General features: G+C 42.8%; 1 protein-coding gene across 1 annotated transcript; it reads right to left on the bottom strand.

Moving 5' to 3' along the window:
- Positions 1-1,025: 1,025 nt before the first annotated feature.
- Positions 1,026-22,929, bottom strand: CCNB3 (cyclin B3). Its single transcript, XM_063431025.1, has 12 exons — positions 22,801-22,929; positions 19,223-19,327; positions 17,914-17,997; positions 17,570-17,685; positions 16,852-16,954; positions 15,927-16,028; positions 14,383-14,475; positions 13,184-13,321; positions 6,172-6,327; positions 5,869-6,018; positions 2,571-2,701; positions 1,026-1,223 (listed from the first exon to the last, which is right to left on the bottom strand). Exons 2-12 carry the CDS (start codon positions 19,313-19,315, stop codon positions 1,148-1,150), a joined length of 1,242 nt encoding a protein of 413 aa, XP_063287095.1. The 5' UTR covers positions 19,316-19,327; positions 22,801-22,929; the 3' UTR covers positions 1,026-1,147.
- Positions 22,930-60,948: the final 38,019 nt, after the last annotated feature.

Raw genomic sequence — 60,948 nt, 5'->3', positions numbered from 1 at the left:
CACATGTTAAAATAAATTCCCACCAGCAGGGGGACTGTAAAAAAAAAAAAAAAAAAAAAAGCCAGAGTCCCCCTGCAGGCAGATCCACAGCCAGCTGTACGGCGCCATATTTGCAGTGGGAGGGCTGCCTGGGCCCGCGGTGAAGGCAAGTACTGTGGACCTCCAGGGGCTGAACGCAGTTACAGCGTTCTATGCCGCCACAATGGCTTTAACCTCTTAAGGACACATGACATGTGATGATTCCCTTTTATTCCAGAAGTTTGGTCTTCAAGGGGTTAAAGCCCATTATAAAGGGGACGGCATAGAACGCCATAACGGCGTTAAAAAATTGCCTCTAAATCCATTTCCTCAGATATTGAGGTTAGGACTGTATTAATTATACTATAGCCTGCCTTTGGGTTTTTATGTCCTCATATGTCCGTTGCCACAGCTCTAACCATTTATCTAGTTTACCTAAATGATTTTCCATTTTGCTTATCTCTCCTGGATCAACAAGCCGGTTGCAGATCTGTCTATAAAGTAAAGCACGGCTGATGCAGGACCACACTCACTGGCATGCTTGGTTTTAGATTTGAAGTTTCCTCCTCTTACGTAGCAGCATTGTTTTGTTTTTTCCCCCAATGTGTTCAATTTTTGTTTTAAGTTCAGTCATAAGATTTTTCATTTATCAAGTACCTTGACTTCAATGTTTTGAAGGGATTATGGTACAAGGACCCTGTATGTACAGCGTTTCATAATGATATTCCGCACATACCGAGATAGTGCAGTTAGCGACCAGAGTTGTATCTGTACCAGCTTTCATTAGTCAGCCCCATAAGCAAAGCAGACGACCAGGGTACCCCTGCTTGTAATGGAGTAACCCAATAATCTTGAGTGGAATACCAACATAACAGCAGCTGAATTCTTAAAGAGGTAATCATACAACTATACTGGAGTAAAAATAAAGAATGGTACTTAAAACAAGAGATGCACTTACTACTTCAGGCACCACATCATTCCAAATTGTTCATCATATTTTAATTATTTTGACAAAGCACAACTGGAACACATACAAAAGTTCATATAAAGTTGTAGCAGAGTGCTGAAATAATCCTTATATATAAAAGTACAAGTTATTTACAAGCTATATACAAAATAGAAGATTGGACTATTGTTCTTTTGTAAGAACCGTGTCTAACATTAGCAGATCCAAAGGAGGCAGCTTGGCCACTTGAAAGAATACCCTGCAAGGTAAAAACAAAAAATGAAAATGGTTAAGCGGGGAAATGTAATTTGGCATCAAAATGAGAGATACTAGCCATAAAAGAAAAATCAGTCTTGTTCTGAGTAAAGGATTATAAAAAACAACCTCTGCATCATATTTTTTCCTATGGAATGCATACCCAATGGGGTTCTTGTGACCTGTTCAGAGATATTAGCCGTTTAAAGTCAGATTGCTTGAATGTAATAAGTATATTTAGAAAAATGTATGCTATGGTTGTAAATGGGGGGAGGGGAATGTTAAGGGGACCCTAAAGTTACCATCACAACTTAAGCTCAATGAAGCAGTTTGTGTATAGGCCATGCTCAATTATCTGTCATTTAGAAATTCAATCTTTTTTTCCCCCATTTATGCAACCCTAGCCACTCCTTCCCTGGCTATGATTCACACAGCCTGTATGAAAACAAAATGGTTTCATTTTCAATCAGATGTAATTTACTTTAAAAAAAGATTTCATCTCCTGCTCTGGAAATTGAACTTTAATTAAATACAAGAGGCTCCTGCAGGGTCTAGTTTGCCATTAACAGAGAAGATAAAAAAAAAAAAAAAAAAAAATTCTAAATGAAACAATTTGCAATAAGAGAAGTGTAAACATTAGATCTTGCTTTACAGGAAATGTTTAGGAAGGCTGTGTAAGTCAGATGCAGGGAGGTGTGACTAGTGCTACATAAACAGTGTTTTAACTCCTAAATGGCAGAGAATTTAGCAGTGGGACTGTAGGGGCATGATCTATACAACAAAACAGCTTAATTGAGCTAAAGTTGTTTTGGTGACTCTAGTGTCCCTTTAACCCCTTAAGGACCAAACTTCTGGAATAAAAGGGAATCATGACATGTCACACATGTCATGTGTCCTCAAGGGGTTAAAGACAGTCCAGGCAGCAACTCAACTCAAGTGCTTTTTGATTGGTTTTGGACTGTAACAGGTATTTTCACCAAGTAATAGAGTATGTGCACAGCCCAGCGAAATTTGTTTAAGCCAAGTTGCAGACATGACCCCACCTCAAAAAACAAGTCAAAGCTATCAGTTGGCAGGTAATAAATATGAATAAAGAGTGTATACAAATATTTTCTTATGACAGCAATCTGTCATGCATGGGTAAAATAATATTCTTTAAAGGTGCCTATTCCAAAACGGATTGACCCTTCTTTTTAAAAGAAAGCCAAACATTGCGAGGATTGCAAAGTAACATTTGGTTATAAAAATAAATTAATAAAATAAATAAAAAAAAACACCCACAAGTCTTTTTTTTGTAGCAACATGAATGCTAAAAGCAGTCGCACAAGACAAGATGGAAAGAGGTACTTACTTGTGAGAATATTTGTTCCGCACTGCGGTTAGCTTACTGTTGGCCTGTTCTGTGAGGAGAAAATTCAGCCTTTTCACCAATGGAATTAAATCATTGGCACTGTGACCGCTGTAGTACTGTAGAGTAGCAGTCTGCCAGAGGGAATACAAATTAGTAATGCTCCACTTCTCAATTATACAATACATTGATTTATACAAATTCCAGGCATTGCCATTGCCTGGCTAAGAGGTCCTGCATGAAAACATCCAGGGGAATTTCTGGAATATTACATCCCCAGGTACTAGCTTAGAATGGCAATCACAGGACAGATACAAACAAACAGAGGAAACTCCTTGATAAGACTTCTTAAAGGGACACTAAGCACCAGAACAACTTCCACTTAATGGAGCGGTTTGAGTATAGACCATGCTCCTGCGTCTCACTGCTCAATTCTCTGCCATTTAGAAGTTAATTCACGATTATACAGCCCTATTCATGCCTCCCTGCATGTGACAAATACGGTCTCCCTACACATTTCCTGTAAAGAGATCTAATGTTTAAACTTTCTTTATTGCACAGTGTGTTTAAATTAAAGTTTTGCATCACCTGCTCTGTTAATAGCTTGTAAGACCGTGCAGGAACCTACAGTGATTAAAATTCAATTTACAGAGCATGAGATAAAAACTTCTAAAGTAAGCCAACAGCTTACTGAAAACAAAGCCTTTTTTCTTTCATGTTGGCTGTGTTAGTCTCCGCCAGGGGAGGTGTGGATAGAAACAAAAGTAATTTTAACCCCTTAAGGAAACTTCTGGAATAAAAGGGAATCATGACAGCATTGTCACAATAAGCACTACTGCTTAATGTAGTGGTTTCAGTCTATAGCATGTCCCTGCAGACTCAGCACTGTACACTATGCCTTTTTAGAGAAAAGGTACTTCCCATTTCATTGCTGCACTTTCTTTTAGTCTCTATTCAGTGTCTGAAGCTGAATGCTCCCCATAGAGATGTATTGTTTTTTTGTTTAAAATCTTTATTGCGGTTTCAACATAGGTCGTAAAAACAGGGGTGTGCAGAATAGACAAAGGGATATACACAGGTATAACAGTGGGATTCGATAAACTTAACAGTTGTGTAGAATGTTAACATTGTAATTCGTGTGGAGATGCATTGTTTTAATGCATCTCTATGAGTGGTGCAGTGCTGCGCATGAGCAATAGCCTCAAAATGCTTTCCTATGGCAAATCATTGGATTGGTTGAGATAATCTAGATTGAGGATTTCAGCCATGGAGGTGGAGCCAGCCACAATAGAGAAAACCTATTAACTCTTTACTAGAGTGTGGGCACCAACCTAAATAGGTAGCATATACTATAATGTTAGTAATAGAGGTTTGCATGCCTAACACTATAGAGTGTTCCTTTAACACCTAAAACACAGAAAATTACAGCGGCACTGTCATGCCAAAACTTACCTTTCCCTAATCGCTTCCTCTCAGGATCTGTTGTTCATTTCTTCTGGTTTTCTCTAGTTTGTCTTATGTTTTAAAGAAAAGTAGGTACTATTTTGTCTTCCGTATATTTCCTACGCCTGACCAGCAGAAGAGCAAAGTGTGCTCCATTTCCTGTGGTCAGAGCAATTTCCCACAATTCTCACATTTCCTCCATGATCTTGCGATGCCTCCTTTCACTATTCCCAAACGTCCTGTAAGGTAGACAGGACACCGGCGAAACGACAGAATTTCGCCCCAATAGAATAAGAACAGTTTGTTTATTCATGTGAGGATGACATTCGATGCTTTTAGGTCGGTTCGAAATTTTAGTATATGGCTTCCTGATACCGTGGGAATTAGGGAGCTATCTACCAAAAGTCTGAAAGACCAAGATTGGAAACAATAGGTCCAACCCCATTGTAATTTAGGGCCCCATTCATGGGTGGGGGCCCACAGGAGGACAATAAGTTCCACCCCACAGTCCGCCCCCCCGCCACATATGGGCGCTATGTCCGTCCCCGCTAGTTAAAAGCTGCCCCACCACAATGGACAATTATTAGAGGGTGGGGGGTCGAGTAAGGGCATTCGGGAGATTTGAATAAATTGAGGGAGGACATGGGGGGCTTAGGAAGTGGCGGGGAGAATAGCTCCCTGCCACTTCCATCTTTACATATTACAAGGAGGGAGCCGCGTGCCGGTAGGTCCCTCCTTTTAATAAAACTAAACGAACAGCGATATTCGTCGTTTGTTCGTTTGACATTTTTATTCATTCATCTTTCGGACTAATAAAAAAAACCAACGAAATTCCCATCCGAATTTCGGACAAGAGCGTGTTCAACTAGGCATGTGAGGGAATGTTACAGCACTATCTAGTCTGGGCAGATGACATGTCCCACAGGGCATTCATCTAACACAGACGGAGGCGCACAGGACCTAGGTCCGGACACAAAAAGACAAAAAAAAAAAAAAAGTCATGAGGGTAAATTAGATGTCGTAGAGTCAGGAAGGGGGTTACATTTTTTTTTTTTTTTTAAAGCCACCAACGGATGCGGCCATGACAGTGCCGTTTTAAGCAATAAGTGTGGGTGCATCATCTTTACACCCAAACCCTTTCATTAAAGGGACACTATATAGTCACCAGAACAACTACAGCTTATTGTATTTGTTCTGGGTAGTAGAATCATTCATTCCCTTTAGGCTTTTTGCTGTAAACACTGTCTTTTCACAGAAAATGCAGTGTTTGAGGAGTGGCCAGTGAAGTTTTCACAAGGCTGTAATGCAGATGGCTACTAGAGGAGCTTCCTGGGGCAGTGCTGCAAAGTGAGCAGCACTGCCATTCAGTGTCTCCACCCTCTGCATGCAGACACTGAACTTTCCTCATGGAGATTCATTGATTCAATTCATCTTGAGGAGATGCTGATTGGCCGGTGCTGTGTTTGACTTGTGGTGGCTCTGCCCCTGATCTGCCTCCTTGACAGTCTCAGCCAATCCTATGGAGAAGCATTGGCTCAGACCACCACTTCTGAAGAGGTCAGTAGACAACAGGCAGGTCAGAGCCAGGAGCTGCAGACTTGAAATACAAGCAAGATTTTACTATATTTAGGGAGGCAAGGGGGAACCAGGGGGCTAGAGGGTGCTTTTAATACAATAGGGTCAGGAATGCAGGTTTGCGTTCATGACCCTGTTGTGTTCCTTTAAGCTAAAGTTGCTTTGATGCTTCTAGTACCCTTTTCATCAGAGTTCCTTCCGGAAGAGTGAAAGCCTAAAGGTGTGCTTAGTTGTATGTATGTCTAACTGAGACTTTTAAACCTAATGTAATAAGTGCACTCACCCATCCACCAAGGCACTTCATCTTCAGTGCGAGTAGTAAACAGCTGGCAGCCATTTTAGAAGCACTCTCTTGTACAAAGTCATACTCTTGCAGAGTGAGTTCACATATGTAGCGCGCAAGTGTTAGAGTTTCCATATTAGCATGGGCACACTGGGGGAACAGACAAGAAGATACATTACAATTAACATATATTATTAAAAAAAAAAGGGAGGGTAATATGTGGAAACCATCCCCTGACGCATACTGGCTAAATAAAATTGAAAGGGAGTGGGAAAACAAAAAACATTTATGATAGGCTCTTACCTTAGCATATCTGCGCAGGAACCGATAAGGGATAGGAATGTTTATGTCAAAGTTGAGTTTTTGTAATATTTCCATTTCCATAGCCACAAGCTCCTCCCTTCTGTATGCATCATCACAGATGTAAAGAAAGTCATCCAAACACGGAGGGCAGCGCTCCTTGTTAAAAAAATTTAAAGAATTAAAATACACAACAAAGCATAAAAACCACACACTTGCAGAGGAAAAAAAAAAAAACAAAAAAAAAAAAACACCCTCACTTTTTTTTTTTTTTAAATATATAGTGACAGTAAGTATGGGTTGTGCTTTCTATTTGGGACAAGCAACTGCAAGATAGGTGATTAAGTAAAGTCTCCCCTCCCCCCTCCTTTACCCTATAAAGGGCTTCCCCCGGCAAACCCACCTTAGTCGTAGTAAGAATACACACCTAAGCCACACACTGGACGCAAAATTACACTTTAGAAGGAGGGAGATTTGTACTGCCACCATATTAAGAAGAATAAACAAAAAAAAAAAACACACACACATATATATACATATATATATATATATATATATATATAAAAAATTATATTTATTTTAGGGCAAGTAAAAAAAAGTTCTGTTTTTTTTTCTCTGACATATGGTGGCAGTACGTATGGGATATAGCAAGATTCCCAATTGGGTGGGCCTTATGCCTAAACAGCTTGAAGTACCTACGCCCTAATGCAATTTTTGAGGCTGAGAGTACATCTAGCCTGAAAATGCCTGACGTTTAAGGTGCCATGCTGATTTCTTCGGTTGAAGCAAGAGCTTTTCTCCGCCCACGAAGTGGCCATTGCCTTTGTGGAATGCCCTGTGAAAGAAGCTGGCTAGTCAAAACTACTGAAGCATAGGCCATTATGATTGACGAAATAACGAGAAATAGAGTTACAAGAGGCTTCTATACATTAAAACATTCCTAGAAGTTGACAACAGGTAATCTGATCTTCTGAATTTGGCTGATATTTATAGGTACAACTGAAATGCTTTTTTTTTTACTCTAGAATATGCCATCTAGTTCCAGCAAGGAGGAGGCATAATTATAGAAGGATGAGCGGATTAACGGCACTAAAAGAAAGTTTTAGGATGAAACAACTTTCACCCTGATGGAATACAAGAAATTCCACTGAAGATTTCTCCCGAAGCTCACTTACTTTCTTGGCAGAGGTAAGGCCACAAGAATGCTGGTTAAGCTTTAGCATAAAGGGACCCCTCCAAAGTAAAAGGGGATGAAGGATCCACCACGCAGTTGCCCTACAGTCAATAAGAACATATTCAACACTTCCAGCATGATATCCTGTCTTCCAAAAGTGTTTGAGATCAGAAGATCCCCAAACTTGAAAGTCATCTCCAACAAGGCCAAAAACTGGCTTGTGTTTAGCCAGTACAGAAAGATTGGCAGAACCACTGCTCTGTCTGTTCACCTCTTTTGAAGAAGTCTCGGGAAAAGTCTATAAGAGAAAAATTGTAAGCCCGAGAAATACCCAACTATTCAACGTGAACTATATGTCCTGTACAGAGAGGCAAACCTGAGAATCTTCAGGTTCTCCCTCTTTGCCATAAGGTCTATCATGGGACTCCAAATCTCTCTGTAAACCGTGAACATGATCAGATCTGTAGACAATTATTCTTGAGTTGATGTGTAGGTGATGACATTGTCGACATATGAGTGGAATGCCTGTCTGTTGACGTGAGGGGAACAGAGTCATGGTCTGACCGCATTGTAATAGGTCCCTCAATAAACCAAGATCTGAATCGGTGATGGGAGTGAAGAACTGCCTTTAGAGCGCTGAAATTACTGGACTATTTTTCTTAGGACCAAGAACACTGGCACATAAGAGAATTTAGACGAGCGACCCAGCCTGTGTTAGTTGCATTCTGTGGTGAAAATTACTCCCTCTATAGGCAGAAAGGACAGACTTGTCTGAATAAAAAAAATGGACGTTGTCCACCAGTTTAGCCGGTCTTCTGCTTTTTTTGAAGAGAGTCTAGGAGGCAGAAATCCAAGATTTCCACACTTTGACCCAGAGGAGAGAATTTTTTCCACTGTAGCGGGCAAATCCAGATTTTGCCCAGTTGACCGCAGGAATTGAAGATTTAAGACATCCCAGCAATCTCATTTCCTGTTCTTTTTATTAGGTTTCTCTCTTTGGCCGAAAAGTAAATTACGACAATAGGGTACAGTAAGGAAAAAGTGAGATTAATGAGGGGATTTCCACGCGCAGGTGGTGGTGGTGGGGGGACGGACATGTACAAACATTGCTGTATCACAGACCATTGCATAAATGAGATAGTGAGCAGCTACACGCAAGGATCACTGTGTACCATAGCTCTCATGCGTTAAGATTGTCTTAACCTCTTTCAGTCACAGTTGTTGTCTCAATATAGTGTTGATCACATCTGCTTTTGTACCTTACGTGATGGCTTTGCTCCACTCTAATATAAGCCTGAAGCACTAGTAAGCCACAGTTATTTACGTCTTCCATATTGGTATATAATATTTGGTTGTCGCTGTGGTTAAGCATGTATCAGGAGGTTGCGGGTATGTCTTGATGTTGTTATGGTTAAGAGGTTAACCTCACCCTCGCCTGTCATCTGCCACAGCCGGTCGTGACTTGCGGGTATGATCCCCCTGCGTGGACTCCGTGACTAACAGGTCGTCTCCTGGGGTGGGTGGGGTAAACAGGGAGAACATAAAGGGAGAAAAATAAAAAGGGGGGGGGGGACCTTTCCTTTATGAGTGCAGTAGATGCAGGGGTAACGTTTTAAGGTTAACACGATCCTCAAAAAAATAAAAAAAATTTAAAAAAAAAGTTTCCTGGAGAAGAAAATACATTAGTCTCTGTATCCAACCGTGTTGCTGTAGCGCTCTGCTAGCTACCTGTACATTGTTTCTGTAATTAGAGAATAAGATGTTTGGAAGATTATGGATTGGGCAGATTTGAAAAGAGCAAGCATTACCCGCTTTAACTAGATCAAGAAACCAGTGATTGAAAGTAGGTTCTACTTAAAAGCCAGGCAAGAGATATATACGGTTTCCCAAATGCATCCTGGGAATGCTAAGTGACTCCATTGAATCGTACTCCAGTCATCTACCCTAAAGGGATGAAGGGCTGAGTCAACCCTGCGATGGAAATGAACCAGTGAACCCCAAGGGTTGAACAAGGTCTAAACCCACAAATTCAGGATTACGCCTCCAAGCTCTACTTGTCTTGAGGCAGAGCTTTTGTCCTTTTTTGACATGGGGTATATTTTATAACCTTTTTCCTAATGGGAGTAAACAGGGGACAGAAAAGGATGCTGATCTGCCGTCCAAGCTTAAGCCACCAGGATATAAGGGAAACAGTAGATCAACCCATGATCTTGGCAGTCATTGTCAAATTGTATTAGTCAAATCCATATAACGTATGTGACAATCACAAATGAAACAGGAAAATGAGCTGCTTATCAGGAGACTTAAATAACCTCCATTAATGGGACACTATAGACACCAGAACTACAGCTTATTGAATTTGTTCTGGTGAGCAGAATTACCTTCAGGCTTTTTGTCTGTAAACACTATTTTCAGAGAAAATGCAGTGTTTATATTACAGCCTATGGATACCTCCACTGGCCACTCCTCATATGGCTACTAGAGGTGCTTCCTTGGGCAGTGCCGCCTAAAATGCATCCAAACATTCAGTGTGTCCTCCCTCTGCATGCTCAGAGATTCATGAATTCAATTCAGCTCTATGAGGAGATGCCTCCTTGACAGTCTCAGCCAATCCTTAGAGGAAGCATTGTGATTAGATCAGGCTACCACGTCTGCTGATGTCAGCAGGCAGGTCTAAAGGAAACCGGGACATAGCCAGCAGCTCCAGACTTAATACAAGTAAGATTTCTATATTTAGGGAGGCGTGCGGGGCTCAGGGTGGTTTTAACCCTATAGGGTCAGGAATATAGGTTTGTGTTCCTGACCCTATAGTGATCCTTTAACGATTGTAAAGGAAGTTTTAAGTTTTGGACACCGCTGCACCTGCCAGCAAAGACCCATACCGAAACCCAGCAGTCTAGAAAGATTTTCTGCAAGAAATCACAGCCTTCTTGACGACAGGGTTTTTAAAGCAGCTACTTCTGCAGAATTTTATGGATTCCCAGTGTACCTGGAGGTGTAACCTGTTACAAAATGCCTTTTTGTAACTGTTCCTTTAAAATGACAAAATTGCCCTGCTTCCCTGGATTATGGAGGAGCCTATTTGCCAGCCTCCTCCCCCATGACAATGGACCGGGTGTGTATGGCCCTGTAAGACAGTCAGTGGGCATATTGGGGCTTAGGGACTTTTATGGAACTGGTGCTGGCCCTTAAAGCACATTTTTGGGGCATAGGGAAAATTAGGACACTGCACTTTTATGCCTGTGCCCCCAGACTTGGTTAAAACCCTTTGTTCCTGGCTATTTCCCACTAAATTTATATGGAGCTTACTGAACCAAGTACCACACAGGCGGACCACCCAGAAGTGGAAGTGTGCAGGCAATTTACCTCCCAGGCTGGGAGCCTGCTGTAGGTAAATTGCCGAACGCTGGATGGCCGCCGTTCGCGCAAACGAACACGTGGCGGTGCCATCTTTATTCATTCAAATACGGTCAGCGGTGTGTGCAGCCAAATTCATGGAACTAAAATTGGCTGCACATTTCCGCGAACACCGCTAACCTATACCTTCTCCCATACTGAACTTTCAGCCGCAGAGACCAAGTCCCATTCAGCGTATTTTTTTCAGCCTGAAATAGACCGACAGCACAGCCCAAATCTATGGAACTGTTTTGGGCATTAAAATGTGCTTGCGGAAGGTCATAAAGGACTTCCGTCTAACTTTGTATCCACTGGAGGAATTTGTCTGATTTTTTGGTTATGTTTATATTAAAAGTGTGCTGATTTTGAATATGTAATTTTATGAAGATTGGATGTATGGTTTTAAAGTTATAGTACATGTATAAAAACTGTATTTTTCCTGGCTGTGATAATTATGTTAACCATTGTGTGCCATAATTATATCAGAGGGGAGGATTTTGTGTGTAATTGCTGGGAGTGTTTTCTGTAATGTACCTGTGTTATTGGTTGTTCTGTAAAACCCTGTGGGTGTTCCTATGTAAGGAAAACCTGCATTAAAGAAGGCAAATTAAACAGAATGACTTATCCCTCTAACTTGCAGCCTCGACTCATGTTTGTAGGAAATGGCTATAATCACTACAAGGATTGCCATGCTCTGCATGCTCCCTTTGCTACTGAGCTCTTGTTCCTGATCCTGCTTCGCTGAAGGAAGAGGCTCACCTACTGGAACCTGGAGCCTGGGCATAGGTCCAGGGTGGATAGCAGATGGCGAGATCCCAGCCGAGCAGCGGCGGTTCGTGGAGTCTGCAGTACTTATGGTGTCTATGAAGTGCTAATAGTGTCTACGGTGCTGATGGTCCTTTGGTGAGCGCTAGGAGCATCCTTTCTACGGTCCAACTTCCAGCCAGCCTGGAGGCAACCGTAACACAACCCATTTGATGGTAAACATATTAAACGCCGGGCAAGAAAAGCTTGTTACACAGTGTGTTCTGCAGATAAGAAAGACATGGGGGTTTGAGGAACAGATAACCCTCATTAAAATTTAGCAGATTTATCCTGCCCCATGACCGATTCATTCCTAATGAACCTTCTCAGTACATCAGGTGGGAACCAACTCCACACAGTATGATGAACCAGACATGTCTTAAGAAGTAGATAAACATTCGCCAGACAGAAGTAATCGAAGGACGTCTCTGCAGAACATCTCAGGCAGCGCAGCTGATACACTTTTTGATGCTCTATAAGAATTCAAAGATAGGAATGATTGCATGTGCTCTGCTTAATTTTACCCAAGAAAATCGCAGCACCTTGGTCATATTTATAAACCCCAGAACCAGATTAAGGTGAGTAGCACAGATACTATAAGCAAAAGCCTTGTATAGCAGAGGCATTCCACAGTGTACAAATAGTCCATTTTGCACTCAGTCCACTTTCTGCAAAACAATTCCATCCATTACTTGCAATTTTAATCAGAACAGATCAACTAATCTTACCTTGAAAACCTCTGAGCTGTGTGGAGGGTTGGTGACACGGGAAACCCTTCTGCTGCCACCGCCTCTGCGGTTTCCCGTAAGTTCCGGTTCGCGCATGTACAATAGCCCACCCGTAACTTCGGTGGAACGCAACGCCACCTAGGCGTGCGTTTTACCGCTGTGCGCATGGACTGCAACATAATGAAGGCGACCCCCAACCCTGCCCATACTCACCAAGCCGGAACATACTCTGCGCAAAGTTAAACAGAAAGGGCTCTGGAACCTCCACGTGTGGAGCCATGCCACACAGCCCACCACCCAGGCCGCTATTGGGCTTCCTCCTCCAGACAGCAACCTGTGTGCCTTACCTTCAACAGACACTTGATTGGTCCCATGCTGGGACTTTTCTTAATCACCTATCTTGCAGATGATTGTCCCATATGTCAGAAAAAAATTTAAATATTTTTTTCAGATTTCTGTTTATTTAGGCCTCACCACTTTAAAAAAAAAAAAAAACTGGAATCTGTTGGACAGGAAACGGTAGAATATGGATATTATCGCACACCAGTAAAAGTCTAACTGACCAGGTTTGCTGCTGGAGTTTGAGACAAGTGTCCCAATATTAGACTTTAACATCTGCTTATCTTATGATATTTAATAACGATCAGTGCTCTTAATGGAAAAATGGTTTGCTCTATGTCCCTGTTCTACTTCCATTATTAGTTTGTATATCTTTTTATATAGTGCTTGTTTTAGAAATAAGTTGCAACTATACATGCTGTAACATCTTCCTCTGTACAAGAACATAAATTGCACTAGTTAACAAGTACAGATTGAGACGTATTCGCGCATTCCCCTAAGGGTACACTAGAAGAAGAAAAAAAAGGGAAGTTGACTGTATATTTCAGACAATGCATTCATCACAAATATTCACCTCAAATTTGGAAGCAATAAGCACGGCCGTGGACCCAATAAGTTGCAACTTCTCTCGCATTGCCACAGTTGCTGCTAGATAGTGGTCGACCATCTTAACTGACAAGTAGAGAGTCTCATGGTTCAACTCAAAGTTCTCCTGTTGGAAAAAGCATGAACAATTCATTAATCCAGGAATATTAGAAAAGATTGTAAGCATTAAGACCAATCGAGGTCTAAGACAGCTAGGATTTCCATTATCTACTACAGTTTTATTTAGTCAGTTCAAATTAAGGGCAATTTGCTCACACAAATATTATTTGCTTACAATATATATTGCACATGGTCTTAAAAGCTTACTCCAAGCACCATACAGCCTACTGCAGTTATGAATCTAGAAGAACCCTGGTGCCTTTCCCTGGTAATGGGGCAAATGGTTTTGTAACAGATGGTCCTCTTGACATGAATCACAACAGTCACCGAAGCTCCTCTCTTGTACAGAATAGCCAAACATGAAATCTTAATCTGTGCAAGCCAATTTTGCCCCCAAAGATGGCGTTACAGCAGCAGATGGAGTTAAAACGGCAGGAAAAGCAGTGCACTATAGCCCTGCCTATGCAACCACTCACAGGAATAAAAAAAAATAAAAAAAGTTTTTTTTCAAATAAATGTAAGCTTTGATCTCCACAAGTGGCTCGAGAAGGCAGACAGCAGACCGATGAAAGGATCTCCCCTGTCAGTCTCAGACGATTGTCATCGTGGTGGGGCCCTATGCTTGTGGGGTCCCGTCACCATCAGGGGTCTTTGCAAATTCTGTAAAGTCCCTGGACGATTTCAGTGAAATTCAAACAGTCAATGAGTTTCTTCTTAAAGATTTTATCTTTATGAAATACTTATTTTGCATAGAGGGGAGGGTTGGAGGTGACAACACCACTTCAACCAGCAACTATAAAGAACTGAATATTGATATTCATACTTCATCCTAAACAAAAATAACTAAACTAACCCAGACCTCATGTGGTAGGAGGAAACCACCACTGAACTAGTAATACTAATATTTTTACATAAAATTATTTTTTTTCAAATTCAACATTTTTGATTTTGAATGAAATTTTAGAATATGCTCAAGTCAGTTCCTCTTCAGTCTATTGCTCTCCCACTTGAGCTATATCCTTGGTTTAGAGCCATAACCACACATGTCCCAGTCACTTTACTACTCACCTGCACCTCCACCATCCAGTCGATCAAGATGGATCTCATCTCCTTCGTGATATCATCCTGCATTTCAATGTAATTAGGCAGCACAAATTTCTCCTGCAGAGACAAAAACATTGAATTATACATTTGAATAAACAGCAAAAGGAAATTGTAATATATTAATAAGGTGTATAATGTGCTAGTCAAGATTTTCCTTTAAAAAAAAAAATGGGGTGGATAGATACCTGCTGTTTTATCATTGTGCCCAATAAACCATGACAGTGCCAAGGGCATGCATCCCTTTTACACACATGTAGTATTTAAAGCCTTAGCTTTGAATAAGACCATTGCCTTAATTTGCAGGCTGATTTAACCCCTTAAGGACACATGACATGTGTGAAATGTCATGATTCCCTTTTATTCCAGACATTTGGTCCTTAAGGGGTTTAAAAAAAAAAAAAAAAAAAAGTTTTAATTATTTTAATTCCATATTTACCTGCTTCTTCTTGCTTATGCTTTACACACTAGAGTTGCACAGATCTAGCCAGTGCTCTATCTTTAGGAATGCTGTGGGCATGCCTGACAGATTTAAACGTGTGCAGTTAGAAGATCACTTCCCCTTGCAACATTCAGATAGAGATAGAGAGTGAGTCTGATCAGTGATTTATGAAGTTTTCCGGTTTCGCTCTTATGCTGCTACACAATAATGCCTTGTTTCTGTCATTAGTGGCCTAGTCTAAAGCGGAGAGGGTTGTGGTGGGCAGGGGCCTTAAAGAGACACTTCGCACTGTGTGTCCAAACTTTTATATAACTTTTCTAAGTTTTTGCTTGTATAATTATTTAAAAGGGGTTTGCTTACTGGTAGTATTCAGCAAGTCCCTTTAAGTATAGTCTAAACGTTTGTAGTTGCCCTTTAATATATGCATGTGTTTTGCAGTGTGACAGTATAAAACCAAAAAAAAACTAAACTAAAGAAAAAAATCCACAGAGTATAAAAGGAACACTATAGTGTCAGGAACACAAACATGTATTCCCGTAGTGTTAAAAACACCATCTAGCCCCTCTGAATATAGTAAAATCTCACTTGTATTCAAGTCTGCAGATGCTGGCTTTGCCCTGGTCTGCCTGTTGTCTACTGACATAATAAGCATGGTCTGACCCAATCACAATGCTTCTCCATAAGATTGGCTGAGAAAATGTCAAGGAGGCAGATCAGGGACAGAGCCGATACAAGTCAAATACAGCACCGGCCAATCAGCATCTCCTCAAGATGAATTGAATCAATTAATCTCTGAGGAAAGCTCAGTGTCTGCATGCAGAGGGTGGAGACACTGAATGGCAGTGCTGCTAACTGTGCAGCACTGCCACAGGAAGCACCTCTAGTAGCCATATGAGGAGTGGCCAATGGAGTTATCCATAGGCTGTAAATATAAACAATGCATTCTCTCTGAAAAGACAATGTTTACAACAAAAAGCCTGAAGGGAATGATTCTAATCATCAGAACAAATGCAATAAGCTGTAGTTTTTCTGGTGAATAGTGTTTAAGAAAAGAAAAAAAAAAACAGACCTCTCTCTCACGCATATAACTGAAGATGTCCAAAGCATACTCTGAACTGGAAAATGGATCCTCGCTGTCCTGATCTATATCTTCTACATCAGGTGGCAGCAGCTGTGGGGGTGGGAGAATACACAGTTCAGAATATAATTCATGCAAATATTTGCTTCATAATACAGTAATGCTGGTTAAAAAAAAAAAGTTGAGAATGAAGGTCAGGGGACCTCCTTTCCAATACATAAAGAAACAATGGACCTTTAATTTGTAAGCCACAAGGACATGCCATTAAAACAGCATGGTTAACACAGGATAAATAGCTAAAACAAATTAGAAGAGGTTAATAAAGCCATTGTGCCCCATTGCGTCGGTTGAGCAATGCATAACCCATAAAATATTATATCCCAGCGTGTCTGCTCCAATTCTTCTGTGTTCAATATCTAGAAACCGCCTTTTGCTTTAAATGTTTTATTAAAAAGGAAACAAGACCCTGCAGCCATATGATCATTATATCACAGATACTAAAAGAAAAAACATATTTCTAAAGTCTAGTCCAAACTTTGGAAGTAAATAGGTTGAGAGCACGTATAACAAAACCAGAACACCTCCCCACCAAAAAAATAAATAAAAAATAATTCGCCATAAGAGATATACTTAGCTGAAGTTATAGCTTGAGTTTAGTTAAAATTTGTTTCTCTCTTTTTTTTTTTTTATAAAAACTATCTAAAGCTTAGAATTAATATTGTTGCACAAGCTTTTCAAATGACAACATTTTTGGAAAAAAAACTTTTAAAATAATTTCCCCCCAAAATATTCCGACTTTTTTTCAATTTTTTTTTTATAAATAATAATTCTAAATATTCAAATATATTACATAATAACATAATTATCCTACAATATTAAATCAGGGCCCAAGTTACAAAATGTAGAAATTGTATACCTGTTCCAAACACACTTTAGGTGGAGAGGTTTCTTCAGTGATTAGCCTTTCTTCCTTTACAACTTCAGAGACCAGCTCCTCAGCTGTAATGGTCTTAAGAGTCCTGTGAGAAGAAAAAACAAAGTCATAAAGATATAGATATACTTTTAAATGTGAATTAATTTCAATAAGTTAAAAATACAATGGTCAGTAGTTAAACTGACACTATAATCACAAAAACAGTTTTAGTTTGTAGATCAGGCCTATGAAATTTCACTGCTCAATTGTCTGCCATTTAGGAGTTAATAATTTATTTCGGTTGATGCATTCCTCCCCTGGCTGTGACGGACACAGCCTGCATAACAAAATGGTTTCATTTTCAATCAGGTGTAACTTACTTTTAAAGGTTTTCTCCTGCTCGGCAAAATGGAGCTTTAATCACATACAGGAGGCTCCTGCAGGGACTAGCAAGCCATTAACAGAGCATTAGATAAGAAATTGCAAATAAGGAACTATAAACATTAGGTGATTCTTTACAGGAAGTGTTTAGGAAGGCCGTATAAGTCATATGCAGGAAGGTGTGACAATGGCTGCATTAAACAAAGTGTTGAAACTCATAAATGGCAGAGAATTGAGCAGTGAGACTGTAGGAGCATGATCTATACACCAAAACTACTTAATTAAGCTTAGAGTGTTTTGGTCCCTTTAAAAAATAAAAACAGGCAAAATTAACACTTACTTTTTGAGATTCAGCTCATTGTTTTTAGCAGTTCCACTCTGAGAAGCGTTTTTTGTCTTTTTCACAGCAACCTTTTGTCCATCTTTTTTCTTTTGCGGATGGATATTTTTATGAGCCTACAAAACAAACAAAACAATTGTTATGGAACAGTATATTCTGGTTTCTAATAGATATATGCAAACGAACAGCCACTACTGTAATTGTACATAATGTAACAGTTGTTTAGATCATCAACATTTGCTGAGCGTCAATGAACTCTCAGAATAAAGCCACTTTAATATGAATGGGGTATAAGGAAAAGAAAGACAACCAACCACACACCAGAGTTGTGATTACATACTTACATTAGTGAGGTCTCCAAAAGCAGATCTCTTCTTAACACCCCCCTGGGGAGAGGATGGCGATCGCTTGACCTGAACACCCTCCTCCTACAAGAAAATGAATGTGTATTTATATGCATGCATGACGTTAAACAAAATCTAACCATATAAAAAGAGCATTCAGACCCCTTTCGGTTATTGATATATATTCATGTTACAGCCTTTTTTTTAAACAGCTAGTGCGTTTAATTTCTATTAAACACCCTATGGTGGGGATAGAATAGGGTATACTACAGTGAACCCGTCAAAGCCCAAAATGCAACACAAAACCAATTTATTAAAGTGACACTAGTCACCTGAACAACTACAGCTTAATGTTGTTCTGGTGAGTATAGTCAGTCACTTTCACGTTAAAAAAAAAAAAAAAAAAAAAAAGCCTTTTCTCTGAGAAAAGGTAGTGTTTACATTGCGCCCTAGTAGCAGTCACTCAGACTGCCACTAGAGGCGCTTCCTGGGTCAGTGCTGCACAACATGAAATTCAGTGTCTCCATGCCTCCTTAGTGGTTTCTCCCCTGTCTGGCAGTTGCAGGTAGTAGGCAAATTAATATTTTATTTTCTCTCTTTTGCTGAGAAATTGCGTAATCTCAGTGCACTACAATGTTTTGGTGTGATATGCCTGTACTACCTTTAGCATCTATGAGGGCTGCAGTGACAGCATTATACTATTATTTTGATATGCACACTTTTTTTTTTTATCATCAATGTATGTGCGCTCTTTTCGTATACATAAAATTCTCTGTGGATTATCTATGTGTGCAGACCTACATGCACCTATTGTGACACAGTATCAAGGCAGCTTGTATAGTGAGGGAGATCTTTGATCACCCCACTGGCTGTGAAAGGCCCTCTGTTGTCCTTGGGAAATAATACCCGTAATGTGGCATACTTATGGCTTGTGTGCCAACAGAGTGCAGACCTAATTAATATTTGTCTGGCTCTAAAATAGTGATCATTTGACAAGCCCTCTCTAATCAACAGGGAGCAACCTGGGCATTGGTACCCCTATCCTTCTCTCATCCATGTACGGCAGGTGAGGGGTCTCTATAATTCAGCGGGTTAAATTAATCCACTTACAAGGAGGAAGCCACAATCTGCTTCTCAATATTATGCTAGGGAAGGCAGTACTTATGTTCAATCCAAATACATTATATAGATATGAATGAACAGAAAATGCAATAATCTACAAAGGCTGAAGAAAGTTGTATACCAATTTCAAATCAGTGGAACGGAACTTAACGATCGCACCCAGAAGGTCAGTAATCACAGACATTACCTTGTCAGGACGAACATTTTCCACTGCTACGGTCTTCCCAGGACGAGGGAGCTTGGATGCAACCGGCCGAGCGTGGCGAAGTGTTGGCATCATGATGTCAGATAACTACAAAAGTGGGGAAAAAAAATATACACGTGAAAGCTGGAGAATGGTTTGCTGAAGTTTGTCAAAGTTGGACAAATGCTCTCCAATGATAATTCATGGAGGATAGACAGACACACGGATCACTTTAAAGTGGATCAGTCACTTCTCTGAAGGAAGAGTTCTTGTTGCCCCCACCCTAGTAAATGCTATTTAAGTGTCCACTGGTGCGCATAATATGGTGGATGCAAGAAACAAAAATAAAAAATAAACCCCAAAAGACTCTCTTACGACACACAGTTTTAGCTTTAGGAACTTCCACTCCAGTTTTGCATTATGGGAAATTTCATCGCCACTTCTGCCCGAGATGTGTACATGCATCTAGAGAGAAATGGTTCACACATATATGCATGTCCCATCAGTAGCTGCAACGCATTGGAATTGTCCTTTGCAGAACATAGGTTTAATTTGGAGGCAAAATGGGGTCAAGCAAGCTTAGTGTAGGTAACTGGGAGAGGTGGCAATAGACAGAGCTAAGAACAGGGAGATGAGATGGAGGCACGCAGAAACAGGTTTAAGTGGCAAGATATCTGCTTGTAGTAGTTTTCCTAACTATTTAGATTTATGCACCCGACTCCTACAATTAAAATAAAAGATTTAGTTACCAATAGTCCCTGGAACTTGCAGTTCCTCATTAGTTGACCTCAGCCACTCCAATGCTTCCCACTGGGGGGTTGACCACCTAGTTCTACTAATGACCATTTTCACTAGGAGGAGAACTATAAACAGACTTAGAGAATTGCAAAGATGATAATGCAGAAAGTCAGGGTGGCTGGTGTTGGATTTTTGCTGCAGTTATAATTCCACAAGAGCTGCTGGACAGCTAGAGCTCTCCATTGCCAAATGATATTAGTTAAAGGACCACTCTAGGCACCAGGTCCCTCTAGGATGAACCCCTTTTTATTATAAACATAGCAGTTTCAGAGAAACTGCTATGTTTATAAATGGGTTAATCCAGCCTCCAAATCCTCTAGTGGCTGTCTCACTGACAGCCGCTAGAGGCACTTGCATGATTCTCACTGTGAAAATCATTATTAGGGACTTCTAGCACTGAATTACATGAATGAGCCAGAACACCACAGCAGAGACATGCAGCATTCATATACCTTTTCCATAAGTGGAATATCACTTGCTGCCAACTTGTCCAAAGAGGACTCTAGCAGCACCTGACAAGTCAAAGCATATTGGTGCAGGCTAAATGCCGCTTGTGGACTCCATATTTGTAGCATTAACCATTACGCTGATGACAAAGCAGCAAAGGCTATGGATGACAGAAAAAGTAAAATGGAAATGACTTTTCCCATTAAATACAGTCACAGTGATGAGAAAAGAGCGGTATACGCCTTTTCTGTTTTACAGTGATGAGAAAAGAAGCAGGATGGGTGGGGAGGGTGTACCTAGTCTTAGACAGACACATGGCACCCAAAACACTTCAGTGCCCCTGTCCCCTTAACCCTGCAATACATTGTAATTTTAGAGAAACTGCAATATTTACACTAGAGGTTCTTCCTGTTTCAAGGAGTTTAACTCCTTGAAACTACGCTGGACATCCTATGGAAAAGGCCTTATACAAGTGCGGCACTCGCCACATATATGTGATAGGTTTCACCTTGCGCTCACATTGGAGGAGGCGGAGCCAGCACTGGAAAAAGGTAAGTGAATTTGTGTTTTGTTTTTAAATCCTTTCATTGCTGCAAAGGGGTGCTGTGGGGAAAGAAGTACACTAAAGTATTAGGAATACAGCTTTGCATTCTTAAAACTATAGTGTCCCTTTAAAGCAGCTCTGTCAATGTATGGAGTCTTTGCATATTCTTCAGAGACCACCAACTGTGACTGTTTCGCTTGGTGCCCAATGGGTACAGTGGAAGATACGTTTTGCTTACCTAACCCTGTTTTTCGTGGCCAAGTTTATCTTTATGAAATACTCCTTTTGATGTGGATGATAGACCCTTTAAAGGAACATTCTAGCAGTTAGTGTGCCAGGATTGCCCTAGTGCTATGCTGGTGTAGTTATTTCAGAACATCCCGTGGTAGAAGCCAGATGTCTCAGTAGAGCTAAGCAAGTCTGATCAGCTTAGCGGCCACACTCAATGATCGTGGTTCTGCATGACCTTACCTATAGCTCAGTACAGTCAGATTCTCTCAATTGACTTTTCTCAGAATTAGGGTATGTGGCCATAGGTATTTGGCAGGAGCAATGTTAAGTTGTTATGGTGCTTTGAGTGTTTTACCCAATCTTGCAAGCAATATCCAAATAATATTGTTGTTCAAATGTTAACAAATGTGCCTTTTGTGCATAGCAAAATTGTGTTGAAACAGTTGACGTAACACTCAAAGCACTGTAACCCTTACCACACACTAATGTTTATGTTGCCAGGAATGCCAGGCGGAAATACCAGTGTACATAGTCCGCTGTTCCTTCGGTTTGACTCCTTACCTTTGGTCTGCCCCTGCCGTTTCCTTCCAGTCCGGAAGACAGAAAAAAAAAACTCCTGCTAGGAGCCAATCGAGCTATACCCTGAGCAGAGAGTAGCACACAGCGAACCCCAGGTGAAAAGTCAAGCCACTAGGAAATTACTTAATTACATGCATTGATGGGTGTGCCAGGGCACTATTTGCACCATAACCACTAGAACATGCTGTAGTAGTCGTGGAATTTCAAGTGTTCCTTTAACCTTTTCAACACATTTAGCTATTCACAGGTAGATTAGTTATAATGTATTTGTGCTGCAGTTTGTCACTCACTATTCTGTTCAAAGTAACCAAATCTATCTTTACATGCAGCCAAAATTGAAACCACATGGCATCTAAATACAATTAACAAGTTTTAGCAGGTTCCATGGATAAACACTAGGGAAATAGTCCTTGCAGACCTAAGCCGCCTAAACATCAGCACAAAACACAACTACCATTAGATAGATAAAAACAAATAAAAAGCTCTTTGTAATTGTACCCTTATTTTTAGATCTACCCCACACATTTTACTACTGGATATTCTGGGTTTTTCAGACACATCTGAAAATATCGGTAAACATTATGCTCAATATGGTTTCTATCAGGACAACTGAGAAAGCAGTGACCCTCGGATATATTATCTAACTCCCTGTCAAGGGGTACATACACCCCAATCAGTGGGTTATAGAGAATTTAAATTAAAAAATACCCATAACCAGGGAATAAAAAGCACAACAATGTGATAATCAGGGGATGTGATCTACACCTCCTGAACCAAGGAGGCAAAAGGCAGATCACCAATAGTTGTAGAACTACCAATCCCATGAAGCTTTGCCATCCTTTCCTCTTGCAGAGCATCATGGGAGTTGTAGTTCTCCAATAGCTGGGGATGTGGTCTTGCCCAGGGCTGCACACAGCGTGTTCCCTGACCCAGCGTGATCCCAGTGTATGGACCCCATTCCACGCGGGATAATGTCACCTACCTGCAATACCGATCGCTGGTCTCGGCTGTTGGATCGGGTGGCTCGGTGTCAGCACGGCTATATTCCCGGAGAGCAGACTGTGTGCGAACCCGACCAGCTCCCGGCACCACTAACTCTACACACATACAGTTTTTGAATCCCGCGGGACCCGCCCATCTCGCTCTCCTATTGGTTGACCGCCGACCAATAGGTTTGCGCCTTACGATGCCGTTGCCGTGGTGACTTGTTTGACCTCTAGGATTCGAAAGACTTAGCCAATCAGCGGCCGGCGTGGGCGGTCATTGGAGGAGGAGCCAAAACAGCTAACGGTACTGGCTCGCAGAGTCTTTGGTCTGTGTAAGCCTGTGGGCGGGGCTTGGATTTAAATACCCGGTTGTGGGAGTGAGAGGCGTGCGTGACTCGCTCAGTTCATACATAAACATGTTCTATCTACAGCAATAACACTGTAACGTCTGGACCAGGGCTAGGCAACCTCCAGCATTCCAGCTGTGTGGACTACATATCCCGTGATGCTTTGCCAGCATTGTGGCTGTAAGAGCATTAAGGGGGTTGTAGTCTACAACATCTGGAGTGCCAAACGTTGCCTAGCCCTGGATTTTCTATGGACACTTGCCGCGCATTTGGCTCCGCTGACGTCGGCGGGGGAGGAGAGGTCCCCGGCGCTGGAAAAAGATAAGCTGCTGAAGGGGTTTTAACCCCTTCAGCGCCACGGGAGGGGGACCCTGAGGGTGGGGGCTCCCTCAGGGCACTATAGTGTCAGGAAAACCGCTTACTTTTCCTGACACTATAGTGATCCTTTAAAGGATCTTAACATGTATAGCTTGGAGGGAAGACGAGACAGGGGGATATGATAGAAACATTTAAATACATAAAGGGAATCAACACAGTAAAGGACGAGACTATAGTTAAAAGAAGAAAAACTACCACAACAAGAGGACATAGTCTTAAATTAGAGGGCAAAGGTTTAAAAATAATATCCGGAAGTATTACTTTAATGAGAGGGTAGTGGATGCATGGAATAGGCTTTCAGCTGAAGTGGTAGAGCTTAACACAGTAAAGGAGTTTAAGCATGCGTGGGATAGGCATAAGGCTATCCTAACTATAAGATAAGGCAAGGGACTAATGAAAGTATTTAGAAAATTGGGCAGACTAGATGGGCTGAATGGTTCTTATCTGCCGCCACATTCTATGTTTCTACTCTGACTTTTCAATCCAACTTTACTAAGGGTTAAAGGACCACTATAGGCACCCACACCACTTCAGCTCAATGAAGTGGTCTGGGTGCAGGGCTGGTGCAAGGATTTTTGCCGCCCTAGGCAAAAGAAAAATATGCATTGCCCACCATGTGACATCACAATGCCCCACCCATATGATCTGTCATATAAACCAACGTCAGTGCTGCACACAGTGTGTGTTTACATTAAAGGACCACTATAGTGCCAGGAAAACATACTAGTTTTCCTGGCACTATAGTGCCCTGAGGGTGCCCCCACGCTCAGGGTCCCACTCCCATGGCGCTGAAGGTGGGGAAGGGGTTAATCCCTTACCTTTTTTCCAGCGTCGGGCTCCCTCGGCGCTGGGACTCTCCTCCCTCTTCTTCCGTCACCGGCTGAATGCGCGCATTCAGCCAGTCCATAGGAAAGCATTCTCAATGCTTTCCTATGGACGCTGGGCTGGCGTCTTCTCACTGTGAAAATCAAGTCGCCTATAGGAAGCGCTTGTCCTGTCTCGGTGCCAGGTCCCCCTAGTTTTAACCATGCAGCTGAAAACATAGCAGTTTCAGAGAAACTGCTATGTTTACATTAAGGGTTAATCCAGCCTCTAGTGTCTGGCGAAAATTGCACTGAACTCACGCTGGACGTCCATAGCAAAGCATTGAGTAATGCTTTCCGATGGGTGGTTTGAATGCGTGCGCGGCTCTGGCCGCGCATGCGCATTCAGAGTTGACGTCGGCAGGGGGAGGAGAGGTCACCAGCACCGAGGGAGCCCGCTGGGTTAAGGTAAGTGGCTGAAGGGATTTAACCCCTTCAGCCCAGCGGGAGGGGGGGCCTAATAACCCCATAGTGCCAGGAAAACGAGTTTGTTTTCCTGGCACTATAGTGTTCCTTTAATGGACACTCCACCGGACAAACAACAACAAAACAAATCACTGTTTAACCCCTTAACGACGCAGGACGGTTCAGGACCGTCATCGGCATTTTTCCCTTGCCGACCGACGACGGTCCTGAACCGTCCTAAATTTTAGAGGTACTTACCCGATCGCCGTCGTTCCCCCGGCGGCGATCGGCGGTGCTCCCGGTGTGGGGAGACTGCCTGCAGCCCAGACAGTCTCCCCATGGCGGATTAGGACCCCTGTGGCCATGTGATCGCCCAACAGGGCGACCACATGGTCACAATAGGTGTCCAAGTATCTGCCTGCAGGGGGACTGTCTGTGCTGACAGGCAGTCTCCCTGCATGTGTAAAATCAAAAAAAAAATTAAAGTTATAGTTAATAAAAAAAAATGATTATTATATATGTGTATATATATATGATATATAGACATATATTATACCTATATAATATATGTCTATATATCATATATATAATGTCATACTAAGTGTATTTTTATATTAATATGTACATATATTAATATAAAAATACACTTATAATTAATTTACACACGTATATATATAATATATATAATAACTATATATATTGTATATATATATTATAAAATACAAATAAAAAGTAATTTAAATTAAATTAAACATGTAAAAATAATAATAACAATTTAAAAAAAATTATATATCTATACAAATTTTCATTATCATAAATAATTATATAAATATACACGTAGACTTCAAATATATAAATATGCATATATATTTAAATTCCACGTGCGTATTTATGTAATATTTTTACATAATTAAGTTATTTTTTTTTTTATTTTTTTTTTTATTCTTTATTTTTGTTGTGCATGTTTTAACAACTCGCGTGTGTTGCCACATCAGCAGTTACACGCAAAATCAAACATTTTCAAACATGGCAAGTAATATTTCTGCACATTTTTATAGATATAATACAGAGGTGATATGCAAAGTGTGGGTCCTTGAGTATACGGCTCAGAAACATGGTTGATCTATCTGTGTTAACACTAGGAGGGGCAGGCAATAATCGCTTAACGGCTAGCACATTGCAAAATATAGGATAAATAAAAATAAAAAATAAATAAAAAACTAGTAAAGATTAATCACACATTTTTGAGTATGTTTCATCCATCTGTGCTTATATAGGAGGAGTAGGCGATCGTCGCTTAACGGCTGTCACATAGCAAAATATTAGATATGAAACTGTTAGAGAGTAGTCACACATTTTTGAAATATGTTTGATCTATCTGTGCTAATAATAGGAGGAGCAGGCAATAATCGCTTAATGGCTAGCACATTGCAAAATATAGGATAAATATAAATAAAAAAAAAATTATAAAAAAAAACTAGTAAAGAGTAATCACACATTTTTGAGTATGTTTGATCCATCTGTGCTTATAATAGGAGGAGTAGGCAATAGTCGCTTAACGGCTGGCTCATAGCAAAATATTAGATATGAAACTGTTATAGAGTAGTCACACATTTTTTTAAATATGTTTGATCTATCTGTGCTAATAATAGGAGGAGCAGGCCATAATCGCTTAATGGCTAGCACATTGCAAAATATAGGATAAATATAAATAAAAAAATTATAAAAAAAAACTAGTAAAGAGTAATCACACATTTTTGAGTATGTTTGATCCATCTGTGCTTATAATAGGAGGAGTAGGCAATAGTCGCTTAACGGCTGGCTCATAGCAAAATATTAGATATGAAACTGTTATAGAGTAGTCACACATTTTTTGAAATATGTTTGATCTATCTGTGCTAATAATAGGAGGAGCAGGCAATAATCGCTTAACGGCTAGCACATTGCAAAATATTAGATATGAAACTGTTAGAGAGTAGTCACACATTTTTTGAAATATGTTTGATCTGTCTGTGCTAATAATAGTAGGAGCAGGCAATAATCGCTTAACGGCTAGCATATTGCAAAATATTAGATATGAAATTGTTAGAGAGTAGTCACACATTTTTGAAATATGTTTGATCTGTCTGTGCTAATAATAGGAGGAGCAGGCAATAATCGCTTAACGGCTAGCATATTGCAAAATATAGGATAAATAAAATAAACTATTAAAGATTAATCACACATTTTTAAGTATGTTTGATCCATCTGTGCTTATAATAAGAGGAGTAGGCAATAGTCGCTGAACGGCTAGCACATAGCAAAATATAAGATATGAAACTGTGGGAGATTAGTCACACAGTTTGTATTTAAGCTAATAAGTTTCAGCATAGATAATTTTGTAATGACAGGTTAGCGCTAGTATGAGCACGCATGGGCGCATAGTCCGTGTGGGACAAGTCTTGGATTACTGAGATTGGGTATTTGGTTGTCGTGAAAGCAGTTCGTGCTAAAAAATACCCATGCGAGGCAGTGTGAAGGGCGCTTCATCCGATACCAAGCGCTGGCAGGATTTGGGCTTTGTCGCAGCTATTCTTCCCATTGTGGCCCCCGGGCTTGCTGTCTCCGGTTCGGGGGTTGCTTCCGGCAGTGCTCTGTGGAGCGTGCAGCCGCATAGTGATTCGTGGTACAGGGGAGTCCAGCGACATGGTCGAGAGAGGAGTAGAGACTGTGTGGGGCAGTCGGAAGAGGTTTGGGGAATGCCGTCTGAGTCTCTCGACTTTTAGGGTCCCAGGCTGTGGCTCAAGCTGCGGTTGTGACCGTATGCGGAGTCCTCTGAGTGGTTTCCGTGGTGTCGCTTTTTCGTCGTGTGAGGCATGATGCTTGGTCCGCTGCTTTGATAGGATTTTCCCCGTTTTCGGAGCTGGGCGCTTGGGAGGTGGTCTCCTCACCATATGGTGGGTGTTTGCTGGTTGTGGGGCGGAACAGCCCATCTGCCACAATGGTGATGCGGGTGGGTAGAACTTGCGTCGTAATTGCCGCCAGAGCTTTTTAAAGTGCCCGTCCAGCCGGGTGAGTATGTCTCCTGAGTGTGGGAGCCATGCTTCTCCCGCCATGTTGACAGGGCCGTTTTGTTGCAGGCCCGTGCTCGCAGTTTGTTCCCTTAGTTGCGTGCGAGTTAGTGCTCCCGGTGAGAGCCGGGATGTTGCGTCCGTCCCAGCAGGCTTGTATGTGGATTGTGGTGCTGTGCCATATGCTTCCGCCATCTTGGAGGCCCCACTGCCCTCCTTGCTTGGACTGGTCGCGGGTATTGTCAGAGGGCGCCGGGCGTAGGGTTCCACTGTTGGCGGGGACCGGGATGTCCCCCACCGGTCCAAAGGGGGGGGAGGGACTGTTCCAAGCTCACAGGTGGTTGTGCGCGACTTGCTGGAGGGCAGCCGCCTTTCTCCGCAGCTTCCTGCGGTAGGCCTCATGTTGCCGTTGCAGTGTCCGGTAATCCCGGGTGTCGGGTTCGGTATCACTCGGTTCAGGCCGGTCTTCTCAGACCGATGGGTCCCCTTGCAGGAGGTTAGCGGCATTTCTGCTCGTTTTGACCGCCGTTTTAGTGCCTGTTTTGCCAGAGCTCGTGCAGTGCACGTCTTCTCTGGTCGCTGGCTAAGCTCCGCCCCCCTAATTAAGTTATTTTATTGATTGCAATTTAAGGGACGAAAGTCCAGAGAATTTAATTTGCTGTCACTGTATTTTACCCTGTAACGTTCTACGACACCCTAAAACCTGTACATGGGGGGGTACTGTTTTACTCGGGAGACTTTGCTGAACACAAATATTAGTGATTCAAAACCGTAAAACATATCACAGCGATGATATTGTCAGTGAAAGTGACTTTTTTTGCATTTTTCACACACAAACACGCACTTTTACTGATGATATAATTGTTGTGATACATTTTACAGTTTTGAAACACTAATATTTGTGTTCAGCAAAGTCTCCTGAGTGTAAAAGTACCCCCCATGTACAGGTTTTATAGCGTTTTTGAAAGTTACAGGGTCAAATATATGGGTCAAATATTTTTACATTGAAAATGGCCAGGTTGGTTACGTTGCCTTTGAGAGCGTATGGTAGCCCAGGAATGAGAATTACCCCCCATGATGGCATACCATTTGCAAAAGAAGACAACCCAAGGTATTGCAAATGGGGTATGTCCAGTCTTTTTTAGTAACCACTTAGTCACAAACACTGGCCAAAATTAGCGTTCAATTTAGTTTTTTACTTTTTTCACACACAAACAAATATGAACGCTAACTTTGGCCAGTGTTTGCGACTAAGTGGCTACTAAAAAAGTCTGGACATACCCCATATTGAATACCCTGGGTTGTCTACTTTAAAAAAAATATGTACATGTGGGGTGTTATTCAGCGATTTATGACAGATAATAGTGTTACAATGTCACTATTGATACATTTTAAAAATGTATGTTTTGAAACCGCAATATCCTACTTGAACTTATAGCCCTATAACATGCAAAAAAGTAGCAAAAAGCATGTAAACACTGGGTATTTTTAAACTCAGGACAAAATTTTGAATCTATTTAGCAGTTTTTTTCATTCGCTTTTGTAGATGAGTAAAAGATTTTTCACATAAAAGTCAAAAAACATGCATTTTTTTCAATTTTTCAGCATATTTTTTCATTTTTTTAAAAATTAAATTACATGAGATTATATAAATAATGGTATGTAAAGAAAGCCCCTTTTGTCCTGAAAAAAACAATATATAATTTGTATGGGAACAGTAAATGAGAGAGCGGAAAATTACAGCTAAACACAAACACCACAAAAGTGTAAAAATATGCCTTACGCAAATGTACAACATCGCAAAAACAGTCCGGTCCTTAACCCCTTCAGGACGGAGTCAATAGTGCACGTTCTGATCAAAACAAAACGTAAACAAAAACTGGAATTTGCGCTATATGTCTGTTCAACCGTAGTTCCCCTCTTTCAAATTATATGCACCCACACTTATTATATATCATTTTGTTCAGGAGAAACAGGGCTTTAATCTATCATTAACTATTCATATATGGAACATAATTTATTATGAATAAAATAAAAAAAAAGGTGAGAAAATAAGATTTTTTTTTAAATTTGTATTTCCGTCTGCCATTTTAGCTGTGAATGTCATAATACTGTTAGGTTTTACTGCAACAAAATGCACATATTTGTAATCAGCGATGTCTCACGAGTACAACAGTACCCCCCATTAACAGGTTTTATGTTGTTTTGGAAAGTTACAGGGTCAAATATAGAACGTTCCATTTTCAAATTGAAATTTGCCAGATTAGTAATGTTACCTTTGAGACGGTGTGGTAGCCCAGGAATGAGAATTACCCCCATAATGGCATACCATTTGAAAAAGTAGACAAGCCAAGGTATTGAAAGTGGGGTATGTTTAGTCTTTGTTAGTAGCCACTTAGTCACAAACACTGGCCAAAATTAGCGTTCATATTTGTTTTTGTGTGAAAAAAGCAAAAAACTAATATTTGGCCAGTGTTTGTGACTAAGTGGCTACTAAGAAAGACTGGACATACCCCACTTGCAATACCTCGGGTTGTCTACTTTTGCAAATGGTATGCCATCATGGGGGTAATTCTCATTCCTGGGCTACCATACGCTCTCAAAGGCAACATAACCAATCTGGCAAATTTCAATGTGAAAAAAATGAAATGCAAGCCTTATATGTGACTCTCTAACTTTCCAAAACACCATAAAACCTGTACATGGGGGGTACTGTTATTCTCGGGAGACTTCACTAAACACAAATATTAGTGTTTTAAAACCGTAAAACATATTACAACAATAATATAGACCATAAAAGTGCCGTTCGCTTGTAAAAAATGCGAAAAACGTCACTTTTACTTAAAATATCATTGTTGTAATACAATTTACCAGTTTGAAACACTAATATTTGAGTTCAGTGAAGTCTCCCGAGTAAAACAGTACCCCCTATGTACAGGTTTTATGGTGTCTTGGAGAGTTACAGGGTCAAATATAGTGCTTGCGAATTAAATTCTCTGCACTTTCTCCCTGTGTTGTCAGGCATGTCAATCAAATTTTAATTAATCAAATCACATAATTACGTTAAAAGATTATTTAAATATACACGTAGAATTTTAATATATATGCATTTATAGGTATTTAAATTCTACGTGTATACTAATGTAATCTTTTATGTAATTATATGTATTTATCTATATATATATATTTGCGGTTATTTGTATTTTATACATAGATAGATATATATAGAATGTCATTCTAAGTGTATTTTGTTACCGATATATATATATTAATAACAAAATACAGTTAGAATGAAATTACATATGCATATATAATTTATATTAAATTTTGTTTCAATATTTTATTTATTTATTTTATTATTTTATTTATTTATTATTTTAATTATACGTATTTATATATAATATATATATGTACATCTATTATATATATATAATATATACATATTATATATATGTAACGTCATTCTAAGTGTATTTTAATATTAATTTATATACTTATATTAATATTAAAATACACTTTGCATGACGTTACATATATATAATATGTATATATATTATCTATATAATATATATACATATTATATATATATTAAAATATATTTAATTTATTTTTAAACATGTTTATTTTATTTTTTTTACACCTCCTACCAGCAGGGGGACTGTCTGATATTTCAAACAGTCCCCCTGCTGGCAGATCCACAGCCAGCTATAGAGGGCCATGTGATCGCTCTTTGAGAGCGATCACATGGCCCCCGGGGGCCTCATTTGCCGGAGGGGGGCTGCCTGGGCTCTCAGGCAGCCCCCCAGAAGAGGATCGCGGCGGAGGTGAGTAGTTGCTGGCTCCTGGGGGCTTAAACCGTTACGGCGTTCCATGCCGCCGCAACGGCTTTAAAGCCCATTTAAAGCGCGACGGCATGGAACGCCGTAACGGCGTTAAGGGGTTAAGGGGTTAATAGATATACCCCAATGAAAACATGTATGCATTTAATTATAATTTTTTTTCATTAGTGTCTAACTAAAAACAGTTTGCAAAAGCTGCAGGTCTCTTGCAGGACTGGTAGTCTGATAGAAAGCTAGGGGGTGTACACCATGCTGGTGTAGTAGTTATTGTGCTAGAAGGTATAACAATGAAAAGAGGATTTAAAAAGATATTTTAATAGGAACAGGGGAGACTAATCTCAGGCTAGAGGACCAGAGCTCAACCTCCTACAGCGTTTGTCCATTTTCCCTGTCGGCAAGAGTTCTGTGAAGCAAGCTCCTTCATCCTTAAAGGACCACTGTAGGCACCCAGACCAATTCAGCTCAATTAAGTGGTCTGGATGCCAGGTCCATCTAGGATTAACCCTGCCTGCTGTAAAAATAGCAATTTCAGAGAAACTGCTATGTTTACTTTAGGCTTAATCCAGCCTCTAGTGGCTGTCTCATTGATTTTCACAGTGAGAAGACGCCAGCGTCCATAGGAAAGCATTTCAACTGATTTTCTATGGACTGGCTGAATGCGCGCGCGGCTCTTGTCGCGCATGCGCATTCAGCCGATGACGGCAAAATGAGGAGGAGAGTCCCCAGCAGCGAGGGAGCCGAGCGCTGGAGAAAGGTAAGTGTTTAACCCCCTTCCTCTCCATGCAGCCCAGCGGGAGTGGGACCCTGAGGGTAGGGGCTAGTTTGTTTTCCTGGCACTATAGTGGTCCTTTAACTCTCAGCCAGTTACTTGAGGGAGTGTTAAACAGCCTTTTTGCATCTCTCACCATTCACCAGAAAAGACTTATTGAAGGTATGTTTGGAGCAAGAAATCGGGAGAACGAGAGACAAAAGCCAAATCAGGGATACCAGAGAGAAGACTAGTCTGTATAAGCCAAGCCTATAACAGAGCCCATATAAACTATTTATAAATGTGGCTCATTAGTCAAGTAGCCATGCCCCCCAAAACATGAGGGGACATTAAAATGTATGTGATTGGGCGTTATTAGCATGATGACCTTGATATGCACATGTCATAAAAGGGGGCGGAGTAACAGCAAGGGTACACCTCTTCTCCAGATAGAAACATAGAAACATAGAATGTGACGGCAGATAAGAACCATTCGGCCCATCTGGTCTGCCCAGTTTTCTAAATACTTTCATTAGTCCCTGGCCTTATCTTATAGTTAGGATAGCCTTATGCCTATCCCACGCATGCTTAAACTTCTTTACTGTGTTAACCTCTACCACTTCAGCTGGAAGGCTATTCCATGCATCCACTACCCTCTCAGTAAAGTAATACTTCCTGATATTATTTTTAAACCTTTGTCCCTCTAATTTAAGACTATGTCCTCTTGTTGTGGTAGTTTTTCTTCTTTTAAATATAGTCTCCTCCTTTACTGTGTTGATTCCCTTTATGTATTTAAATGTTTCTATCATATCCCCCCTGTCTCGTCTTTCCTCCAAGCTATACATGTTAAGTTCCTTTAACCTTTCCTGGGGGGGGGGGGGGGGGGATGTAATGACATCCATGCTTGGCCCCTTTTATACAGTGTCATGAAGGGGAGGGTAACAGTCATTCTCACATAAAGCCAGGGTGACCAGATTTTGGAAATAAAAAACCAGGACACCCATTAGGCAAGGAGACGGAGAGATCGTCGTGACGCTGGAAATATGGTAAATAGTGTTAAGGGGGGAGGAGGCAGGATACGTAAATAGTGTTTTCACAACATGTTTGTATTTCTGACACTATAGTGTTCCTTTAAGCAAATTAAAGGAACATTCTGGTCACCATAACAACTTAATCTAAATGAAAATGCTATGATGCCAGGAGGTCCCTGGGCACACTCTTTCCTTTAAGAGGTTAAACCGTTTTCAAATGGTTTAACCCCAAAGGCTTCTCCCAGCTCTAGATCTTTAGGTCGCTCAGTGGTATTTGGCTTCTGAAACGGAGTGTCAGGAAGTGCAGATTGACGTCAGGCATGGGTGCCGCTGATTGACTAGAGTGGTCAGCTGACGCTCTAAGCCAATCGCTAGTTCCCAGTTCATAAAAATGTTATACTTTTTTATGAATGGGGAGCTACTGATTGGCTTAGAGTGCCAGCTGACCTCTCTAGCCAATCAGCGGCACTCAGTAAATAAAAGTGAACACATTAACACTGATATATTTTTTTACCGGGGGAGATGAGAAGGTCCAATGTTTCCCTACCAGGCCCAGGTACCAAAGCCTTATGATGTAGTGTCCAAAATGACTTCAGAGGAGGGATGACTTCACTTGTCCTTCCTGCTTCAATCTCCTTTTCTTCTCCTTCATTTGACACAGTCTTCTTTTTCTTCTGACACTGTCTTCTCTACTCCTTGGTTCCTTCTGCTCCTTTACCTTTCTGCTTCTTTTGCACCCTTCTGCTCCTTTCTCTTTCTGATCCCTGTCTGCTACTTTCGCTCCCTTCTGACCCTTTCTGCTCCTTGCTGACACTTCCTGCTCATATTTGCTCCTTCTCCTACTTTACCTTTGAGCTCCTTCTGCCCCTCATTGCTGACCCTTTCTGGTCCTTGATGTCCCTTCCTGCTCATTCTGTTTCTCCTCCGTTCTGCTTCTTCTCCTACTTTACCTTTACCTTCTGATTCTTTCTGCTCCTTTACCTTTGTGCCCCTTCTGCCCTTTCCAGCTCATTGCTGCCCTTTACAGCTCCTTGCAGACCCTTTCTGCTCTTTGGAGACCCTTCCTGTTCATTTCTGTTCCTTTCAGCTCCTTCTCCTACTTTACCTTTGTGCTCCTTCTGCCCCTTCCAGCTCCTTGCTGACCCTTCTTGCTCCTTGCTGCCCTTTCCACCACCTTGCTGACTCTTTCTGCTCCTTCTCCTACTTTACTTTTTTGCTCCTTCTGATTTTTTTTATGTCCCTTCCTGCTCATTTCTGTTTCTTCTCCTTTCTGCTTCTTCTCCTACTTTACCTTTGTGCTCCTTCTGATTCTTTCTGCTCCTTTACCTTTGTGCTCCTTCTGTCTCTTCCTGCTCCTTGCTGGCCATTTCTGCTCCTTTCTGCCCTTTCCAGCTCCTTGCAGGCCCTTCCTGCTCATTTCTGTTCCTTTCTGCTCCTTCTTCTACTTTACCTTTGTGCTCCTTCTGATTATTTTTGTTCCTTTACCTCTGTTTTCCTTCTGTCCCGTCCTGCTCCTTGCTGACTCTGTGTAGCAGTACTTACCCTCTCCAGGGGCCGTCCGGGGTCCTCTCTTCTCGCCGCGCGTGGTCCTGCTCCTGCACGAGCCTCCGACGACGTGATCAGAAAGGCGGGCAGTGACCGCGAGAAGCGGTCACGTGTCCCGCCTGACACTAAGAGCGCGCCGCGTGTCTCGGGCGCGCTCTTAAAGGGACAGTGGGAGACAAAATTTGAATCTGTCTCCCATTGGCCCCTGTCATGCCACGTTCCCCATACACTCACGTTTTGGGGGCGTGGATATGATAGGGGCCAATCAAAGTGAACACTAGGGTATTTATACTCACCTGTTTCCTTTGTACCTTGCCCTATTGTGGTTTCTGTTCAGTTCCCTTTAGTGCTTGTATCGTTCAGTTGGTTTTTTGGTGCTTGACCTTGGCTTTGTTCCTGACTCCGTTCTCTCTTTATCCTTGCTTGTCCATCCGCCGGTTTGCTCTCCTGTGTACCAGTCCCTGGCTTGTTCTACTTTACGCTGTCTCTCCGTTCCTTTGACCTCGTCTTTTCTTGTACTCGTCTAAGTCCGGCCATTCTAAGGTCCGGTAAGACGAATCCTGTTTTCTTGTCTCTTGACTATCTGAACTATTCCTGCGTGTTGGGGTATATTACCGTGACATTACGATAGGGCCATGGACCCCGCAGGTTTAGGACAACAGATGGCCACTCATGAGGCTAGATTTGCAGAACAGGATCACCGTATGGATCAAATGGCTCAAGCCATCCAGACACTTTTATCTAGAACAGCTCCGGTACCTGTACCTGCGCCTCCTGTAACCCCTGTACTAGACACAGCTAATATGCCTAATGCTTCAGCACATCTAACCCCGCCACCTAGGTATGGAGGGGACGCTAAGACATGTAGGGGATTCCTTAATCAAGTGGAATTCCACTTTGAAATGTTCCCACGTTCATTTCCCACTGATAGATCTAAGGTGGGGTTTCTTATGCACCAGCTTACTGATAAAGCACTTGAATGGGCAAATCCTATTTGGGAGGCTAATGGACCTATGGTACATGATTTCAATAGCTTCCGCACGGCTTTTCGTAGAACATTTGACACGACTAAAAGGTCAAAGAATGCCGCCAGGGCGTTAATGAGAATTAAGCAAGGATCTAAATCTGTAGCCGATTATGCTATTCAGTTCCGTACCCTTGCTTCACAGGTAGATTGGACTAACAATGGGCTTACTACTGCGTTCATGGAAGGCCTATCAGAAACTATGTTGGATGAGGTAGCAGCTAAGGACCTTCCTGTACCCTTAGAGGACCTTATCGACTATCTCATCGATATAGATAACAGGATCCGTGACAGGCTATATACCAAGTCCAGAAATAGACGCTTTGTCCCCGTTAATTCTCCTAGAGCTGAGACTCCCGAGGGATCTAAAGGGTCAGAGGAGGAACCCATGCAGTTAGGGGTTGCTAAACTTACTGACGCCGAAAAACTTTATAGGAGAAAGGAGGGACTTTGTCTTTATTGTGGTAGGAGGGGCCATATGAGACAAGAATGTCCCGTGCGTCCGGAAAACTATCGCACCTAAGACCGTATAGAGGACAGGCCTTGGGTGTGACATCAGAGTCCTCACATTTGCCTCTTAATAAATTGCTTCTCCCTGTTTCCCTGCACCTTGGTGGAAACTGCACAGCAGGGAATATACTAGCCCTGGTTGATTCCGGAGCGGCCGAAAACTTTATAGATTCCGGTTTTGTTAAAGAGAATAACATACTCACTAGAGATTAGAAGACACCCTTGGCCGTTGAGGCCATAGATGGTAGACCATTATGCTCTCCAGTTATCACACATGAAACTGTACCACTACATATGTCTACAGGGGTGTTACACTCTGAAACCATTCATTTTCAGATCATTACTTCTCCTTCCTCTCACCTCGTGTTAGGGTATCCTTGGTTGCATACTCATAATCCCACTATTGACTGGGAGTCAGGACAAATAGTATCTTGGAGTGATGCTTGCCAAGAGTCTTGTATTGTTAAAATCACCCCTTTGAATTCTACTAATATTCCTCCCGTGTCTACTGTTATACCCCCTCAGTACTTGTCTCTTAAATCTGTTTTTGATAAAAGGGAGGCTGAAAAGTTGCCACCTCACAGACCTTACGACTGCGCTATTAATTTACTACCTGGTACTATGCCTCCCAAAGGGAGAATATATCCTTTGTCTCCTCAGGAGAATCTTGTTATGGAGGAGTATATTAAGGAATCTTTACAAAAGGGATTTATAAGAAGATCCTCTTCCCCGGCAGGGGCTGGTTTCTTCTTTGCATCCAAGAAAGATGGCGAATTAAGGTCTTGTATTGACTATAGGGGCCTAAATAAAATCACAGTCAAAAATGCATACCCCATACCTTTGATCACGGAACTATTTGATAAGCTTAAACATGCCACGGTTTTTACTAAATTGGACCTTAGGGGTGCTTACAATCTCATACGTATAAAAAAGGATCACGAATGGAAGACCGCATTCAATACCAGAAGTGGTCATTACGAATATACTGTGATGCCCTTTGGTCTTTGTAACGCCCCAGCAGTTTTTCAAGAATTTATTAATGATGTCCTACGTCAGTACATACACACATTCGTAATAGTATACTTGGACGACATATTAATTTATTCAACTGATTTACAGACTCATCACATGCATGTTAAATTAGTGTTGAGGACTCTTCTTGTTAACGGTCTATATATATTTTTTTTTTAATTCTTTATTTTTGGTATGCAGGAAGTTACAACAGTGCCTGTATCGCCACAACAGCATTGACAGGCTCGATTTTTGTAGACATATGATAGCATTATTGTGGCAAGTTGGGTATGCATACATTTTTAAATGATAACGGTTGAACAATAACGTCATACGAAGTTATGGCAGAGTTAACAGCTCTTTTACATTTTAGATATAACAGGTTTAGTACACGTTGATACAACTTTATAACTGAGCTATACATGCGTATTTAAGTAAGTATGCTACGATTAGTAAGTTACAAGCTTATATAAAATTATGTCTTGTGCAAATTTCTCCACACTGCTTAAGATTAACCACCAGGGGGCAGCGAGTCACTGAGCTAGCCAGGGTTAGCTTTCATACAGGTTTCGGCAATTTTAGCTGTTATCTATGCAGGTTAGCAGTGATACTTTCTATTGCATTAAAATCAAGGATAATAATGGGAGGGGTATGCTAGACTAAAATAATATACAGTGCTCTGCTAGATTTTAAGTACATATATAGTGATATGTATATGTACAGCCGCTTAGCTACTCCTGCCGCTGCGCTGGGTCAGCTGGCATCCTGGCCACCATAAAGTCCCTTATATTTCACGCTGGCTGCTTAATTGCTTCGGGACTTGCTAGCCAGATGTTTGTTTATTTTATGTTCCTTCCAGCTTCAGCCTTGGGTGTAAATACTGCCTGCGTGCTGTGTCCGCTGCTTTGTGTGGGCAGAGTGAGAGTCCAGTTAAAGTCCCCTTGGGGCCGCTGGCGGTGCTTGGGGGTTGCTAGCAGAGGTGTCTTGCTGGGCAGATGGCCCCCCGGACGGGAATGGTCGCTGCTTGGTAACCCGTCCCCTCGGTGCTGCTGCTGTCACCCGCACCTTCCAAGCGCCTGTTGCACGCTTGCTTTGGGGGAATGTGTGGTTGCGGGGATTAGCATGGACATTATTGCTTCCCTGTGTGGCGGGATCTTCTTTCAGAAGCTGTTTTATGAGAAAAGGGCACTGGGAGGGAGGTTTTACCTTCATGCAGTCGGCGCATGTAGCGCCCGCCATCTTGGAGGGATCGATCTTGCTCCCCTGCCTCAAATGCAGAATCCCGCCCATGGCCACCAGGTGAGGACCGGGATCACCCCCCCGGTCCATAGGGGGGGGAACGGAGCCGGGTCCGCGCCGACCAGTGCTTTTGGACGGGCTCTGTGGTGCAGGGTAGCGAGGCAGCGGCCGTCTGCCTCGCTCACCGCCGGAGAAGGCCCGGGTTAGGGCACCATGATCCTCTCCCCTAGGGGACTGTAGCTCAGCGAGCCAGCCTCTCCCCAGGTCCAGCTGTACCTTGGCACTGGGCGTCTGTGCTGTCGGTCTTCCCAAGGTAAAAAACACAAGTTTTCAGCGTGTTGTTAATGAAATTTTACCGGAGCCGCTCTGACTTGCGGCCATCCAGCTCGGCGGCCCGGCCCCGCCCCACGGTCTATATTTTAAACTCGAAAAATGTTCATTTGATCAATCAGAAGTCCAATTCTTGGGTTATATAATCTCTGCTAAGGGTTTTCGTATGGATCCCAAGAAACTTTCTGCCATCATGGAATGGCCTCTACCTCAGGGTTTGAAAGCCATTCAGCGTTTTCTGGGTTTTTCAAATTATTATAGGCGCTTTATTAAAGGGTTTTCTGCCATTGTAGCACCTATAACCAGAATGACCAAAAAGAATGGCAATACTCATGTCTGGAAACCAGAAGCACTTGAGGCCTTTGAATTCCTGAAAGCTTCATTCGCTTCTGCCCCTATTTTACAGCATCCTGTCCCTTCCCTACCCTTTATTCTTGAAGTTGATGCTTCTGATATTGGGGTAGGTGCTGTCTTGTCTCAAAGAGATTCACCTGAAAAGCCGTTGCACCCTTGTGGCTTCTTTTCCAGACAAATGTCCAAAGCGGAAAATAATTATGATGTAGGCAATCGCGAACTCCTTGCTATCATTTTGGCACTCAAGGAATGGAGACATCTACTAGAAGGTACTAGGGATCCCATCCTCATTTTTACGGATCACAAAAACCTCTCCTACCTTAGTAAAGCAAAAAGATTGTCTTCTAGGCAGGCCAGGTGGTCTCTGTTTTTGTCTCGTTTCAATTACATAATCACATACAGACCAGGTGATCGTAACACTAAAGCAGACGCTCTGTCCAGACAATTCGAAACTGCTGACAATCTAGAAATTGATGTTACCCCTGTCATTCCTCCCGACAGAATAATTGCTACTACTGTTCTATCAATTTCTTCTTCCCTCTTACAAGCTATACAGGCTAAACAAAACATGGCACCTGGAGAGAGGCCTGCTGATAAACTGTTCATTGATATCCCCGAGAGACGGGACATTATGTCATTGTATCATGACACAAAAACTGCTGGACACCCTGGTATTTCTAAAACGTTATCAGCAGTTTCTAGATATTTCTGGTGGGCTTCCTTACGCAAGGACGTCACCGATTACGTAAATGCTTGTACTACTTGTGCCAGTATGAAGTCCTCCCACAGAGTTCCTTGTGGGTTGTTGCATCCGTTGCCCATACCCGAGAGGCCTTGGTCCAATCTATCCATGGATTTTATTGTTGAATTGCCCCCTTCGAATGGTAAAACTGTCATCCTGATGATTGTGGATCGTTTTTCTAAGATGGCTCATTTTGTGTCTCTTGTCAAGTTGCCCTCGTCCAAGGAACTTGCCTCTGTCTTCGTCAGGGAGGTGTTTCGGTTGCATGGTATTCCCACTTCGATCGTGTCCGATAGGGGTAGCCAGTTTATTTCCAGATTCTGGAAAGCATTTTGTTCAGAGATGGGTATCTCTCTCTCGTTTTCTTCCGCTTACCACCCCCAGTCTAATGGAGCTGCTGAACGTGCCAACCAATCTCTAGAGCAGTATCTTCGTTGTTTCGTATCCCACCATCAGAACAATTGGGCTGACCTTCTTCCTTGGGCTGAGTTTGCTCGTAATAACGCTGCTCATGAATCCTCCGGTAAAAGCCCTTTTTACGTTATTTATGGCCGGCATCCCGTGGTTCTTCCAGCTGCATTCTCCTTACAGGGCATGCCAGCTCTGGATGAACATTTGGCTGGTTTACGTAATACTTGGGAGCAGGTTCAGTGTTCTTTGGTGGATTCCGCTGCTCGCCAGAAGGTTCAGGCAGACAAGCATCGCAGGGCGGCTCCTTCCTATGCCGTGGGGGACCGGGTTTGGCTTTCTACTCGCAATATTCGCCTTCGTGTGCCTTCTATGAAGTTGGCTCCTCGTTTTATTGGTCCTTTTCGTATCTTGCATGTGGTTAATCCTGTTTCGTATGCCTTGGATCTTCCTAGGAATCTACGCATTCCTAATGTATTTCATACCTCCTTGTTAAAACCCCTCCAGTGCAACCGTTATACCCGGCATGTTCCTCCTCCCCCTCCAGTTTCTGTGGAGGGCCATGAGAAATTTGAAGTGGCCGCTATACTCGACTCTCGTTTTCTTCGGGGTCGCCTCCAATATCTGGTACATTGGAAGGGCTATGGGCCTGAGGAACGCAGTTGGATTTCCGCTGACGCTGTTCACGCTCCTCGCCTTGTGCGTTCTTTCCACTCTCGCTTTCCTGCTAGGCCTGCTCCTCCCCGCCCGGTGAGCGTGTCTTCAGGGGGGGTACTGTAGCAGTACTTACCCTCTCCAGGGGCCGGCCGGGGCCCTCTCTTCTCGCCGCGCGCGAGACGACGTGATCAGGAAGGCGGGCAGTGACCGCGAGAAGCAGTCACATGTCCCGCCTGACACTGTGTCTCGGGCGCGCTCTTAAAGGGACAGTGGGAGACAAAATTAGAATCTGTCTCCCATTGGCCCCTGTCATGCCATGTTCCCCATACACTCACGTTTTGGGGGCGTGGATATGATAGAGGCCAATCAAAGTGAACACTAGGGTATTTATACTCACCTGTTTCCTTTGTACCTTGCCCTATCGTGGTTTCTGTTCAGTTCCCTTTAGTGCTTGTATCGTTCAGTTGGTTTTTTGGGGCTTGACCTTGGCTTTGTTCCTGACTCCATTCTCTCTTTATCCTTGCTTGTCCATCCGCCGGTTTGCTCTCCTGTGTACCAGTCCCTGGCTTGTTCTACTTTACGCTGTCTCTCCGTTCCCTTGACCTCGGCTTGTTCTGGACTCTGTCTTTTCTTGTACTCGTCTAAGTCCGGCCATTCTAAGGTCCGGTAAGACGAATCCTGTTTTCTTGTCTCTTGACTATCTGAACTATTCCTGCGTGTTGGAATATATTACCGTGACACTCTGTTTGCTCCTAGCTTCCCCTTTCTACTGCTTGCATACCATTCCTGCTCCTTGCAGACCCTTCCTGCTCATTTCTGTTCCTGTGTGCTCCTTCTCCTACTTTACCTTTGTGCTCCTTCTGATTCGTTCTGCTCCTTTACCTTCCTGCTCCTTGCTGACCATTTCTGCTCCTTGCAGGCCCTTCCTGCTCCTTGCACACCATTTTGGCTCCTTGCTGAACCTTCCTGCTCCTTCTCCTACTTTACCTTTGTGCTTCTTTTCTCCCTCCCTGCTCTTTGCTGCCCCTTCCTGCTCCTTGCCGACCCTTTCCAGCTCCTTGCTGCCCCTTCCTGCTTTTTTCTGCTCCTTCTAATAATTTACCTTTGTGCTCCTTCTGTCCCTTTCAGCTTCTTGCTGTCCCTTCCTGTTCCTGTCTGCTCCTTCTCCAACTTTATCTTTGTGATCCTTCTGATTCTTTCTGCTCATTGCTGACCCTTTCTGTTCCTTTGTGCTCCTTCTCCTATTTTACCTTTTTGCTCCTTCTGATTATTTCTGCTCCTTTACCTTTGTGCTCCTTCTGTTTCTTTCTGCTCCTTTACCATTGTGCTCCTTCTGACCCTTCCTGCTCCTTGCCTCCACTTCAAACCTCCTTGCTGACCCTTCCTGCTCCTCTACCTTTGTACTCCTTCTGTCCCTTCCTGCTCCTTGATGACCATTTCTGCTCCTTGCAGGCCATTTTGACTCCTTGCTGAACCTTCCTGCTCCTTCTCCTACTTTACCTTTGTGCTCCTTCTCTGCCTTGCTGCCCCTCCCTGCTCCTTGTTGACCCTTTCCAGCTCCTTGCTGCCCATTCCTGCTTTTTTCTGCTCCTTCATATACTTTACCTTCGTGCTCCTTCTGATTCTCTCTTCTCCTTTATCTCTGTGCTCCTTCTCTCCCTCCCTGCTATTTTCTGCCCCTTCCTGCTCCTTGCTGACTCTTTTCTGCTCCTTGATGACCCTTCCTGCTTTTTTCTGCTCCTTCTAATACTTTACATTTGTGCTCCTTTTGTCCCTTTCAGCTTTTCGCTGTCCCTTCCTGTTCCTTTCTGCTCCTTCTTCAACTTTACCTTTGTGATCCTTCTGATTCTTTCTGCTCTGCCTGTGTGATTTACACATGCACAGTTGGAAGATCTCTTCACTTTCCACCATCCTGATGAGTAGAAGAGAGAGTCTGATCAGTGTGATCATGCAGAGAGGGCTCCATTGTTGGGTTACACTCTCTCTTGCTGCTTCACAATGATGCCCTGGTTCTGTCATTAATCGACTGCGAGCGGTATATCTAAAACCAACTGAGAGGGGTTACTGTTGGTGGTGGTGACAGGGTGAAGAAACTCCCCTAACTAAAATGTGTGCCCACTAATGCGATCTGACCAAGTTTATAAACATTTAATATGTACTTTTCAAAGTTTTTCTTTATTTATTTTGGTTTGAATATTTGTTCAAAAGTGTTTACTTGCTGATATGTGCAATACTAAAAATTAATATATAATATGCTATACAATAATTATAACCACTAAAAGCCCAGATCTGAAATGTATAAGTAAAGCTATTCTGTTGTAGAACTCCAATAGGTTACAACCAAATTGGAGTCTGTAATAACCAAATGGCCGTACATAAGTGATGGCTACAGGAAGAACTATGGTTTGGAATCATACATTACAAAAGAGATCAGGCTACATATGATACCTCTAAGTGGCCACTAGGGGGACATATATTGGATTAAAAAACAGATCAAGATATGCCCTCCTAGACTTCTTCCTATAGGAGTATATGGTAAGGATAGAATCTTATTATACTGTACCCCAGGACACACCACAATACAACACTGGCAAGTAATTAACTTTTGGTGAATAATAGGAGTAGCAAGTAAGGAAACTCTGACCAGGGTATCCTTAGCCCCTTCGCTACCAAGCACTTTTTGTTTGTAAAATAATAGCATATCATTTATTTGAAACAAGGGATGCACAGCTAACACATATATACATATACAGGGTTATTCACTAAAGTGAGTATTGACAGTAATTGAAGATTATGCTAGCTTTAGTGTACTAATAATCTTAATTTTATTAATGACAGGAGGCGAGTATTTTGCATAATCTTCCTTTACTACTCCGTAGCAGCAAAGACATATAGAGAAAAAAAAGGAACCAAGGACAGGCAGAGAGTATAAGATACGCCTTCCACTGACTCACTTTCTCTTGACTACGGCGACATCACAAGTCACACGTTCAACTGAAGAACCATACGGGATAACGAAGACAGTTCAAATTCCAGGACCGATGAAGAACGGTTAGATTCATTCATAACTGGGAACAACAAATATGCTTGTATGTTTGATATAGAAGATCTTTGTGTTTTTTAAGCTGAAAGAGACAGAGTGTTTTAGTGATATGAATGTAAACCTGAACAATATGAGTAACCATTACATAAAAGGTGCGCAATAATTCGGTACTATGACAATCTATTGTGATCTATAAAATTTAACATACATACCAAAATATAGGTACATAATATATATATATATATATATATATATATATATATATATATATATATATATAAAAATAAATAAACTATATATGAAAAACAACCCCAACTTTCCATCTAGAGTGAATAGAGTCAATTACGTAATCACAAGAAAACGACCAGTACCATATTGATAATATACATCACCTACCTGGAGATGTGAACCTACTTGAATGGGAGGAAAATTCAATGGGGGGGAGGGGGGGAGGGGAATACTCGCCTCCTGTCATTATTAAAATTACGATTATTAGTGCACCAAAGCTAGCATAATCTTCAATTCTATCACATGACAGGAGGCTTCATATTTTAACGCTAAGGTAATAGAGAGAAAGCAGCAATGGAGGACGGGCGAGAGTAAAATGTCCGAAAGGTGGGTTCTCGTCACCAGCCTGCCGAGAGCAATATATCTGATAAGAAGGCCCTTGCTGTGAAGGCGGAAGAGGCTGCCGCACCCCAAACCGAGTGCGAGCCAAAGAATGGGTCAATCCTGGCAAGAGATAAAATCCATCGTACCCAGCAGGTCAAGGTGGTAACCAAGATTTGCCCATGTGGTTTAACGTAGGACACCAATAATTGTCGGGAAAAGGTCATTGTAGCATGGCCGTAGCCGTACGTAGGCGTGCAGTGAGTGTACCACGTAAAGTTGGGTTCCGATGGAAAAAATGTGTAAAAAAAACGATGCTGAGTCCGTCTTGTACGTCGAGACACCCGAAGAGTGACACCTTCCGGAGAAAACAAGAAAGAGTCCACGTGGATTGCTCGAATGTCCGTAAGCCACCAATTGACTCGTGAATTCCAAGCTGAGAGGTAGCACTTCCTTGTTCCAGGGGCCCATGAGTCCCAGATATATCTCTAACCGTTGACGATAAGTCATCAGTGCATCAAACACCTCCGAAAGACTCCAGGCCACTAAAGAGAGATGTCCTTCTTGTAGCATAGGATGAGGATTCCCCATGGAATCCAGAGTATCATCTGATTGTCTGTTAGTAGCGGAGGGTCCTGGTATGACAGTGCGAGGTGATCTGGGGGGTGTGGCGGTGGGAGAGTGTCTGTGGAGTTGAGAGCGTAGCCACATGGAAAACACTTTATGAGAGGGACTCACCTTCTAATAATAAAATTAGTTTCAATATCAGTATTGGGCTGAGTTTATGAGAGGGGCTCACCCTCTAATAATGAAATCAGTATCATGTACTGACAAACTGTAAGATAAACAAACAAAAAAAAAAACTGTCAGGAAGCAGTATAAATACCAAGGTTGACTTTGCATCACCAGGGGTGCTTGGCACTTCCAGCGATCTGATGTGGTGAACCACTCTTGCGATCATTGCAAAGGGTGGAAATGTGTAAGACTCTTTCGGTTGGCCATGCCTGCAGGAATGTGTCTACCGCTGCACCCTCCGGATCTGGTAATCAACTGTAGAAAATCGGTAGTTGGCGGTTGGTGCTAGACGCGAAAAGTCGATTGTGACCTCTCAGGTTGATCAGTGTTACCAATATGTGTGGAGCTAGGTGCCAATAGTTGTTGTCCCTTCTGTGTCGAGAGGTTTCCCCTGGAAGATGTTCTGCCATCAATGTGGTATTGCGTGGTAGGCAATAGTCGAAGATTTCCTACGTGAGGCGCGTCAGTGTCTGAGAACAAATGCCACCTAAGTGGTTGATGTGACGAACTGCTGAGAAATTGTCCATCCGTAGCAGGATACAGCAATCGGATCTCCCCTTCATTAGATTTCGGAAAGCAGAGGCGCTTGCCAAGAACTCTAGGCATGTATACTGTCGAGCCACCATCAAAGTTCTTGTCAGATTTCCTATGTCATGGGTACTGGTAAAAGAAGATGGTTGCGATTCTGGTCGGAATTTATAATGTCGTCCAGGTAAGCCAGACATCGTATGCCTTGACCCCGTAAGTGAGCAATCACTGGTTTCAGTAACTTTCGTAAAGCACAGTGGTGCCAAACTGAGCCCAAAAGGGAGGCAGGTGAATTGTCATAGTGTCCCATTCCAGAGGAACTGTAAGGAGGGACGACTGCCATTATCTACTTGTACAGGCAGGTAGGCATCTTTAAGTCCAGGCAGGCAAACCAGTCTCCTCCTTGTCGGAGGTGCCACAATAGATAGATACCGTCCATCTTGAAATGGTGGTATGTAAAAATGTTTAACCAGGAAAGAGACAGATATTTTCTGGTTTCCAAGTGCATTGATGTAATTTTTACCCAATTTAATGGTATTAATTTTATCTACCTCAAAGGGCTAAAGGGCTGAGTCAACCCTGCCTGGGAATTGAACCTGTGACCCCCAAGGGTTAAGCATATTCTTCTGACTAAGCATTAGCCTTTCATGAAAGGCTCACCGAATAGTTTCCTTGTGTCTGTGGGCCCAATTCTTTAGCCCCGAGGTTTACCAATTTGCCATCAATTCGGAATAAGAGTGCCCGGCGTCTCTCCGAAAAGAGGACCACATTTGTGTTGCCCTGGAAGCAAAACATCTCTGGGTCCACTCACGAACATCGTGGGCCCCATCGCACGTGTTGTCTGATAAAAAGGAGTCAGCCTGGGTGAATGCCTCATGCGTTAGGGTCAGAACCCGGGCAAGTGGCCTGACAGCATCAAAGAACTTATCCTAGGCTCCTTTGAACCCTTTCTCGACCCCTTTCCTTGGATCTCTACCCCCTCATGCCATGAAGGCCAGCATCATCTGGTCAAATTCTAGGGTATTGCGTGAGTTGCAAACAAATGGTCATATTGTGAAAACTATCAGGACTATGGCTTAGCTGTGGATTTTTAGTGGCAGCAGGGATAGCTGAACGTTTTGATATAAGATTTGTGTAGGTGGGCCTGAAAATGAGGGAGTGGTGGCAGTTTAGAAATCATGTCCTGATTTTTCAGCTTTTGCCAGCTCCCACTCTAGCTTTGCCATTCATTCCTATGGGACAAATTTCGCCACAAGAACGACGATATTCCGAGAACCATTCGCCGAAACGTTCCACAAAGTAATAGCAATCCGATCGGGAACAATCTGCACGTTTTGGTATATTTCTGTCTATGTAGTGTAAAAACTGTGGGAGTAGTTAGGGTGGCAAATTTGGCTATAATAAGAATAATAAGAACTAGAAAAGCTACAATTTCTGGGGAAATTGTGAAGTGTTCTTGCCTCCACCAGTAGTCTACAACTGGAGTGGGCGGAGTAACTGTTATTATTTATTTATATAGCACATTTAATTGCAATGTTGTTGCCCAAAGTGCTTCACAGTTACATTAAAACATCCAGTTATAAAAACATTAGCAGGTGTAAAAGGCTTTGTCTATGACATCACTTGCTGCTGCAGCCTGGCACATGTCAGAGTATTTTTGCGGTTGTCATCTTCAAACGGTCATATTTTTAAAACTATCAATCCTACAGTGAAGAGCTTTATAATGTGAGAATCACAAGACCCAGACCTACATTTTGATGTATAGTATGTCTCTGAGATATTAACAAGGAAGGCACAATCGCAGTTTAGAAATTGCCCTTCAAATGTGAGCTTTGCAGAGTGGAGTTTCAATGAATGTCAATGGACTGCGTGAGTTGCAAACAAATGGTCATATTGCGAAAACAATCAGGACTATGGCTTAGCCGTGGACATTTTTAGTGGCAGCAGGGATAGCTGAACGTTTTGATATAAGATTTGTGTAGGTGGGCTTGAAAATGAGGGAGTAGTGGCAGTTTAGAAATCATGTCCTGATTTTTCAGCTTTTGCCAGCTCCCACTCTAGCTTTGCCATTCATTCCTATGGGACAAATTTCGCCACAAGAACGACGATATTCCGAGAACCATTCAGCGAAACGTTCCACAAAGTAATAGCAACGCGATCGGGAACAATCTGCACGTTTTGGTAAATTTTTGTCTATGTAGTGTAAAAACTGTGGGAGGAGTTAGGGTGGCAAATTTGGCTATAATAAGAATAATAATAACTAGAAACGCTACAATTTCTGGGGAAATTGTGTAAAGTGTTCTTGCATCCACCAGTAGTCTACAACTGGAGTGGGCGGAGTAACTGTTATCATTTATATAGCTCATTTAATTGCAATGTTGTTGCCCAAAGTGCTTCACAGTAACATTAAAACATACAGTTATAAAAACATTAGCAGGTGCAAAAGGCTTTGTCTATGACATCACTTGCTGCTGCAGCCTTGCACAGGTCAGAGTATTTTTGCGGTTGCCATCTTCAAACGGTCGTATTTTAAAAACTATAAATCCTACAGCGAAGAGCTTTAGATTGTGAGAATCACAAGACCAGGACCTACATTTTGATGTATAGTATGTCTCTGAGATATTAACAATGAAGGCACAGTCGCAGTTTAGAAATTGCCCTTCAAATGTGAGCTTTGCAGAGTGGAGTTTCAATGAATGTCAATGGACTGCGTGAGTTGCAAACAAATGGTCATATTGTGAAAACTATAAGGACTATGACTTAGCTGTGGACATTTTTAGTGGCAGCAGGGATAGCTGAACGTTTTGATATAAGATTTGTGTAGGTGGGCCTGAAAATGAGGGAGTGGTGGCAGTTTAGAAATCATGTCCTGATTTTTCAGCTTTTGCCAGCTCCCACTCTAGCTTTGCCATTCATTCCTATGGGACAAATTTCGCCACAAGAACGACGATATTCCGAGAACCATTCGGCGAAACGTTCCACAAAGTAATAGCAATCCGATCGGGAACAATCTGCACGTTTTGGTATATTTTTGTCTATGTAGTGTAAAAACTGTGGGAGGAGTTAGGGTGGCAAATTTGGCTATAATAAGAATAATAATAACTAGAAAAGCTACAATTTCTGGGGAAATTGTGAAGTGTTCTTGCCTCCACCAGTAGTATACAACTGGAGTGGGCGGAGTAACTGTTATTATTTATTTATATAGCACATTTAATTGCAACGTTGTTGCACAGTTACATTAAAACATACAGTTATAAAAACATTAGCAGGTGCAAATGGCCCTGTCTATGACATCACTTGCTGCTGCAGCCTTGCACAGGTCAGAGTATTTTTGCGGTTGCCATCTTCAAACGGTCGTATTTTAAAAACTATAATTCCTACAGTGAAGAGCTTTATATTGTGAGAATCACAAGACCCAGACCTACATTTTGATGTATAGTATGTCTCTGAGATATTAACAATGAAGGCACAGTCGCAGTTTAGAAATTGCCCTTCAAATGTGAGCTTTGCAGAGTGGAGTTTTAATGAATGTCAATGGAAGGCGTGAGTTGCAAACAAATGGTCATATTGTGAAAACTATAAGGACTATGGCTTAGCCGTGGACATTTCTAGTGGCAGCAGGGATAGCTGAACGTTTTGATATAAGATTTGTGTAGGTGGGCCTGAAAATGAGGGAGTGGTGGCAGTTTAGAAATCATGTCCTGATTTTTCAGCTTTTGCCAGCTCCCACTCTAGCTTTGCCATTCATTCCTATGGGACAAATTTCGCCACAAGAACGACGATATTCCGTGAACCATTCGGCGAAACGTTCCACAAAGTAATAGCAATCCGATCGGGAACAATCTGCACGTTTTGGTATATTTTTGTCTATGTAGTGTAAAAACTGTGGGAGGAGTTAGGGTGGCAAATTTGGCTATAATAAGAATAATAAGAATAATAATAATAATAATATATATGTGAGATAACATTAAGTGGTCTTGCTATGCAAGAACACTTAATAACTAGAAAAGCTACAATTTCTGGGGAAATTGTGTGAAGTGTTCTTGCCTCCATCAGTAGTCTACAACTAGAGTGGGCGGAGTAACTGTTAGTATTTATTTATATAGCACATTTAATTGCAATGTTGTTGCCCAAAGTGCTTCACAGTTACATTAAAACATACAGTTATAAAAAATTAGCAGGTGTAAAAGGCTTTGTCTATGACATCACTTGCTGCTGCAGCCTTGCACAGGTCAGAGTATTTTGGCGGTTGCCATCTTCAAACGGTCGTATTTTAAAAACTATAAATCCTACAGTGAAGAGCTTTATATTGTGAGAATCACAAGACCCAGACCTACATTTTGATGTATAGTATGTCTCTGAGATATTAACAAGGAAGGCACAGTCGCAGTTTCGAAATTGCCCTTCAAATGTGAGCTTTGCAGAGTGGAGTTTCAATGAATGTCAATGGAAGGCGTGAGTTGCAAACAAATGGTCATATTGTGAAAACTATCAGGACTATGGCTTAGCCGTGGACATTTCTAGTGGCAGCAGGGATAGCTGAACGTTTTAATATAAGATTTGTGTAGGTGGGCCTGAAAATGAGGGAATGGTGGCAGTTTAGAAATCATGTCCTGATTTTTCAGCTTTTGCCAGCTCCCACTCTAGCTTTGCCATTCATTCCTATGGGACAAATTTCGCCACAAGAACGACGATATTCCGTGAACCATTCGGCGAAACGTTCCACAAAGTAATAGCAATCCGATCGGGAACAATCTGCACGTTTTGGTATATTTTTGTCTATGTAGTGTAAAAACTGTGGGAGGAGTTAGGGTGGCAAATTTGGCTATAATAATAATAATAATAATAATAATAATATATATGTGAGATAACATTAAGTGGTCTTGCTATGCAAGAACACTTAATAATAATATATATGTGAGATAACATTAAGTGGTCTTGCTATGCAAGAACACTTAATAATATATATGTGAGATAACATTAAGTGGTCTTGCTATGCAAGAACACTTAACTAGAAAAGCTACAATTTCTGGGGAAATTGTGTGAAGTGTTCTTGTCTCCACCAGTAGTCTACAACTGGAGTGGGCGGAGTAACTGTTATTATTTATTTATATAGCACATTTAATTGCAACGTTGTTGCCCAAAGTGCTTCACAGTTACATTAAAACATACAGTTATAAAAACATTAGCAGGTGTAAAAGGCTTTGTCTATGACATCACTTGCTGCTGCAGCCTGGCACAAGTCAGAGTATTTTGGCGGTTGCCATCTTCAAACGGTCGTATTTTAAAAACTATAAATCATAGTGTTGTGTGTGTGTGTGGATGAGGCTGAGAACTGTATTTGGGGGGTAGGAGGAGTGTGTCTAGGTGTGCTGATTGTGTGGGGAGAAGTCTATTTTTCCTATATGCACACCTGCTTACCTTATGGCAGGAGAGTCTGTTGTTATCCCTGGTGGTCCATTGGAGCGCACTCTCAGGGTTGCAAATGCCAGTCTACCTCACAATTCTTGAGAAAGGGAGATGGTCCGAGAGAGGTGTGGCTGGGGGGTGGACAGGACAGGGTAGAACACTAAATGTAATGTAGAGAGGCGAGAAGGGAAACGGTGGGCTGCATTAAAGGAAGAAGAGACTTTTTCGACTATCCTACAGACTTCTCTTTGCAGGCGTGCTCACAGAGTGTAGAAGCTCAATGTCATGTTTATAGGCCAAGCTTGAGATAACATGTGCTTTAAGACATGGTGCATTATCATTCTGAGGTTACCTACTAAAAAATGGCTAGACTATGAAGGGATGCAATGGTCAAAAAGCAAACTAAGGTAGTCTTAGGCAATAAAATGATGCATATTTGGTAATAAGGCGCCTAATGTGTGCCAAGAAATTTTTCTCACACCATTACACCACCACCAGCAGTGGCCTAAGCAATTAAAATAAGTCAAAATGGATGTAGTTTAGGTAAAAATGTAATCTTATTTCCTGGTCACAGCAGAAATCGAGCTTTGTCAGAGCAGTCAACATTATTTCCAATCTTCTACTGTCTATTTTTGGGGCACCTCAGCCCAGTTCCTAGCTGACATAAGTGGAACATAGAGTGGTCTAGTGCTGGAACTAATCCATCCACTTCAACATATTGTACTCTCAAAGGAGCACTCCTGTGAGCATCAACCAATATGGCTCCTCTAAACCTTCTCACCCGCAGAACTGATTTACTGGATTTATGTTTTTAAGCTATTCTCTATAAACTCTAGAAACTGACATGTGTTAAAATTACAAGAGATCAGCACATTCTGAGTTAATAAAAGAACATCAAACACCAACAATCATTTCACAGTCATATTTTTCAGAATTCTGCTGGTTGTTTGTTGAACTGAACCTTTTGTCCATAGCTGCATGTCTATATGAATTGAGGTGTCGTGACAAGGATTGTTTAACCTCTTAAGAATGCATGGTACCATCATTGATGTCCTTCTCTTTTCTCTAATTCCATCATGTTGTATTTTACCAACATGGATTGTTTCCCTGTTGGTAGAAGGTGAACTCACGTATGGTTAGATACCCAGGGCTCCTCTGTCCCCATGTTGACCAATGAGCTACATACAGCCCTTTAACCCCTTAAGGACACATGACATGTGTGACACGTCATGATTCCCTTTTATTCCAGAAGTTTGGTCCTTAAGGGGTTAAATAGGAAAATGAATCCTCAGTAGCTGAAACTTGCTGTGAGCAGGGTTAAATCCCTGCTCACACCAGGGGGACCCAAGTATCAATTGATACCCAGGACTTCCCTTTGTCAGCTGGGGCCATATTTAGTGGTTTCAGACTTACTGATGAGCTGCACTTAACGTGAGCTCTGCGTACTGCCTTTTAAATGGGTAATTTAAATCCTCTGGCTTGAAAGTCTGATGTGAGCAAGTTATATCTCTACTCACACCATGGAGACCCAGATATCAAATATTTAATTATATTTCATAGCCCCAATCTGACAGATGAGCTGTATGAAGCACTGAAAGTGAGTGCTTCACACAGCCCATCATATTCACTGTAGCTCACTGCGGATCATGCTCAGCGGCGGTGATACTGAGCCCTGAGCCTGCCAGGGTCTCCCTGCATGGCCCCCTGACGATTGGGATAGGTGCTGGACAGCTGTCAAAATGTGATCATAGTGTGATCAGTAGAGGAGTCTAAAGGGACACTATAGGCACCTAGATCACTTATTGAAATGGTCTGGGTGCAATGTCCCTGTCCCCTTAACCCTGCAATTGTAATTATTGCAGTTTCTGAGAAACTGGGAGCTATATTGCCAGGAATACAGCTTTAGATTCCTAGCAATATAGTATCTGTGACGGACCGCCTGGCACCCCGACTGGGTACCTCCGTCAATTGCTGCTTCCTAGTAATCCTTGAGTACCATAAGCACCGCATCGGACACCATAAACCACACAAACCGCCGAAGCTTGGTTGGCGGTCCTCCACCCACCCTGGACCCAAGACCAGGGTCCAGCTTCCAGTGGGTAGACCTCTCCTAGTCCAGAGAGCGAAGCAGGCTGAAAATAGCTCTCCAATCCCCCAAACATGAGGCAAGACTTCATGGAGGGTAAAACAAAATCTGTCTAATGGCAGCCACAACTGGCCTTATATGCAGGTCCCCATGCAAGGAGCACTTCCCCTGGACTTGAGAGTAGACTACAGTAAAAACATACACACAATTAAATTGGCTCTCAGGTCCAGGACACTCCCATACAAAATAGGTCAATCCCTCTCCTATGCCTGGGAGATAATTGAGTCAGCATTGTATTAAACTCAATTATCTCCAGGAACAGAAAACATAAATTTTTAAAAAACCTCCAAAATACCTTAAAACATACAAAATCCCCACAAAGGTTATATCCTGATAGCCCTGATCTGGGTGACCAACATATCCAAAAATCACCCAGATCAGTTCAGGGGTTCAGGAATTTCCTGGAAGTCATAATTTGACCAACCACACACATGGTCCCATGCCCAAAACAGTTCCAGAGAATCGCGGATAAGTGCCACTGGGGACCACAAAGTCTTCATGCCGAAAATAGTTCCATAGAATCGCGGCTAAGTACCGCTGGGGACTGATCGGGAGCCGCAAAGTCTTTATGCCACAATAGTTCCAGGGCATTCGCGGCTGGTTGGAATAGGATTGACACTTTGCAAAGGTATTTGTTGTACACATGTTACGGAGTTCAGTTAAGGGAATTTAGTACAGCAATACATGACATTTTAAAAATACAGGTATGTAAATATTATAAAATAAAAATTAATAGCATATATATTTTTTTATTATTATTATTTTTTTTTATTCTTTATTTTTCTTGTGCATGCATTGACAACAAGCGTGTAAAGCTACAACAACATCTACAAGCATTTTCATTTTGAAGTGTTGCATTTTGTTCAGCACATTTTTTGTATAATCGTGAGAATAACAGGCTAATAAACATCACTTATATGATATAACATGCTAGGATAGTTAAGCCATTAACATATCTAGGAGCGCTTTAGGTTATAAACGTGTGTCTTATATATAGTGCGGCATGCATGCCTCCTAAGCCTAGTGGTAAGTGTGGCAAGTTGTTAGGCTAGTAACGATAGCTTTATACTATATACAGTAGATTAGTCGTATGGATATAAGCCTTAACGGCATATTGAGGCAACAATAAACAGGGTATCTGCATACGCCACAACAACGTGTTTCAAGATTTACACTCATATGACATTCGAGAATCATAGTTGAGTACCCTTAAGCTTGTAGTAAAATATATAGGTCACAAGATGGAAAATAATAGATTGAGCGAGTTTGTAGCGCATGTTGGAGACTGAAGCTTAAAACATAAGAGTAGTGTCAACAAGAAGGATTGTACTTCAACGCTTAAAATTACCACCCCACGTTAACCCTGAGTTGGTCCGGCGAGAGTCCTTGTCGGCATTCATGGCGACCCTTCAGTATGCGGCATAGGTCACTGTAGTGAGGCAGAATGCTTAATGGCTGCTGCTGTACTTATAGTCCCAGATGGTGGTGTTGTGTGGGGGGTCCAAGTTCCCCTCTTGGGTCCCTTGCTGTCCAGCCGGGTGCCTGTCTTAGGCGTGGAGAGAGCCTCTACATAGTGGCTATGGGTGGGCAGACCTTCTGATTCAGGCCCTTTGCGGGAAGCTGGGTGGTGTGGCAGGTTAGTCCTGTGCTTTATTACGCTTTCCCTCTGCAGGGTCAGTACCCAACGTTGTGTCAGGTTCCATTGCTGCTCCTCCTTAGCTTGCGTGAGTTTGGCTCTTACTCGCCGGTACCCTCTCTGGTATGATCAGTGATCCATCCGTGTGGGAGCAAGAAAGGAGGGTGCGTCCGGCGGCTCGCTCGTTGGAGTTGCCATGCCATGTTGTCATTGGGTCGCCGTCCCGAGCGGTCTCCATCTTGCGTGACAGGGATCGCCCCACCGAGGGACTAAAACCTCGCGGCAAGCCTCTCCTCAGGACCAGGGTTGCTTCTCGCACCAGGGCACAGCTGCAGGTTGTCTAGTAAGATTATTGCTGGTTTTAATGGGTTAAAATTAGATAGACTTTCAGGAGCTATCCCTCTGTGCGTTCATTCAGCATGGCGGTCCGGCCCCGCCCCCCAATACCAAATATTTTTTTAAAAGTGGCATCTCAATAGAGCTCAAAATAAAATATATCATGCACGTCCCTATGGTGCACACATTTGCAAATGGTATGCATTTATGGAGTCATTTAATTAAACCCATCTTCAATTTGCCATTTTTTTTAAAAACGGCACTGGGCCAGTTATAAATTCAGTAGAGTTAGCTGAACATAATTTTAGACTTTGGATGATTTCATCACAGTGACATATAGCAGATTTACAAAACAGGGACAGCAATGTTTTCATTGCAGGGTTAACCTTAATCAATATGACAGCCATTAGAGGTGCTTCCACAAAATAACAAAAGAGCAAAACTCTCACGCAGATACTCTAAGAGAGACATCTCTAAGTCAGCACAGTGCAGCGTTTTGCTGCGCATGCACACTAGCCTTCCAGTGCTTTTCTATGGGAAAGCACTGGATTGACTGAGATCATCAATCTCAATGATTTCAACCAAGGAGGAGAGGCAAGCCGCAAAGAGACAGGCATGGGAAACAAGGTAAGTTTAACTCTCGAGGAGTTCACTTTTAGGTGACTGGGTTGGGGGGCCAGTCACTAAAATTGTGACTAGGTCACTATATTGTTAAAAATATACCTTTGTATTCCTAACGCTATAATGTTCCTTTAAGGCACAAGATGCATCGTATGAGATACGCTGGAGTGACTACTTTCAGAATTGGTAGTCATTTGTGCGGTAATTTGAATAGGCAGACTGCTATAATGGCCCAAAATGAGACATAGGCCTTCAAATCCAGCTATCAAAATACTAGCTGTAAAATCTGAAATGGTCAGGTCTCTTATATGGTACTGCAGCTTCACAGGATAGTGGCAAAGGCAACACAATTTTACTACAACAAGCACAGATTAGAAGTTAAATGACTACATAAAAAAAAAAAAAAATTACCCTTAGATTTATGTATGTACGTAGTGGGGAATCGGGATGCAGCCTAGAACAAAACTAACCCCATTCAACCCCCCAATAACGACAGGCCACTTAGTATGGATGAAATAGGCCACTGCATTTATTATCACAAACTAAATTACTGCATAACACATCCATAACTTCATTTATTAAATCTCTTCTTTTTCTGTAACCAAAACGTTAGACATAAATAGGCATAAATTAACATATATACATATATGACTCCACACATAGTGTTATACAGTGACCCAACCGTCCTTGCCAACAAACATACAGTGGTTCCTAATCACCACTTCCTTTCACCTCCCACCTCGTCACAAAAATCATATCTTTCCAATGCCCGCCATGAGCCGACCTTATCCATGCTCGATGGGTACGACACCTCAGGTAAACTAATGTTAACTGTTTGAAGCAGGGGAGGTTAAGACCTTAAAACTTGTTTATCTCATTCCATATACTTAAACGTAACTCCTCAAACTCAATTGGCAAGGACATACCCCCGGCTAGCTGTGACTAAATATACTAATAGGGCGGGCGGGAGGGAAGCTGTTTGCTGGCCCAAATCCCAAGTGATTGCCACTTGGGATTTGGGCCTTAGGTGAGTGCTATCCGTCCACTGGATTATTCGGCCTCCTCACCCCTTGTTTGGTTCTAGAAGAAGGGTTTTCTCTCCTGCGTCCGTTTCGTTGGGGCGTGCCACTTGGGCTCAAATTCCTGCGTAAGGATGGTGGGGAGTTCAGGGGGCATTCATTCCGGTATGGGGGGGGGCTAAAGACGCCGCCAGGCTTGGCGTGCCTGCGCCCATGGTTCAGAGGGCTTGAATGGTGGGGTGGTGGGTTCCTTAGGTTCACCCTGCCGGTCTCCCGAGTTGATTTCTCTCTGCAGTTACGGTTTCCCCCCCGGAATAGTAATGGTGGGTTGCTCCTATGTCCCCCACACTAACTTACACAGAACATAATCCCACCCACACACTCTTTCCCAACCAATCCCATGCATCTATCCCCACACTCCTACATGTGCCCTTGTCCGCTTAGCTGCGCTATCTTCCCAGGGCCTTGTATGTACGTAGGGGGAATCGCGATGCAGCCTAGAATAAAACTAATCAATTCAACCCCCCAATAACGACGGACCACTTAGTATGGATGAAACAGGCCACATCATTTATTATCACAAACTAAATTACTGCATAACACATTAAAACTTGTTCATCTCATTTCATATACTTAAACGTAACCCCTCAAACTCAATTGGCATGGACAAACCCCCGCCACAACCCCGCTGTTTTACACCTAAAATCAGCGGGGGACCCCACCACAACCAGCCATTGCCTGTTCCACTACTTCTTGCAGTGCTAGAGTAACATAGGCAGAGTCCGACCTCCAGCAAGCGCACCCATCCCCTCGAGACAACTAGGCCACATCCCGCTCAAAACCCTAAGGCGACCTGGAAGCCCCCAAGACAAACCTAGAAACCCATCTCGTCCGATTGCCGACGGCAGCGTACCAGGGTACTCACATTGCTGAGCGCACTGCCAACAAGAACGGGCGATAGCCTCAGCCCAGCCCACCCCCTGAGAACCTCTGGGAAGAAGACAGAATGCGCAACATGTCCAGATTTAAGATCAACCCAAATCCTGAACAATCACCGAACCCAGGTTACTCCACCCAGATGGATGAAAAAAAACCCTGGTACCCCCAGGAGGCGGGACAGCTGACCCAGGATGGGGAGGAGCCACACCCCCTTCATGTATCTGGTGCCTGACCACGGAACCTCCGCTGAAGAAGGCGTAAGATCCACCAATCGCCCACCGCCTCCCAGCCCAAATGACATAGGAGCAACCCACCATTCCTATTCCGGGGGGAAACCGTAACTGCAGAGAGAAATCAACTCGGGAGACCGGCAGGGTGAACCTAAGGAACCCACCACCCCACCATTCAAGCCCTCTGAACCATGGGCGCAGGCACGCCAAGCCTGGCGGCGTCTGTAGCCCCCCCATACTGGAATGAATGCCCCCTGAACTCCCCACCATCCTTACGCAGGAATTTGAGCCCAAGTGGCACGCCCCAACGAAACGGACGCAGGAGAGAAAACCCTTCTTCTAGAACCAAACAAGGGGTGAGGAGGCCGAATAATCCAGTGGACGGATAGCACTCACCTAAGGAAAACAGGACAAATGACGGAACCCAGCACCGCCCCTGATCGGAACGGTATAATCAAAAATATCCTGGGAACCTAGTACATCATGTTAGGAGTCCAACTATTACCCTGTGCATTCCATCTATCTCAGGAGAATGCGGAAGGGCCAGGTTATGTCAACCCCGCAACATCCAAGAAATGAACAGATTCTATTGATGAATCAGCCAACCGCTACCAACTTACCCTTCCCAAAGTCAACAGCCGTCGAGCGGTGAAACCCGAAGGAAGTCCATTCCGATGCTCACTCAACACACAAAAACACCATCCCACCTGCAGACGACCGAACATGAACGGGCAGCCGAGCCCTGCAAATCGAAAAACTCACGAAGAACTCACCCCAGCTCCCAACGCCCTGACGGGACGGAACAAAACAGGTCCGAGCAGTCCAATCCTGGAGCCCCCTAAGAAAATGCTCCTATCCGGCCCGATCACTCACACCTTACTGTAGCGGGCCCCACGCCGCCTCAGAGACCGACCCACGGACCAGCTTCATCAGTCTGCTAGACCAAGCGACCACATCTCCACTGCCCTATAATTTGGCCCCCACCCGAAGTACGTCCCACGGCGACCAATATAGAGCATCGACCAGTACATTGTGGAACCCCTGGGATAACCCCGCCTAACCAGACACTTCCCAGACTCAAACAGCGCCCAGCCAGGCGCCGCAACCAGAGTACCACCGGGGTGGAGGACACCGTCACAAGATAGACAGCCTGCACCACCCCAAGATTGTCGCAACGGAAGAACTACCCATCTGTCCATGAGTTGGGAATCCCACGCCAACCATGCCCCCAGAATGGGGAAGAGCTCCAAGACAGCCAGAGGCTGCAAGAGCCCCAATGCTTGCCAACTTACTGGGCAGGAGTCAGCACACCATGGAGAGCCCAAAATTACCCCAAACCTGCCTCAGTGGTAAACAGGCGGAAGTCAGTGGAAGGGACCTACGGGCCTGTCAGCACAAGCTACCAGTCAGAGGCAAAGCGACATTCCCCTGCCCTGGAATCGATCCCACTATCCAGGAAACTACAGCCCGTATCCAGACCCACGGTTATGTCCTGGGCCACGGAACTCTGAAACACTGAAACACCACCCCAAGAAAACGCTGCAGCAGCAGCAGAGCGCGGACATGCGACACGGACGGCCCCACACAGGAGCGACAGTGGGAGCAACCCTTGTGGAGGCACATATCCACTTAACACGGCTGTCAGAAATACAGCCTGGAAAACAATAACCCTCCTGTCGCACGGGCAGCCGCTGGACAGCCGATTCCACAGTTGCCGCCATCAGCAAGGCACCAGGGCCCCGAAGCCCTAATCACTCGGACTGCTGCGTCATGCCACACCACCCCATACCTAACCCCCTGTAGGGAACGACAAATGAGTAAATAAGGGAGCAGGTGAACTCGCCCACGCCCCTCCATTGGCCCCTATCCCGACAGACTGCCCACTGTCACAATTCCGGGAACCAAACACGCTAACACACACACAGAAAAGGTGCAGTACCGGACCTTAGAGTGGCCGGGCTAAGCACACAAAGAATAGTCAGGAGACAAGCCAAGTAAGGGGAACCAGAAGACAGAATAACGAGAGACAAGCCGAGGTCAAAGGGTAGGAGAAAGTCACAAAGTCGGATAAATAAGCCAGAAAGTACGTAACCAGAAACACAAGTTCAGTATCAATACTAGCAAGCAAAGACCACAACAGGGCACTGAGAGACAGGAAAGGTAAGTATTTAAATCCTGAGCTTAATTCTGATTGGATAACTTCCAATCAGAATTAATAATCACAGGTGGGGGATATCTATACCCCCCCACTGTGATTATTGTGCTATAGCTTTAACGCCGGGTCACGTGAGTGACCCCGGCGTTCAGATATAAGTGCCAGCTCCCAGCGTGCAGCGTTATATATGCTGCCGC

Source organism: Pelobates fuscus, chromosome 9 (genome assembly GCF_036172605.1).
Source record: "Pelobates fuscus isolate aPelFus1 chromosome 9, aPelFus1.pri, whole genome shotgun sequence".
NCBI classification, from domain to species: domain Eukaryota; kingdom Metazoa; phylum Chordata; class Amphibia; order Anura; family Pelobatidae; genus Pelobates; species Pelobates fuscus.
This window is presented reverse-complemented; position numbering and strand designations above follow the sequence as displayed.

Excerpts from the sequence above, each read along its gene's own strand:
- CCNB3 (XM_063431025.1), bottom strand. The coding sequence starts at position 19,315 with ATGATGCCAACACTTCGCCACGCTCGGCCGGTTGCATCCAAGCTCCCT. Across the intron at positions 17,998-19,222 it reads AAAATGTTCGTCCTGACAAG|GAGGAGGGTGTTCAGGTCAA; the intron begins GTAATGTCTGTG and ends ATTTTCTTGTAG. Across the intron at positions 14,476-15,926 it reads GTTATATGCGTGAGAGAGAG|GAGAAATTTGTGCTGCCTAA; the intron begins GTCTGTTTTTTT and ends TTGTCTCTGCAG.